The 72089-nt window shown below is 47.8% G+C and overlaps 2 protein-coding genes across 2 annotated transcripts; one reads left to right on the forward strand and one right to left on the reverse strand.

Moving 5' to 3' along the window:
• Positions 1–6220: 6220 nt before the first annotated feature.
• On the forward strand, positions 6221–7125 carry LOC125149213 (ribose-phosphate pyrophosphokinase 2-like). Its single transcript, XM_047828031.1, is given in 2 exon segments — positions 6221–6361; positions 6364–7125. Coding segments are annotated over 2 exon segments (903 nt in total).
• Positions 7126–10991: 3866 nt separating this feature from the next.
• Positions 10992–58562, reverse strand: LOC125149322 (transmembrane protein 132B-like). The gene is made up of 4 exons (XM_047828199.1): positions 58530–58562; positions 53896–53982; positions 12808–13003; positions 10992–11899 (listed from the first exon to the last, which is right to left on the reverse strand). The coding sequence occupies exons 1-4, from the start codon at positions 58560–58562 to the stop codon at positions 10992–10994; spliced, it is 1224 nt and encodes a 407-aa protein (XP_047684155.1).
• Between the last annotated feature and the right edge of the window lie 13527 nt (positions 58563–72089).

The raw sequence follows: 72089 nt of genomic DNA on the forward strand, positions 1-72089 counted from the left end.
GACAATCCTCCATCTAAACTAAAATACACACATTTCATCTGAACAAATGACCCAGATCAACAATTAAAACCAGAGTCCTTTTCGTGCTTCTCCTGAAACACAGACATCCGCTGGTTTTATCCGTTGATAACATCCCAGCCTTCTTAGATTGAGAAGAACATTTATTTCCCTGGTAGAGTTTAAAGCCCTTGGATTATTCCCACCTACGGGTCTCCAACTAGGGAAGGGTTTCTATTCAACTCTTCCCCACACTTTCCTATGTATTTTAAGAATTCTAAAAACAAACAACGCCCCTACCACCATAATGCATATAAATTATAGAGGTTCAGTAAGAAATCTTCTGCAGGTATTAAGAACTAATACCAAAAAAAAAAAATCCATCTCAAATGCAGCATTTGTGCTTTGCACAGAAACTTCTAACTCAAGTTCTTGTTCTTTTTTGAGTTACATTTCAAACTTGCTTCCAATCTGGAATGCGATTACTAAGCCTCGGTGCACACTGAGGTGTGGGAAGACGCGAGAACCGTCAGCGGCCAGTGGCTCGGCTCTGTTTTCCGTCAGAAAGCGAACTGGATGAAGCTGTTAGTGAAAAATATTTTTTATAGCTCGGAAATTAGGCTGATGGGGAAGAATGGATTGGGAATTTTGGAGAGCGTTCCGATTCATATTCTGCCAGCTCTTTTGAAGCAGGCAGGCACGGCACTTCTCAAAGACCTTTACCATTGGTGCCCACTCACTCGCAGGTCCCTGTGGGGCTCGGACAAAGAGCGGGCTTGGCTGAGGGGATTTATTAAGACTTATCAAGCGATTCAAGCCCTGGATTTCCAGGGAGATATCTCTTTGCATCCTGAAAGCAAAGTGTGGCGTTTGGCAAAATGGCCAGCATGATGCTGACAGTTTTGAAAAGTGCACATACGGCCGGGAGAACTTGAGAAATGCACCTGACGGTTTTTCAGCTGGGATGTCTGCACAAATCGTCAGAGACCCAACCAGAATCCCCAGCCGTCTTGCGTGTTTCTTATGTCTCTAGAGCTCCGTCGGCTGTGTAGCACCAGCACCCTGGGATCGTGGACCCATACCCTGCCCCCATCACAAACACATACACCCACGAGCACACAGAGACACGGGCATGCACAATACAGAGACACACACAAACACACACGCGCGCACAGCACTCGTAAACAACCACACACGTGCAGGCACACGCACATAGCCACACACATAGACAACCACAAACACATATGCACACACAAACACAGGCATAAACACACACGAACACCGACATACCCACCACACAATACACACTACGCACACATGCACACAAATACACATTCGTGAACATCCACATCCACATCCACATCCAAGCCACTCACAAATATAGCTCAAAAGAGGAACAAAGAGAACCATCATCTAGACCTTGAATATTTCCTTCCTCTGAGTTTTCATTTGGTTTGACCTGAGTGAGATGTGAAAAATGCCTCCCCTCTTCCTGTCTTTAGTACACGGGGGCAACTATCTACAGAAAATTTTTGTCTGGGCGGCTGCAGGAATAAATAAAATATTTCTTTTTTTAAGTTTATTTATTTATTGTGAGAGAGAGAAAGTGTGAGCAGGGGAGGGGCAGACAGAGAGGGAGAGAGAGAGAGAATCCCAAGCAGACTCCACACTGTCAGCACAGAGCCCAATGCAGGGCTTGAACCCACCAACTGAGATCATAACCTGAGCCAAAAATCAAAAGCTGGATGCTTAACTGACTGAGCCAACCAGGTGCCCCTAAAATGCTACTTAAAGGTGAAGTTTCCTAGTGTTTTTTAAAAAAAATTTTTTTAATGTTTATTTATTTTTGAGAGAGAGAGAGCAGGGAAGGGGCAGAGAGAGAGGAGGACACAGAATCCAAAACAGTCTCCAGGCTCTGAGCTGTCAGCACAGAGCCCGATGCAGGGCTCGAACCCACGAACTGCGAGATCATGACCTGAGCCCAAGTCGGACGCTTCACCGACTGAGCCATCCAGGCGCCCCCAGTTTCCCAGCGTTTTTAAGACTTTTAAATTCACACTTACCCTTACTGATTTGCAAAAAGCCGCCTGAGCCCTGAGTTCATCCCGGATCTAAACTCCAAGCTCAGTATTTTAGCATGCCTCCCCAGCATCTTTTTAAATTAGTGTTTTGGGTTTTCTTTTCTCGTAAAGTAGAGAATGCACATGATATTTATTAATCGGGATAGTTTTGACTGGAGAGATGGCCGCTAGTTCAGAAGGCACTCATGTCGTGTTTACACGGACAGAGCTGTGGGCTGAGGCTTTTGAGGGGAGCAAAACCAGTTTCACTGCTGTTTTGAGACAGGAGGCAGCTTCCGTCTGCCGCCGCTGTTGGATGGGGTCGTCCCCGGAAGGCCCCACCCGCACTGGCTCCTCCAAATCCTGTTCACGAAGTGGGGGGCAACCAGCGTTCTGCTCAAAACGCACAGACGGGTTGTCACCTAATGTCGTCACCGTAAAACTCGGCTACCCACGTGGCTGTGAAACTAAGAATGCACCTTCCCACTTGCCTCGATGTTCTCGCTTTCCCAAGGGTTCTGGAGAGACTTCCGGAGGTTTCAGTGTGGGATTAACCTGGTCTGTTTGCAAAATAAAAGCGAAGAAGTCAGTTTTGCTCTGTACAGGTGGTGTTTCCTGGGGCTTGCTGGGCGCCGTTTATCCCCAGGGAAAACGTCTCGTGTCTTCTGTTCTTGCTGTCTCCCAACTTAGCGTGCCCATGGATTTCAACCCCACTGTCTCCGTGAGGTCCCTGCTTCCCTACCCCCATCTCCTGGTCGCCAAAACGGCACCCCCCCCCCCGCCCCCAGACCCAGGGGACGGACCTCTCACACCCACAGTGTTTTTTAGGTGAGTTCTCATAGAAGCACCTGTCCCCTCTGTGCCTTCAAGGATGCATAAACCTGGGGCGCTCCCAAAACAAACTAACCAGGATTAATCTGGGTCATTCCATCCTGCAGCAAGGGCCTTTATCCACAGTGCGCTTTGGATGGAATTGTTTGTTCGGACCCTCGATGTGAGTATCCCATCCACTAAAATCCCGCTCAGTTTAAGCAAACGGCGTCAGACCCCGGGGCGCTGCATCTCAGAACTAATAACTCAGGTCCGTTTTTCCACGCTGGGTTACGCCTCTCAGGATGCGGTGTATGTCATGTAGATGGCAACCAGCAGTGAAGTTAGCCCATGGCTTCTAATGGGCAAAGAAACGTCGAGAGCAGATATAACTCCGGGAAAATTTTGCTAAGTGGATGAGAGTCAGTGTCAAAGTTCGGCGAAATTTAGAGCCCCTGTGGTTTCATACCAAAATGTTTATTCTTTTGCTTCTTAAATGTTACACACACCCCCGCAGACGTATGGGAAAAGGGGGCCGTTTGGAAAAGGGGGTCCCAGCCCTCGTCCGGTTTTTGACTTTACGCTGAGTTTTAGCACAACGAGCAGATTGGGCCGCCCAGGAGCGACTGTATCTCGCTGAACGTGCCCACGTTCTCTCTCTCCACAAACTCCCCTTCAGGGACGCGGTACATGTCCCCGTTCTCACGGCCACCCTCCGCCACGTGTCCACATCGTGAGTTTGTCCTGCGCCCGAGCCGAGCGAGCTCGCCGGGCTGCCTTCAACAGGCTCCTCGCCCCGGGGGTGGGGGTGGGGGGGTGTGACATCCATTGTGTCCCCACCCACCACGCAAACCCCCCTCACCCCCAACGTCTCCTTTCCAGGGGACGCGCCTGGCTGACTGCTCATGACTCATCCTGTCACTGAGTTTAGATGCTTCTGTTTCAGAAGCGAATTCCCATTATGCTTGAGCCAAATGTCAAGTATCCAAATGGAGATAAGGTAAGTGAGAAGGAACAGACTTCATTTGAATAATTACGTTGGAATTAGCATGTTCTCTCCAGAAGTGAGGCCACCCCTCCAGGGGATGCTGGGGGAAACCTCGGAATTATCCCAAGGCTTACAAAAAAGCTCCTTCTGCAAGCGTCAGCCACCTTTTAAATAATCTTTGTTGTTACTGCTGGTGATTATTTCTGACATTTTTTTTCCCCTTTATACATGTCCACGCTTTCTACATACTTTACAACAGACACCCGTTTCCTTGATTGACAACAATGATTAAGATCGGTTCTGGGGCGCCTGGGTGGCTCGGTTGGTTAAGCGTCCCACTCTTGGTTTCAGCTCAGGTCATGATCTCGCGGTTCGCGAGTTCGAGCCCCGTGTCGGGCTCTGCAGAGTCTGCTTGGGATTCTCTTCCTCCCTCCCTCTCTGGCTCTCCTCACTCTCTCTCTCTCTTTTTTTTCTCAAGATAATTAAAAACTTAAAAAAAAAAAAAAAGATAGGCCAATGCTGCAAAGGATCTAGGACTTCAAAGGAACCATCATCTTGAGACCCTGAGTCCAGAGTCTGGAGGGTTAAGGCATCCTGTGAGATGCCCACGTTTGCTTTCACCGGAGACGTAGGTCTATTCCAGCCATCATGTCCAGAACCGCTCTGCATAATCCCTGGTCGCTCCTCTACTAAGGGGCTCCTCCCTTTCTCGTGGGGACCATCGGGCCTAGCGCCTGCAGCAAGAGCATAAGTTTCTTTCTCGTTCCTAACAGAAAAATTCAAGGATGAGTGAGTCTTTTTTGCTATGTCACCACACTCTCGCATTCAGGGCAAAGCCTCAGAAGCTCGATGCCCACAGTGCGGTACCTTTTAATTTTACATCAAATGATTCGGGGCTCCTGGCTTCATTCTCCAGTGAGATTTTTGGAAAAAGTCAAGCTTTACCGACCTCACTCCTCAACCCCAGCAGTAACATGTTCAGGACTCAGAACTCCAGCTCCTGGGGGCAGGTCCGGTGATCTGCTCCTGTTTATAAACGCACAGGCATGCAATAGACAGGAGATACAGGAAAATGACAGTGAAGCTGGGGTGGACGGTCCCTCCCGGGGACGACGGGATGGAGATGAAGCCATGCTCCACTGTGAATTATGCGAGGCATCGCCCCTGGGGTCACAGGGCCGCCTCAGACCAGTCTGTAGGACCTTCCTACCCCTGTTCCTGAAAGTTCCATCTCTTAGACTTGGTCTTCAGATACGCAAGTCTACCTGTGAAGTCACGTGAGCTGGCCATGAGCACCGCCAGAACAGAAGGTTCTACCCACTGACTCCCAATGGGATGAGACGTCCCTCACATGGATAAGAGAGCAAAGGCAGGGAGAAAACCACTCCTACGGTCAGGAAGTTGCATCTGGGAGACAGGGTCAGAATCACACAGTTCACGCTTTGGGAGTAGTCGTTTTCCACTGGGTGCTGGCCTGACCTCCTTTTTTCACATTAAAATTGGTATGACAAAATAATTTGAAATTATAGAATAATAATGAGGTGCCAATGGACAGACCCAGAAATTTAGGATGCTAGTTTGTTATTTCTGCTTAAGATCTGTCTTTGAAAGAAAGACAGCATTAAAGATTTAGCTTAAAAGTAAAGTATTTAAAAGTCTGAATTCCTGGGGTGCCTGAGTAGCTCAGTCGGTTAAGCACCCAACTTTGGCTCAGGTCAGGATCTCGCGGTTCGTGGGTTCGAGCCCCGCGTCGGGCTCTGTGCAGACGGCTCGGAGCCTGGAGCCTGCTTCAGATTCTGTGTCTCCCTCTCTCTCTGCCCCTTCCCTGCTCATGCTCTCTCTCTCTCTCTCTAAAATAAATACACAATCGGGGCGCCTGGGTGGCACAGTCAGTTAAGCGTCCGACTTCAGCCAGGTCACGATCTTGCGGTCCGTGAGTTCGAGCCCCGCGTCGGGCTCTGAGCTGATGGCTCGGAGCCTGGAAACTGTTTTCGATTCTGTGTCTCCCTCTCTCTCTGCCCCTCCCCCGTTCATGCTCTGTCTCTCTCTGTCCCAAAAATAAATAAAAACGTTGAAAAAAAAATTAAAAAATAAAATAAATAAAATAACATAAAATAAATACACAATAAAAAAATAATAAAATAAAAATCTGAATTCCTGTCTCCTGCCCCTCGTACCATTGGTGCCATTCATTTGCCTTATATGTGCACGTACAGAATTGGGTACATTCTTGCTACTATTATTTTGAATAGATTTTTCTCTGCTAACATCAATTGAGAGTAAGAAAAATTAAAATTTTTATTATACCTTCGAGCCGCGCCTTCCCGCTCACATCGCAGCCTCCAATGCCACCGCTGCCTCCGCCATGCCCAACATCGTGCTCCTCAGTGGCAGCTCCCACCAGGACCTGTCCCAGGGCGTGGCCGGCCGCCTGGGCCTGGAGCTGGGCAAGGTGGTCACTGAGAAGTTCAGCAACCAGGAGACCAGCATCGAGATCGGTGAGAGCTTGTGAGGGGTGAAGATGTCTCTATCAACCAGAGTGGCTGTGGGGAAGTCAACGACAACCTCCTGGAGCTTCTCATCATGAACAATGCCTGTAAGGTCGCGTCGCCTTCCAGGGTGACTGCCGTGATCCTGTGTTTTCCGTATGCCCAACAAGACAAAAAGGACAAGAGCCGCGCTCCGATTTCTGCGAAACTTGCGGCCAATATGCTGTCAGTGGCTGGGGCAGATCACATCATCACCATGGACCTGCACGCCTCTCACATCCAGGGATTCTCTGACATCCCGGTGGATAATTTGTACGCAGAGCCCGTGGTCCTGCAGTGGATCCTGGAGAACACTGCCGAGTGGGACCATTGTATCATAGTTTCACCTGACGTCGGGGGAGCCAAGAGGGTCACCTCAATTGCGGACAGGCTGAATGTGGAATTTGCCCTGATTCACAAAGAGAGGAAGAAAGCAAACAAAGTGGACCGGATGGTTCTGGTGGGCGATGTGAAGGACCGCGTGGTCATCCTCGTGGACGACATGGCTGACACGTGTGGCACCATCTGCCATGCCGCAGACAAGCTACTCTCAGCTGGAGCCACCGAAGTTTATGCTGTCCTCACACACGGGAACTTCTCTGGGCCAGCTATTTCCAGAATAAATAATGTCGCCTTTAAGGCCGTTGTGGTCACAAACACCATTCCGCAGGAGGACAAAATGAGACACTGTCCCCAGATTCAGGTTATTGATATCTCGAAGATCTTGGCAGAGGTGATCTGAAGAACACACAACGCTGAATCTGTGTCTTACCTGTTCAGCCATGGTCGCTATAGATCCCGGACTTGGGTATTTTGAGGCCACAACTTTCAAGTACATATAATTCCACTGTGGAAGTTCATAGTTTATATATTTTGAGGTTCCCAAAGGTGACTTCAGATTGATACCTTCTTTGTAAATAATGATAATGCCTATGGAAATTTGGGTTAAAACTCTGTATGCAGAATTAGCCTTTTATTTCGGAGTGAATCTTAGAAAATTTATAATACCCTGAATTTTGATTTTTTTTTTAAGTAACCATATGTCAAATGAACCATTGGGGTTATTGTACTTAATGTGACCAAATTTTATGTGGCTTAAGATGGCCACAGACACGTTTACCGTCTGATAAACATTAGCCATATCAGAGGCAATGTAGTTTGGTGTCTTTTTTGTTATTGCCACTTCTGAAAAACATGTTACAACTGTCACTTACCTGCAGTGTCACATTCTGAAATTCCAAAATTTGTGTTCGGAAACAGATCTGATTGAGAGAGTGTCGAGATAGACCCGGTGAGTGGACTGGTGGCCCTCACGCTGTGCTCTGGCCATCCCGGGGGGACAGCTCTTTGAGTGGCTCCCGTCCCGCTGTCTTATTTTACGGCCTGGTTTTAGCTCTAGCTTTTACGTTGCCTTTTTCCCAAGAATTTCATGTTGTGGGTTTCCACCAAAGCACAGCCTCCCCTAAGCCCCCTCAAACGTACTAGTCTGATTGTTATTTTGTTTTTAACATAATAAAAAGGTGAACTTTTGTGACAGCCACCAAATGCATATTTGAACATTCCATCCTCCATTTTAATTTCCTATGCCTTCGCCTTCTGTAATCAAAAGTAGCCAGTCTCCCAGTCAACTGATTATTTTAACTAAAACTGTTAAATGAACAATGTCGGTAAGGCTGACGAGAAAAGCATAAATAAGTAAGCATTAATTGCTCTATTAAGATCATGTTAACGCGGTGGCAGGTGCCTCTTGGAGGATGTTGTGAGTTTTGTTGGATGCACCTTGGTGCACAACCACCTGAATTTTTCAGCCCCAAAAGAGAAGAATCTGCCTCAGAGACAAAGCCCTGGTTACAGTAACAGTCTCTCCCTCTGCTCAATCTCAAAACTCGAAGAGAGGAGACCCTCTGCTCTAGATTCTGCTGGTGGCAAAATCCAATCTTTAAGTCATTAACAGACTTGAACCACAATCTTTAAGCTTTCAGACTTCACTACAGCAGAGGCCGAGATTTAAAAGGATCATTTTGGTCATTGCGTTGTGCTGTACCTTTAAAAGGCTTCTGAGAAAACAGTGGTATTACAGCCTGTTAGCATCAGCCCTACGATATGGACTGGCTCTATCTAGGAAGAGTTGACTTGAGATCTGGAAAGAGCCTGTTTCGATGTATGTGACTCTTAGCTTCAATAAATGAGTGCTAGCTCTTTTTGGGAATTTCTACGCACAGGCAACTGAAAATGTAGTCATGTGTGCACGTGAGTAGACAGCCTAGGCATACTAGTGTAGACATGTCGACGTGACTGCAAAAAAGTTGATTTAAAGGTACTCATTTCACCTTAAGGTGGACTCTAAGATCTAAAACTAGTTTCAAAATCTTCACATAAAAAAAATCTGCATAGTCGTTATCGTGAACTGTTTGTTTCTCTCATTTAGCCTCACTTTTTGTTTTCAAGTACTTGTGGTACATTAACTGATTAGGCTAGTCTTGGCCATACACAGTGGCAATGTAGTCCTTAACTGTGCGATGGTTTCACTTCAAGGAGGATGATGAAGGTGACCTCAGGAGTGGCCCGATCCCAGAACTTGGGTATCCCTTGCTGCTTGCCTGGAAACATTGAAGTGATGATGAATTGAAGTGATGATGAATTGAAGTGATGATGAATTGAAGTGATGATGAATTGAAGTGACGAATGAATGAGCCCAGTAGATTGGTTCTGTCCAACTCTGCTGAACGGGGCTGGACTCCCATATATCCAGCCAAAAGGGGAGCCAGAGAAATTCAGAAATACCAAAGCTGCCTATCTTCCAACTTAAATTATATTATTCAACTTACGGATGCTCATATTAGAACTTGCCTTTGTTAGATGTCAACTACGTTCAAGAATATATCATGTGCGGTGCTTGAATTTGTTTAGAATATAGGATTTTAAGATTGTCCAGCACTGTACTAAACCACATCAATAAAATCATGCTACTACTTTAAATTTTTTTTATTATACCTTCAAAAAAGCTTTTTTCTGAGGGAAAAAAGTAAATTAAGTAAAATGGCTTAGCAGAGACTCTGAAGGGCTATTCCAGCCCAAAGTCCAACTCAACAGCTATTCCATCTTAATCAAATTGAACTTGGTGCACCTGGGTGGCTCAGTTGGTTAAGCATCTGACACTTGATCTCAGCTCAGGTCATGATCTCATGGTTCCTGAATTCGAGCCCTGCTTCAGGCTCTGTGCTGACAGTGTGGAGCCTGCTTAGAATTCTCTCTTTCCCTCTCTCTCTCTGTCCCTCCCTTTCTCTCACCCACTCTCTCTCTCTCTCAAAATAAGTATTAAAAAATTGTACTTAATCTTCTTACCCTGAATATTTTTGCTTCTGACCATTCCTGTGGTTTATCCAGTAACATTTTCTATTTTATAAGTTATGCAAGAATCAATATTTTATAAGTTATGCAATTTCTTTCTTTTATAAGTTATGCAAGAATCAATATTTTATAAGCTATGCGATTTCTTTCTTCTTTGCCACTGATTTACAGCCACTGTGTTTTCCCTAACAACAGCTCAATCTTAGAATTGCCATTTCCTTTTGTGATTTGTATGTGTGTTTGTGTGTGCATGTGTGTTCGCACCCAGGCCAGTTACGTTCCTCCCTCCACTGTGCATCCTGTGGATGTTTGAATTTTTTTAAAGTATTTATTTATTTTTGATAGAAAGAGAAAGAGAGACAGAGACAGAGAGCGAGAGAGAGAAAGAGAGAGAGAGAGAGAGAGAGAGAGAGAGAGAGAACATGAGCAGGGAAGGGGCAGAGAGAGAGGGAGACACAGAATCCCAAGCAAGCTTTAGGCTCTGAACTGCCAGCACAGATCCCGACACAAAGTTCAAACTCATGAGCTGTGAGATCATGACCTGAGCTGAAGTCGGACACTTAACCGACTGAACCTCCCAGATGCCCTGGATGTTTTGTTTCTACCACAAAAATAATTGTGAACATCTCACTTGTCATCAGATAGATGGATATCTACATACTGTCAAATTGGAATATCATCTATTTATTTCTTTTTACTTTTATTCACACAAATGGCAAGCATCATCTGCAGCTGTTTCCTTGACAATTCCTTTTCTGTACATAGAAACATTATTTTTAGATTTCACATTGGGTGCAAAAAAAATTGATACTCATAGTGCTTCATAAATAGAGCTAGAAGTAGTTTCAGAGATTGGACCCACCCAAGAAGGGCCCCTATTAGTTCTCCCATGAAGCTATAATGACCAGAGGAAACACAATAAACATGTTTGTGATGGCAACATTTCCCCAAAATTCATGTGGGAAAAAAGTTTCATGTAAAACTTATTAAATAGCACTCTTTTATTGATACTCATATATTAAGTGAAGCCTCTTGTATAATTCAAGCTATTTTAAATAAGGAAAACTAGAAAAGATAAAGTAGGGATATGAATTTACACACTGCCCCTGAACACTGATGTGAGGGTAGGTGGAGAAAACGAACGTGCAGCATGGATACTCAGTCAATGGAAAGAGGTGACAAGTCCCAGGTAATGAAACTTGTATGACAATCAAACAGATCTTGAAGAGAGGACTAGATTTTTCCCTAGTCATGTTTCTAAAAGAGTAATTGACTATGGAAAGTCTTCTGGGAGCCGCCGTTGAGAAGGAAGTTCCTCTCCTCGAACTGCAGCCCCCTGTCTATCATGGTTGTGCACTCCTCCGACGGGAGGGTGATGTCCACGGGGTTTTCCAGAAGTTCTACTTCATTCCCAAGCCAGACCCAGTCATGGGAATGGGGGATGTTGCCTTGTTCGCTCACAGCGAACCTTTTGTGTCTGTATTTCCAAGCAAATGCCACACAGTTGATTAAGAAGACCAAAATGGCCAAGCAGAAGACACAGAGCAGAGCGTACATGCCGATCTCCAAGTCAGTTAACCCCCTCGAGGTCACTGTAAGGTCACTGGGATTATTCGGTTCCGGTAACTTCCCTTGAGTGGGGAAGCTTGTGAAGGAGTCTGGACCGCCACTCTTGAGCAACTTCTTATCCTTTCCTTCCAGGGGGTACTGTGGGGTTGTGCTTCTGTTGCTACGTTCCTCTTGGCCAACAGAGGCGCCATGTTGGAACCACTCCTGAACCGCTCTCTCCTGGTTTCCTTCACGCTGTATGGAATTACTGAAGTGGCCTTTGTATTCCCGACTGATGCCCTCGATATCGTTGGTGCCTCCTAGGTGCTCATCAACATTTGGTTCAAATTTGACCTTGACGTTTCCTTTACCCACGGCAAGAACACTCTTCCTCTTGGTCTTCTGACAGGGTTCGCTAATCATCATCTCTAGTTTAATCAAGGGACCTTGCCCTTCACCCTGTGCAACCACAACTGGCCATTGGGACTGAAGGTTTGCCTGGACAGACACCACCATTTCATCCAATGATGACACAGTAACTGAAAAATCCTTGGGATCGTCAATGTCTAAGGGTGTCACCGAACCATCACTGAACAAAATCCAACAACTAAGAAAAATTAAATTAAGGCATTATGTTATAATTCATCTGCTTCAAATGTGTAAACATATACACAGATTTATAAATCACACATGTGTTTTCCTATGACAGATGTTTTCAATACGAAGGCAGAGAAGAATAAATATGTTTTAAAATCTGAATCAGTTGCTGTCATACATCAAACTGGCGTAAATAATGGGCTGTAACCGTACGGGTGTGAGGAGCAAATGTGTAGACCGTGGTGAATGCAGTGCTGTGTATATTAACGTATTGAATGTTGTGTAACAGAATTTGATTCTGAAGTCTCCAAAGAGTTTGAAAGACCACGTGATGCATCGGAATCAATTTCAGGTGCAGCTAATCAGGCTCAAGATAATGTCACTTCAAGCATTCTTTATTAGGAAGGCATGCTCATTTGAAGTATCTGAGAAACGATGTCATGTGGGGACGGGAATGCTTGAAAGACACAGTGACCTTGATATAATTCAACTGGATTTGCTACAAGTTTAAAGACGGAGCAGAGGTTTAAAGTTGCCCGTAATTATTACAAACCAACAGATGTCTGGTGTCCATTAGCCATACTTGTTTAAGTAGCAGAAATAGAATTTGCAAGTATTGATGAGTACTTATTTTGGAAAAGTGAATACATGTGATCCTTAGGTTATGGTCTATCAGTAGTGCTCCCTGCCCCCTCATCACAGATAACCAGCTGCGAAGTGGTATTTGGACACATGGTCAGTGTGTAAAATTGTGGACGATTTATCCAAAGTCCTGAACACTTTTCTCAGAGATGAGACAGACTGCATAGAAAGCAGGAAGGAGTTTCAAGGACCTGTCCTAGACACAAGTGCTCTACTGATGTCCTCTGCAGATACGCGGGGGAGGGAAGTGGTCTCAAACGACCGGGGACAAAAGGACTCTGGGATCCCACCTGCTGCGGGGCTCGGGGAACGTCCTGGGCAGCCACCATCGAGACGATGGCTCTTTTGTCCGCTCTGTGAGGCTTCGGGGCAAGAGACAAGCCAGCCACCAGCTGCATGCCCAGGTCGGCGATGGTGACGCGGTCATCCAGGACGATCACCGTGTTCTCGGCCAGGATGGAGTCAGAGAGCGGGGAGAGGACCTTCAAAGGAAGCGACCAAGCTCCAGTGTGTGCTCCACACATTATTAATGAGGGGAAAAAAGGAAAGAAACCGGTAAAATGCCTGCAAAAGAAAGTGGGGCTTTGTAAGCAGGTGGCTGCCTTATTTTCAGGCGTTTCTTTGTCGCCATCCTTTAAACCCTGAAGTGTGTTCTCAGTGCTAAATGAGTTTCTGGAAACTAGGAACGAGCTCAGCCCAAGAAAGCCAAACCCTGCCCTTCCCTTTATTCGGCTGTGATGACAGATGCGGGTGAAGTCACCTGCCACATTAGCAGGAAACATTCCTCCCAGGGACGATAGAGCTGTGGTATCAGAACAACCCCTTTTGGGGGTGACTGCTATCTTTTTTTGACCCCTGAGAAACACTGTTCTCTAAACGCAAGGATTATCAGAAACTTTGCTCTTTGAAATCCTGTCGTCAGGCAGGATGAGTCCCTCTCTTGCCTGGAGGACCTAAGTCACTTTGACGCAGAGAAGCAAGTCTGATTTCCAACTCCAGTGCAGGATTTCAGAAAATGGGTTTCTGAACCTATCATTCCCCGTGTATGTGAGTTCTGTGTTTCGCTAGCAAGCAGGACCCTGGGTCCGCTGCACGGTCCAGACTGATGCCGGCAGCCCTGCGTGCCTGGAGCTACCCACTTTCTGCTTGATTAGAGCCTTGCCTGCCCTCAGCCCTTGCCAGCTTCCTTTCAGAATCTATCTCTTTTTTCTGATAATGTTTCCCACATTTCCTGTGTGTGTTGTCTCCCCAAGAGCAGTAGGTCAGTAAACCTGACTTTTTCAGACAACAGATTTGCACCTGGTGATCTTAGGACAGACAGATGGTCTTGGGCTAGGACAATTCACTGAAATGCCTATGGCATAGAAGAACATTTTTTAATGTTCAGTTGCAACCCCCTCGGTGAAAAGGAATTATAAATAGATCAACCTAATACATTTTACTTCCTTTGATTTATACAAGGTTAGTCAGTTATTTTCTCCAAAGACCTTGATTTCATTTAGTGATGATGCCCCCCAAATTAAAGAATATTATCTCCCTGCTGGCGTTGGCCCATTACAGCACAGAAAATGTGACATTTTCCTCAAAATGAATAGTTACATTTTGACAATCTTTTTCCTAAAAATATTTAGAGAAATGGCGTCTTGCCTTCTTCCCCCATTTCATTCTTTCTCTTTCTCTTTGGGTAGTTAGATGTTTATCAGACAATAATTGCAGAGCCTTGTGGCATCACTGAGCTTGCTGAGAAAATTCTGTGGAAAAAGGAATCGTCATGGCCTTAAAAAGTCATTTCACCTCATAAAGCATCAATTTGCAGCCAGAGTGTTTCAGACCTAGACTAATGTAGTATCAATAAACCAGCGTTTGCAAAATCACATTTGGGCAAACCCTAAATTGGGGTGTGATACGGAATATTTAAACACTTTGTAAAGATAATGATCCGCTGCATAATCTCTTCACAGCCATCCTATTAAAATAACTAAGAAACATCTTCAATAATAGTCTAAGAAAAGAGAAAGCATAGCGTGATGGAACACGTGGCTACCTCTACATGCATGTGACGAAAAAAAGTGTCCCGACTTTGCCAAGCGTCCTGTGGTTGACAGCCGCTAATACCAGGGAAAGAAGGTTGCTTCCATGAAGTGTGTCTTAACTTAGCATCCACTGGGGAAAGGGAGAGATATTTGATCTCAAGAGTTTCTCTAGAACACTATGGGGGGTTCTTCAAAAACTAAAAATAGAACCATCCTATCAGCCAGCAATCGCACTACTGGTTATTTACCCAAAGGATACAAAAATACAGATTTGAGGGAGCACATGTACCCTGATGGTGATAGCAGCACTATCAACAATAGCCGAACTATAGAGAGAGCCCAAATGTCCACTGACGGATGAATGGATAAAGGAGATGCGGTACATATACAAGGGAGTGTTACTCAGCCATCAAAAAGAATGAGATCTTGCTATTTGCAACGACGTGGTTGGAGCTGGAATGTTTTATGCCAAGCGAGATAAGTCAGTCAGAGAAAGACAAATACCATAAGATTTCACTCGTGTGGAATTTAAGACACGAAACAGATGAACATATGGGAAGGAGGGGAGAGAAGAGAGGGAAATAAACCACAAGAGACTCTTAAAGACAGAGAACACATTGAAGGTTGATGGAGGGAAGTAGGTGGGGGTTGGGCTAGATGAGTGATGGGTATTAAGGAGGGCGCTTGTTGAGACGAACACAATGTCTTATGTAAGTGATGAGTCACTGAATTCTACTCCTGAAGCCAGTATTGCCCTGCACGCTAACTAACTAGAATTTAAATACAAATCAGAAGGAGCATGACCCACATTAGGGATGTTTGAAATATCCTCAATTTTCCAGAAAGTGTGGGACTGTGGTCATGAAATGTCAATGTCAGGACGTGGCTCTCTCCTGGCCAAACGTGTGTGTCCACAGATTCACCTACAACATCTTCAGCCATCCGGCATCTGGCACAGAACTTTGCCAGAATTGTGGCTTCATGCTCAGAACGCAGGAAACAAAGACATCATCTCGTGCTTCCAGCTTGTTTTCGCTCAAGTGCAGGATCCAGCCATCCGGAGAAAGAGTTCCAGAACTTTGCTGCACTGTGGAATTGCCTGGGGGTGATCCTACTGCCCAGTTTCAGCCCACAGCAACGTAACCAGAGTGTCTTGAGGTTGCAGCCAGGCATCCATATATTTCAAAGAGCCCCTGGCGATTCCAATGGGCAGCAGTTTGGGAAGCAGTAGTGTGAGCTCCAAATGTAACAGAACTAGCCCCTGTTCCACGCTAACTTAGACAAGCCATGTGCGTGCTCTGATCCTCATTTTCCTCACCTGGGAAATTGGGGGTGCTCACCTCTGCTGTGGTTGTAGCAGGAGAGGGAACAAACCATGCCATGTTGTTTGACCTGACGCCAGCTTACAATGGAATACGGCTTGGCAATGAGAAAGAATGAAATCCTGCCATTTGCAGCAACGTGGATGGAACTGGAGGGTATTATGCTAAGTGAAGTAAGTCAGGCAGAGAAAGACGGATACCATATGTTTGCACTCTTATGTGGATCCTGAGAAACTTATGACCATGGGGGAGGGGAAGGAAAAAAAAAGTTAGGGAGAGAGTCAGACCATAAGAGACTCTTAAAAACTGAGAATAAACTGAGGGTTGATGGGGGGTGGGAGGGAAGAGAGGGTGGGTGATGGGCATTGAGGAGGGCACCTGTTGGGATGAGCACTGGGTTGCAGGGAAACCTGTTTGACAATAAATTGTATTTTAATTTTTTTCAACGTTTATTTATTTTTGAGACAGAGAGAGACAGAGCATGAACGGGGGAGGGGCAGAGAGAGAGGGAGACACAGAATGGGAAGCAGGCTCCAGGCTCTGAGCCATCAGCCCAGAGTCCGACACGGGGCTCGAACTCACGGACCGCGAGATTGTGACCTGAGCTGAAGTCGGACGCTTAACCGACTGAGCCACCCAGGCGCCCCAATAAATTGTATTTTAAAAAATAGAATTTAAAGATGGTGTTATTAACGTCTCAAGGACAGGTGTGAGTGGGGACCTCACAGAGGTCAGCTTGGGCTCCAGGAGAGGCGGGAGATAGGAGGCTGGGAACCTGTGCGGTTGAAAGGGGTTCGTTATGAATAACAAACACCCATTCTGCCTTTATGACTCTCAGCCTAGGACAGAAGATCAACGACTATAACAAAAGATGCTCAAAATCGCTCTCATCACTTAGAAAATCCCAAGGGTCTTGGGGCTGTGAGCCAGGAACCAAACACAAAGACCAAAACACAGATCTGTTCTAATTCACAACGTCACAGGCAGCGTCCAGCATGGCATCGACTCCTGGGGCAACATTAGAGGCCACCATCACTGCTATGCCTTCGCACATTTACTTGGTTTCCAGCCACGGACCTACTTCCGGTCGCCCATGGTCTCCCAGAGGGACATCGGCCGCCACCTAGCGTGCACGGCCCTGCATCCTTCCGTCGCTAAGAAGGACTCCTCTTCTGTCATTTCAGTCTGCACGGCTGCCAAGCAGGGAGAGAAGCGAAGCGGCCATTAGCAGCCCACACTGTCTTGTCAAATAATAGCATCCACTTAAGTGGCTGTTAGACTTCATGGGACATAAACACTTTCCTCTCTAATCCACTTCCTGTTTACCCATAGAATAGGCACTTCGTCTCCTCATTTCAGCTTCTCTTCTGCCTCGAAAATCAGATACTCAGCCCCAGGCAGTTATCGGCTCCCTCATTATGCCCCCATGCTGGGGGATTCATTGCCTCAGAAACGCTTGATTCCATGAGCTGATAGCTATTTCTGAAGTCAAAACAAAACAACAACAAAAATCACTTATTTACAATGATATTTGGGAAAGTTTTCTTCTTTCTCCCTCCAGGATGTTTATACTGGCTGTCTCTTGATAGACTCGGCTACACCTGCTACGGAAGAGCTATGATAAAAGCAAATTTATGTCGCTCCTTTTTGTTTTGCTTGGTTTTGTTAGCAACCAAGTCCGCTGCTTGAACGTGGGCCCCCGTGTCTCTTGATCAAGTATTTGGGTACAGGCAATGCAGGCCCACAGCTGGCAAAAGGGAGCAGCCAGGAAAACGACCTTTGAATCTTACTCACTTATTCTCAACCTCTATATTCCCTGGGGAAGCCAGGCACCCAATCTGTCAGAAATTTAAATTTAAATTTAAATTTAAATTTAAGGGGCGCCTGGGTGGCGCAGTCGGTTAAGCGTCCGACTTCAGCCAGGTCACGATCTCGCGGTCCGTGAGTTCGAGCCCCGCGTCGGGCTCTGGGCTGATGGCTCGGAGCCTGGAGCCTGTTTCCGATTCTGTGTCTCCCTCTCTCTCTGCCCCTCCCCCGTTCATGCTCTGTCTCTCTCTGTCCCAAAAATAAATAAACGTTGAAAAAAAAATTTTTTTTAATTTAAATTTAAATTTAAATTTATTGTGGTAAGAACACCTAACTTAGGAGATTTACCCTCCTAACACATTTTTGTAATGTAATATATACATATGCTTTCCAGATCACACAAAACATAATTAAGGAAAAGGTTCAGCCACAGGAGCAAGGTATTTGGGAATTTGGGTTTAACCCCCCCCCAAATTATAAACAAATAGATAGATAGATAGATAGATAAGTAAATACTCCCCACCAGGGCCATTCTCCCAGGCCATGTAGATCACCACTCTCCCATGGGGGAGGTGTGCCTGTAAACCCCACCCCCCAACAATCTGCAGGGCAGACAGGGACCCCCTGCTGATATCAACGGGGGCAGATGGAAAGCATTCACCACAAGTTTGAAGTTTGTCCCTGGCCACCTAAGTTCAGTCCAGGATCTGAGAAAGGATTCACAAGTTGACTTTTAAATGTTCCATTAGTGACCATCGAAAAGGCCAAAGCAAACCCAGCGTAAAACAGAAAACTTCTCTCATCCTGAAAAGCAGGGAGTGTCGGGTCATGATTTTTCCCCAGAAGTTCTGCCCCACCCACCACCCTGGCAGTTTCACTGAGAGAAATTGGTCCCTAGGAAGGTGGCATTTCTGCAGATGTTCTGTCTACAGGCAGCAGTGTTCTTCCTGAGGTCAAGGGGCAGCCCCCTCCGGCTAGAGCCTCCTGAACCATCATGAGACCCGCTCCCTCCCACCCTGCAGGTGGAGGGCAGCACGTCCCTGCTTAGAGGAGCGTCCCTGGCTTCTCTCCACTGTCTCCCAGACGTGGGTCTCTACTTGCCCTTCCCCAGCCCCAGCAACGACAGATATTTACATGTGTGTTCATACGTGTAACGTGTCTGCCCTTTGCCGCACACTTTTCTAACCCCACTCATTGTTTTTCTGGTACTTCTCCGGAATCTTTTGGTTTCTAATATCATTTGCCATTACAAGGAGCCGGGCTTCTTAGAGGTATGGATGATTCTAGACGGGGGGCAGACAGTGCAGTCGCCCCCCTGATCCAAAGTTTCACTCACCTGTGGACAACTGTGGTCGGAAGCAGATGGTCCTCCTTCTGACTTACCCTCATACGGTCAAGAGTAGCCTAACTCCAGGTCACAGTGCCTGTGCCATTCAGCTCATCACCTGGGCAAAGCACGGGATGGTCACAGGACGGGGGTTGGGCAAAGCACCTGGGGTGGTCACAGGAGGGGTTGTGCTGGTTAGACACTCTGTGTGCATGTTTAATATACATGTATAGTCACTATATATACAAATACACAACGTAATATATAGTGATATATATTATGTATAGTAATATAGTATATGGCTATACATATATACTATATATACTGTAAGACTATACAGATATGCTCTGTAGAGTATAATATTAATAATATATTATTATGTATATATACATACGTGTATGTATACACATATACTGTGTATATTACACTACAATACAGTATAGTGTGTTATTAGCATTATGCTATACAGAGCATATATGTCTAGTAATTATATACAATTTGTATGTATATCATAGAACGATGCATTATATATCCCATTATTAGTATTATACTCTACAGAGTATGTATGTAATTGCATATAATTTGTGTCTAATGGCTCACTGGGCATTTCATGCATATTTTATATTTACACAACATATAAATATGTCGCATTTGTTTGCATTATCTATTCACTATGTATCTTAATATTACATAGTATAGGTACAATTTCTATGCATGCTTTATGGGTTAGCGTGTATTTCACGCACACGTTACATTTACAGAACATAAGCGTTTTACCTGCATTACACATATTTATGTTGTAGAAAACGGAGCTCTTGGATTGTAGAACTATAATCCGGAGTGCTGTTGCCTTTCCCAGTTGCATAAGAGGGAGCCGAGGACGGGGCAGCACCGGTAGCCGGCCCAGGGTCGTCGAGCCGGAAGCGGCAGGTCCGGGACTCACACGGCGCCCGCCGTCACGCTTCCCACCATGTCGCTGTCTTCAAAAAGGGAAGGGAGGGTTTAGTCTGTGTGCTCATCCCTGCCCCTCGCTGAGTTTGCCACCGAATCGATCTGTCTCAACGGCAGGAAGCCTGGCCGTGCATTGTAACTCCCCTCACCACCCTGCCCTCAACCTGACAACATATCAAGGAAGAAAAGCTACAGAATCGGATGGTATGTTTCTCACACGTACACGGAAAATGCACACATCTCTATGCAGACATGCAAAATACATCCATAAAAGCTGTTTTTAATGTTTATTTATTTTGAGAGAAAAAGCAAGAGAGTGCGAGAGAGACAGAGAGAGAGAATGCATGAGCTGGGGAGGGGCAGAGAGAGAAGGGGAGGGAGAGAATCTCAAGCAGGCTCCACGCTGTCAGCACACAGCTCGAGGTGGGGCTCGAACCCACGAACCGGGAGATCGTGACTTGAGCTGAAGCCAAGCGTCGGACGCTCAACTGACGAAGCCACCCAGGTGCTCCTTTAAAAACACTTTTAACGGTCATTTTTGATCCAAACCTAAAGGCTGTTTAATATGTCTTCCATGGTTTGCAAAAACGGTTAGTCTACGCCCCTTAAGGAGCACTTGCCTACATTTTTGGGTTTGCCTTATAAGCCAGGAACCCCTGAAATCAGAGAAGGGCTAATAGTCAGGAGCCTATGTGGAGCGCTGTCCGTGCACTGGGCATCGTTCTTAGAACTTAGTATGTCCTGTATGCATTCAATCCCCACAATAACTGTGTAACATGAAGTATCCTGGTTTTTCTATCAGAACGCACCAACTGAAGCTAAGAGGGGCCAGTTGGCCAAGGGGACAGAGCCAGCAAGAGACAGAGTCAGGATTTGAGCTGAGTTTTGATAAGGAATAATTTTTGGAAGATACTTACCTAGAAAGAGCGAGACCTTATTGGACGTATTTTGGGGAAGGGGTGCCCGGGCGGCTCAGTCAGTGAAGCATCTGACTCTTGATTTTGGCTCAGGTCATGTTCTCAGGCTTCGTGAGATTGAGCCTCGCGTCAGGCTCATGACACCTGGACGTAAGACAGGTGTTCCTAACCGATTTGGGTTAATAGCCCAGCACAAATACACAGGACAGGAGCCACGGCCCTTCTCCGTCAAGCAGTGGGGTCCAGTTGGGACACAGGAGAAGGAGCATGCAGTGAGAACTTCCTGACTGATCCATGGTCTTCCAACTAAACTCCCAAGGAGGGGAGGGGGGCAGGATTGTCAGCTTCCTGCAGGGACCTGAACCAGGGGGCTCTGGGCCCATTGTCCCTTCTGCCTGCCCGTGTCCTCAGGTCTGACAGTCACTCTCCTAAGCACTACACACAGAGTATGTAGCGATTAGTAAACTAATCAGGGTTCTCTGGGAGCCAATGAAATTTTAAAATGAGAAAAATTGACTTATTATGAGAACATGTATGAAATGGATTATGTCTGCTGGGCTATATAAAATGGTGACATTTCGGGGCACCTGGGTGGCTCAGTCGGTTAAGCGTCCGACTTTGGCTCAGGTCACGATCTCATGGTCCGTGAGTTCGAGCCCCGCGTCGGGCTCTGTGCTAACTGCTCAGAGACTGGAGCCTGTTTCAGATTCTGTGTCTCCCTCTCTCTGACCCTCCCCCGTTCATGCTCTGTCTCTCTCTGTCTCAAAAATAAATAAACGTTAAAAAAAATTTTTTTTTGAATGTAACATTTCTACCTTTGCAAATCTCTCAGCAAATTGCCTGTGATGCACGTCACGTTCTGGTTTAATACGGACTCAATAATGAAATCGTTTTCCTTCTCCTCTGCTTTGTTTGGAGAGGTTTTCTGAGTTGGCAGAAGATATTGTTTTTAATTGTATTTCCCTAAAGCTCCCGGGGGGGCCTGGGGGATGGACACGTTCACTGGCTGTTTTCATCTCAGGACCACGAGAGGGGTTCACTGTTCACCTTAATTAGAGACACGCACGACATCTGCACAGAAGGACTCCCTGATAACTCTCTCAGCCAAGCTCCATTAGATGGCACAGGACAGTCCTGGGCTCTATCCGATGGGCCATCACTATGGCAAAGCTAAGACACGTTAGTTTTTTTCCCTCTAGGGAAAAAGCTCTGTCCCCAAACACTGTCTTGTTTTCTAATGTTTATTTATTTATTTTGACAAAGAGAGAGAGCGAAAGAAAACAAGAGAATGTGCGTGCACAAGCAGGGGAGGGGCAGAGAGAGAGGGAGAGGGAGAATCTCAAGCAGCCTCCGCGCTGTCAGCACAGAGCCCGACTCAGGGCTCAATCCCACGAAGTGTGAGATCATGACTTGAGCCCAAATCAAGAGTCAGATGCTTAGCCGACTGAGCCCCCCAGGTGCCCCTGCCCCAAAACACGTTCAGTAAGGTTTTGTTATTTCTAGATACGTATCTTCCCAAAATTATTCCTTATTAAAACTTCAGAGCGTCCCAGGCCAGACTATGGCTCAGTACAAAGTTTAGCGTACCCTTATTTGTAGGATGCTTTCACTTTAGCGTCTCATCCCTTGGCATCGGGGGATTTTAAAAGCACCACCAATGCTTGTTAGCTTAGCAAAAGATCCAAGCACTTCACATCCATCGAACAGTGCCCCAGAAGGGATTAGGGGGTGCTTATCTGGTGAGAGCCCAGCATATGGCTGTGCCCGGCTTCTTGCGCCCGCTCTGACTGCGCGCACTGGGCCTGCTGGGGAGATGTGCTGTTAATTAGGCTCCATTGGCACAGATGTTGAAGCTAAGGCTTAGATGTTCGGGGCTTGCACGCAAATTAGTCACACACACACACACACACACACACACACACATTCATAAGGTATTTTGGCAGGATAAACAGGTTTTCAAGGGGAAAAATAAGAGAAAGTTCCACAGAATTTTTCCAACTTCTATGACAGCTACTTAGGTAATGTCTATCAGGAAAAGCGCTTGGAAAATCAGAGAATCACGCATGGTGAACTTAAGGTACCAATAGCGGAAGAGTTTATTTCTGTGATTCCCAGGAAAAGGACAGAAGTAAACGCAAGCAGTGGCCTCTCGACCACCTGTTCCACAAAGAGACATTGGCAGAGGGACTTTGAAAGTCCCAAGCGGACAGGGCCCGGCAGACGCAAGGCGTGGTCCCCACGGCCAAGAGAAGGCTGGACCTCCACACTCACACTCTTCACGGAGTCGTTCTCAAGGGCACTGGAAATTCAGAATCTAGCCCAGCCCCGGCCCTTCGTGGGGAAATTCTGGGTGCACAAGCAATGTTCTCGGCATCACCTCGTGGGACCATTGATGGCGCTTGTGTTCCCTCCGCCACGAATAGAGGTTAATGAAACCCTTGCCTACGAGAGACTCTCTGAACTGCCCAAGAAAGTCGTGTCCGCAAGCACTGAGCTCATCCATGGCAACAAATCTTGATTGGGTAGTGTGGTACATCCACTGTACCTCCAGTCCCGCCTCCCCCACACCACCAGGGTGAGATGACACCCGATCTTTGCGTGATCCAACGTCTAGATTTACACGAATGAAGCAAAGCAAACTCATCATCCTATTACCTGTACATCCACAGCAGCCTTCAATTGGCAAGAAGGTAATTTACCCATCAATTCTCATAAATAAAGGAGTGGCATGAAATAGTGTTCAGACTAGGTAAGCAGACACAACACAACACACACAGCACAACACAGCCCTGAGTGGCCCGTCGGGTGGGTGTGATGGGCCTGGGGTATTGGGACAAGGCAAACCGGAAGGAGCCTGTTTCACTCGAGGGAGGCGGCCACCACAGCTGGGATGAGTTGCTTTCACGCAGGAGTGCTAGCACTGCTCTTTGAGGGCGCCTGATTGCTTTTCGAAAGAAACAGGAAATCCAGGTAGAGAGCGAAATCTATCAAGTTTCAACACCGGCCACTGACGGGAAAACTGTAAAGAAGGATCCTGGCCAAACAAAGCAAGTCTTGGGACTGTATTTGCCTCAAGAATTGGCATTTTACAGCCTTGGGCGTAATGCTTTCCTTGACAGTATGCCTCCGACGCCCAGGGAAGGAGGCGGGTTTATTGTTATTTTTTCAGTGTGTGAAATCATCTGGAACAAAGGTGTCCCTCGCGGACATTATGCTGCAGTCCTTATTTGATACTGCTCCCGGCTCCCACAGACTGTACCATAAATAGGAAAGGTTTCATCGCATTTTTGAGTGTAGGAGGATCCTCACAGGCGCTGGGGGCTTGTCCTGAGAAGGAGTCTGGACTCTGGGGAGAGGCGTGCAAGGACTGATTAGTGATGTCTTCCTGGGACAGGAGCTAGGGAGCTGTGATACGCGTGTCTTACCTCTCCCATTTTTGCTATAAATTCAAATCCGAATTCGTTAGAAGGTTCCGAAGGCTCTTCAAACCCTAATAACAACAAAGCTTCCAAGGTGCTTCTCGGCAGCAACGATGTCTTTTTTTAACTCTTTTTGATATTTTATTTATTTTTGAGGGTGAGAGGGTGAGCAGGAGAGAGACACAGAGAGAGGGGAACAGAAGATGTGAGGCGGGCTCTGTACTGACAGTGGTGAGCCCAACGCGGGGCTCAAACTCACAAACTGTGAGATCGTGACCCAAGCTGATGTCAGACGCTCAACCAGCTGAGCCACCCGGGCTCCCGTGGCTGCCTCGTCTCTTTTGTGTTAGTGCCAAAAATCACACAAGCAGCATTTCAAATAAATAATTTAGTATCCATACTTCTCCATAAATCCAACTCCCTCTTTTGAAGTAATAATCCTGATGTTGCCCACACAGTTATCTGCACCAACTCTCTCCCTTGCGGACAGAAGGGGGATCTGTGGCTTGAGAACCTCCATAGCTCTCCTCCCATTGAACCTGCTTACACGGCCCATGAGAATTCAGCCGTGCTTTTTACAAATTAAGATAAAATTCACCTATCATTAAATTCACCTTGTAAAGTGGACGAGTGGATGGGTTTTGGTAGATTCACGGTTTGCAATAATCGCTATCTACTGTTAGAGTATTTTTGTCACCCACAAAAGAAACCGCGTACTCCTTAGACATCGCTTCATTCCTCACTCCCCTCCCCCCACCAGCTCCTGGCGACCACGAGTCTACTTTCTGTTTCTATGACTTTTTATACTCTAGACATTTCATATGAATGGAATCCTGCTCTATGTGCCCTTTGGTGCCTGGATTCTCTCACTCAGCATCACGTTCTCAAGCTCATTCACGTTGTAACATAGATCAGGGCTTCATTCCTTTCTACAGCTGAGTAATGGCCTCTTATCTGGATAGACCACATGTGTTTCGCCCCCCAGGGGAAAACGGGCACTTGGGCTATTTCTCCTTTTTTTGATATTATGAATAAAGTTGCCATGAGCATCCACGTAACAGTTTCTGCCTATGAGGACTTACATTTTCATGTCTCTTCAATATACGCCTACAAGTGGGATTGCTGGGTCACGTGAGAACTCCACGTTTAATGTTTTCAGGATCTGCTAAACTGTTTCCCAAAGCAGTGGCCCTATTTACATTCCCACCAGCAATGTCCGAGTATCCCAATTTCAACATCTTCGGCGGCCATGATTTTGAGAGCAAACCCTCCACCCAAAGTACGAGCTGTCACATTCCAGACTTCTCTACCCATCCACAGGAAAATACTTAAGAAGATCTTCTTTCTTTGGATTGCCTGTCAAAAGGAAGAATTCTCCACTGAGGAGTGAATTGCAAGGTCTAAACTGTGACACAGAAGCACCAGTTGAAGTATCTATCAGTTTCTGCTTATAGATTTAGACATTATTTCCTTTCAAACACCCACATACCCACTAAGAATGTTCTTTTTCATGAAACAACTGGAGAAGGCAGTCTTTAAGTGGTGCATTGAACATATGACTGGGTATGTGCACGATTGAGTAGTGACTGGATACATGAATAATAGGTGGGTGAATGAACAAGCTCAGTGAATATTTACTGAACACCCTGGAGGGACCAGATGCTGTGCTAGATAATGGGGGCAGATGCGAACAACAGAGACACGTGAGAACTCACAAAGATCACGTTCTGTTGCGGGAGACAGACAATATCAAGCAAATACACCAGTTGAAGGAGAAGGTCAGCTAGAGGCAGACGCTATAAAGGAAGCCAAAGGGGGTCAAGGAGTGTAGGGGTTGGGCAGGACCTTGCAGTCATGGTCATGGTCATGGGATGGAGGGAAGGGAGGTTTCGAGGATATTATAGCTCTTTCTGCTCTGAGTCTAGCTCTTTGACTCAGTTGTCACCACTGTTTCTCTCTGGTCTCCTCTCAAGCCCTCCAGTGGATTGTTCCCCTCCTTGCAAGAGAACTTCCGAAATACTCTTCCCTCTCTCCTACCCACCTCCTACACGATTGCCTGAATTTCATTATCTCCAAGGCTCATTTTCAAAAACTCTATCACCCAATGGCCATTGTCCTGGGGCTCCCCTCTGACCAGGGGCTAAACTCCAAACTCCTTTGCTCAACTTCACACTCGTCCTCCTGCACACACCCCAGTGCCTCTCCCGCTATCTGTGCTTCAAGAAAACTGGTATCTCCCTATTTGCCCAAGCACATTGGGCATTAGAAAACAACAACAATTAACAGATGCTTTTTCAGTGCTGAGAATGCCTTATTTCTCATTGTCTTCCTAATCAGATTCCATCTGCTCCCTCCTAACCTCTGTATCTACTTCCAGGCCATTTTCAGTCATTTCCCAAATCACTGAAGAGTGTACTGTCACCACCTGTTGAGATACCTAGTTCTCCGTCTCAGTTTTAGCTGAACATCTAGTAAAAGCAGACCAGAAACCTGTCAGAGGCAGGACACAAATATGCAATTCATCTTCATATCCTCCACACACAGGACAAGGAATGGCACAGAGTATATGAGTGATGATGGATGGATGGGTGGATGGATGGATGGATGGATGGACGGGTGGATGGATGGATGGATGGATGGGTGGATGGATGGATGGATGGATGGATGGATGGATGGAAAAATGGATGGATAGATGGATGGATGGATGGATGGATGGACGGGTGGATGGATGGATGGATGGATGGATGGATGGGTGGGTGGATGGATGAATGGATGGACAGGTGGATGGATGGATGGGTGGCTGGCTGGCTGGATGGATGGATGGGTGGATGGAGGGATGGATGGGTGGATGGATGGATGGTTGGATGGATGGAAAAATGGATGGATATATGAACAGGTGGATGGCTGGATGGATGCGTGTATGGATGGATGGAAAAATTGATGGGTGGATGGATGGATGGATGGATGGATGGACAGGTCGGTGAATGGATAGTTGGATGGACAGACAAGTGGATGAATGAATGAATGAATGAATGAGTGAATGAACCGATCAGAAAAACTTCCTCCTTTCTCCCTGGCAGCAGGCCTGCCCAACAAGAGAGCATGTGAGCCAACAGAATCCCTCAGCTCCCTCCCAACACAGACAGCTTAGAAGTCACTTACAGTCAGATGTGTTACCAAAGCTGGACCAGAGCCCTTTGCGGGAGCTTTTGGACTGAACTTCGTTGCAAAAGATTCTTTTCCTTCCTGATCATAGAGTTGCACAGATATGAGCTTGAAGCTACTTGTGGCCACAGTCCCAATTGCATGGACAAGCTTGTCAGGAGAAGGAAAACTGGTGTCGAGAAGTAAGAGATGCATAGACAATGTCTGGCAATGGTTTCATCTCTGGCTGCTGATCATCCCTAAAGCCCCAAACTTCTAAACATGGGCTTACGGGGTCCAATATATTCCCCTCCATCCCATCTTTCTTCTGGAGGTAGAATTCGGTGGTTCTCACCCAGGGACAGTTTTACCTCTAGCGTAAAGCTATTCTGGGGGGCATGTTTGGTTGTCACAATTCAGGCAGGTGGTTGCCACTGGCATCTAGTGAGTAAACGCTAGAGATGCTTGTAAATCCCCTACAATGCACAGCACAGACCCTCCTGAGACAGAAGTATCAGACTTCAACTGTCAGGATTGGGAAACCTTCGTTGAGCTCAAACCCAGCACTTATGACGAGGGTCCCGAAAGCACACTCACACCGGGGACTTGCACAGCCTGTGCCTGAAGCTGACCACTGCCCTCCAGCCTGCCAGGGGGACCCGCCTGCCCCCATCTGCAAGTCAAGCCCCCAAACGCCCCCATCCTACAAAGGGGGCGTTCCCATGTTAAAATAGTTGATTTTCATCTCACACTCTCTTGCCTGGATCTCATATGAAAAGCATTTTCTTTTCCCTCTTAATCCTGCTCCCTTTCCATCAATGAAACAAGGCAATTGTCGAAGTTAAATCAAGTAACAACAGAACTGATTAGCCCTGGTGTTTTCAAACAGCTCTATCAGCATTCCGTGGGTTACGCAGGCTGCAGATGTCGCCTATTGATTGGACCTGAAAGAACCCCTTCTTCCCGGAGAGCAGGTGCCTACTTCTCTGCGATGTGTGGTCTCTGTGCTGACAGGTCTCGGCCCCTGCAGTTGCATTGATCGGTCCGGCCACTGATTTTTTAATGAACATGTGGATAATGCAGAATATGAGAGTGCGCATTGATTCAGTCTTGAGGGATGCCTTCTTTGCGCAGAAAGACCCTCTCTAAACGTTTCCCATTGGACCGTATTCTTGTTTTGTTCCGTTTTTGTCTCGTTTTGCTGTACCCCTTATCACGCTACCCTAGGTGACTACCATAAGCCTGGTTCTGTGCAGAAGTATTGGCTTTTCCACGTGCTTCCCCAGAGGGTCCAAGACTCTGATTGATCTTCCTCCTTTGGCATCCGCTGCGATGCCCGTGTGCTGTCACAATCCACGGGGCCCCTCACAAATATACCACCCCATGAAAAAATCCCGGAGATTCACCAGTGTTCCTGAGTTTGTATCCTCCTGGGTGGTAGCTCTGAGCCGACCAAACACAGACTCTGGAGTGGGACGAATCGGGACTCAAACCTTGTTTTACTTGTTTGGTACTCAACTGATGTGGGCACATAAACTTCCCAGAGCCTTAGTTACGGTGAAATGGAGACTCTATCACTTGTATCTGAAAGGCCTATAGGATCCATCACTTTAAGTAACTGATGAAAAAGGCTGGAGGACAGAACCAGGCACCGGAGAATCATTCCCCAAATTAATCGATATATTTTTGTAATTTTTTCATGTTTATTTATTATTTAGAGAGACAGACAGATAGTGAGTGAAGGGGCAGAGAGAGAGGGAGACACAGAATCCGAAGCAGTCTCCAGGCCCCGAGCTGTCAGCACAGAGCCCGATGCGGGGCTCGAACCCACGAACCGTGAGATCATGACCTGAGCCAAAGTCGGACGCTTAACTGACTGAGCCACCCAGCTGCCCCTATCAATAAATTTTTAAAAAGCAAATAAGGGGCATCTGGGTGGCTCAGTCGATTGAGCGTCCAACTTCAGCTCAGGTCATGATCTTGCGATTTGTGAGTTCGAGCCCCCCATCAGGCTAACAGCTTGGAGCCTGGAGCCTCCTTCGGATTCTGTGTCTCCGTCTCTCTCTGTCACCCACCCACCCCCCCATACTCACTCTCTGTCTCTCAAAAATGAACAAACGTTAAAATTTTTTGACAAAAAGCGAATAAAATAGTTCTCCAATCTCTACCTTCCTGGTTGCCGTAAAGAAAGGCCAGTCTGAGGAACTTGGGAAAACCGGAAAATCGTCTCATACTGGCCATGAAACAAACAAGAAGACACTGTACTGAGTAGGAGATCGGTATTTGGAGGCGATCACGCAGCTGGGCTTGGAAACTTGGCACGACTTGGCCGAGGTAAGGTGCGGTGTAATAACACCAGGACCCAGACCAATGCCAGGTGGCCCGGGTGCTATACTCCGCAGTATACACGTCTATGCAGCATATCTACCCACATATAATCACAATTCTAAAGACTGTCTGAAATGCATCATCAGCAATATGAAATGGGAAGGAATGAGCATTTTATTTCAATGGTGATGTCAAAATACGAGCACAGGGCCAGGGAAGAAACAGAGAGGCAGGGGAGGGGCGGCGGACAGACAGTGGATGGCAGGCTTTGGGTGTCTACACAGCCTGACCTAAGAGGGAAACGGCAGGTCCAAGGGCAGTAGGGAGTGAGTGCACAGTCCCCTGGGCTCCAGGTAAACAAGCAGAGCAGAACAGAAGAGGGATCGGGTCCCTCCCGGAACTCGCCAGGAGGGGGAATGTGCCCCATGGCTCTCAGGCCACCTGCCAGGGAGCTGCAGTCATCTGACGGGTCTGTGCATCCCTCAGCCACACTGAGCAGAGGGCCAGGCCACTGCTTTGCTCAGGGTCAGCCGGGGTGGGGGCTTCTCAGGCAAGGGGACGTCAGCTCCTGGCACACAGCTCTCAATGCACCTGGCTCTGTCTTTTGCAGAGGCAGCCATTCCACCATGAAGCCTTTTAATGGCAAGATCGGCTTTGCAAAGTGGAGCCACGGGAACAACAGAGCAGGTGCCTCCGGGAGCCGCTGGCGTCGTCTGTCACGGCTGAGGCCGGGCTGACAGGTGTTACCCAAGTGCCTGCCCGAGCCTCACCTTGCAGGCTTCCCAGTGTCACTTTGTATTAGAACGATGGTCACAAAGGGAGGCCTTGGCAACCTCAGTGCTATGACTAATAGCATCTTATAGAGTTTAGTAAAAGGCCTCCACTAAGGGCTGAACACAGCCAAGCTGCGGTCTCTACCGTCGTCAACGTGCCTGGAAAATGCCCTCACACTTAGGGTTTTCAACTTGCAGAGACACGGACGCCTGGGGGGCTCAGTCGGTTGAGCGTCCAACTTCGGCTCAGGTCACGATCTCGCGGTTCATGAGTTTGAGCCCCGCGTCGGGCTCTGTGCCGACGGCTCAGAGCCTGGAACCTGCTTCGGATTCTGTGTCTTCCGCTCTCTGCCCCTCCCTCACTGGCCTTCTGTCTCTCTCTCTCAAAAATAAATAAACACTAAAAAAATTGTTCTAACTTGCAGAGACACAACCCACAAGCCCACTGAATTATTCCCAGGAGCGGCAGTGATAGTAAAAATAAGCGTGTATTTGTTTCACGAAGGGCATTTCACAAATTGTCAATGATGGGAAATGCCTTACTGCTGTTGCCTGTTTGGCCTGGAGAAGGACCTGAAAACATGGATGTTTGCTGATTGACTAATGAAAAACGGTATTGTATCATATGCGCATACGGGGCTGGGGAGGCGGCCTGAACTCATCTTTTCTGTTAAGAGGAAGAAACTGAGGTTCTTGGAGTTGAACCGACTCGCTGAGCCTCACAGTCAGTAGTCAGGAGACGAACCTTGCTTTTCTGCAGCAGGGGGAGAATACAGTGGTGGTTATGAGCACGGACGGCAGAACAGCACAGGCCTGGCTACACATCCAGGCCCCTACTTACGACTTGTGAAGTCTTGGGCGTTACTTACCTTTGCTGTCTTAGTTTCCCCCTCCGTAAAGTGGGGATAGTGACATACCCTCCCTCAGAACTAGAGAGCCTTACGTGAACAAGACACAGGAGTTCCGTAGAGTAGCGAGTCTGTAATCAGCATCACATCGAGATCAGGCGCTGTCATAGCTTGAATGCTCTCTCTCCTGTGCTTTGCGGCATTTTTAAGAGGCCAGGCAAGTCGGAGTGGAACTCTGTTATTACTGCTGATGGCCTGGTAGTCGTTCCTGCTTCTCTGAGTGGCAGAGCTCTGATTTTCCCTGGAGAGACCTCACTTCCTCATGCTCCGTCTCTTCCAACTGCATAGAGCCAGATCCAGGAGTGGCCGGTGACCCAGACGTGACAGTCATCACGTTCCCGTCCCCTGAGCAAAGCAGCCAGGCCGGAAACGAGATGGGGCGTGAACTGCTCCCGTCAAGTCAATCCCAGGGCTTTTGCTGAAACTCAGGAAAATGAAATTCCCTTCCTGCTGGGCATGAGCAGAAAAGGGGGAGAGAGAGAGAGAGAGAGAGAGAGAGAGAGAGAGAGAGAATCCCATGAAGGCTTCATGCTGTGAGCGTGGAGTCAGACATTGGGCTCGATCTCATGACCCTGGGGTTATGGCCTGAGCGACAATCAAGAGTCTGACACTCCACCAACTGAGCCACCCACCCACGTGCCACAGAAATGAAGGTGTTCATTTCTCTCACTGAGCTCAAAATGAATGCATCTCCAAAAGGAACAAGGCAGTAAGAGCCAGGGTTAAGCAGCGTCTGAGACCTGCAGCCCACGAAGGGCCCCAAAGCTCTGAGAGCCCCGTGTTCCTGAGGACACAGGTGGCTGCAGGTAGCTGGAGACGGGCCAGGGAGGCTTCGCCCCGGGAGGAGGGAGAAGTTCCGGTGACATTCTGGGCCAGCAGAGAAGCTGGGGAACTTGCCACATTAAAGGATTTAAGAATGTTCATTCTTAATGAAAGTTGCCAAAACCGTACTGGGGGGGGGAAAACCTGTCTAATTAATATTGAAATCATAATCTACACAGCGGGAGCCGAAGGTTAAGAACAAGGTGTTATCTCCAGTCCAGAAGCCAGGAAATAGATGCCATATCTCCAATCAGAAAGGGATGGCTGATGGCGACATTACAGAGAGAAGGGAAAACAAAGCCAGGCAAGAACTCTGAACTGCCTGACGGTTTATATTTAAATTCTCGGCTCCTGGGGTTAGCCAGTGGGATGGAGATGATGCCCAATAACTTGCAGGAAGTGTTGGCCACCATGGCCAAGGAAGAGGCATCCGTCTTACGTCTCAAATCCCAGCTAAGAACCGCGTACTTACTTTCTGCGTTTCCACAGCCAAGGCTAAGCCCAGGGCTGACGTCCTATGGTTGCCATTACGGATTGAAATTCTCCATATGTGTGCACCTGCTGGTGTGCATATCAACATGGTCATTGCACGACCTAGTGTGAGCTCCTAGGTGTGATAATAATTCTATTATTGTTAGTGGTAGTAGTAATATTGATGAGGGAGCATAAGGCAAGCTGAGCACAAAGCACCCGCGAACAACACCCGCCCCAGGTGGGACATGTGTGTGACATGCCTCGGGCACTCCTGGCTGCCCAAGAACACAGGAAAGAGGAAAACGAATGGTTAGCTGATAGAGGTCACAGTCCTGTAGGACATGAGTCTCCATCGGTTCATAAACGTCTTAGTAAATTACAAGAAAAAGGCAATCTTATCAATAGACTCATCTCCAGCAACGTATGGACTCAGTTTCCGGGAGCCCCAACATCACCCTCCCCTCCACGGTGATGTGGGAACAAAGACAAGAAGGAAACGGCAGGTAAAAATTAAATTTCTTTATCACCTGCAGCCCATTGACAAATAGTTGAGGCAAATACAGAGTCTAACATTTCCCCAGGAACCCCGTCCTGATGTAAAGTTAGTCTCACTAGAGGGAAAACAACCTTAGCTTGACAATAGCTAGGGCTCCTGTCTCAGGTATCCTCTTTAGCATATCAAAGTTCTTCTGGGGGCTTCCCTTTTGACTTTACCTCCTCCAACTCCACAGTACGCAACCAGTCAAGACCCCAGTACAGCTCTTTCTGCCCACAGGTTCTGCACCTGTGCTTTAATAAAACCACCTTTTGGTACCAGAGATGTCTCAAAATATCTTTCTTGGCCGTCAGCTCTGGATCACCACCATTCCAAAACCCCATCCATATAGACCCCGTCAATGCAGAGGTAAACTAGACATGGTTCCTGCCCTCAGGAAGCTGGAATCTCAGGGAAGGACCAATCTGTCCCATGCATATCCTCATAAAACCAGTCCAGGAAGCCAACAGGCTGATCCCTGTGCAAGGCAGGGTAGCCGTGGAGTGAGAGAGGCCAGGAGGAAAAACCTAGGCAGAGGAGGGGCCCTGAGCCAGCTGGGGACCTAAGTGTGGTCCAGCGTCCCCACGTAGAGGGCCTCTCTCAGGAAGGAAAAGTTCTAGAAAAAGTCAGGTTCAACCAGAGAGACCCTTGAGCCAACTTTGTATAGTGGCATCATGATGTTTTCAGTTGTATAAGCCAGGACACTTCCTCTTAAGGAGAACATGCTTCAGCCGGTGTGATGTTTCCACTACAGAAAACCAAACAACCATAATTAACCTAAGAGCTTATGGTAGACGTGCCGGTCGCCATTGTGTATCACCTGGGTGCAGGTGCCTCCAGCCAGAATCTTCCATAAGGTCCTCACCTCCGTCACTAAGGCTCAAGCATGCCCCTCTACGGGTCTGCGTTCAGGAAGCGGATCAGTGATCACTTTATCACTTCCTCTAAATTCACCCAATGTTGAACCATCTAAAGAGACCTTGAGAGGTGAGCTCATTTGGACTTCACCCAGGAACCGCAGGCTTCCGACCATCTCCAGAGATGACATCACCTTCGACTTAGTGACCAATTTCCTTTGCATTTCTGAGCAAACAGCAGTTCAGATTTTCTCTGACAGCACATCTATCAGGAAACATACCCATTGTAAACTAAGTGTGAAAAGAAGATGCTTCCCTGGGGGCAGGAAAGCCTTTAAAATGTTAATGCAAATTTTGGGGGGAGTCTTTTGCCACCTCATTAGTGCTCAGTCCAGTGGATATTGGGAACCTGGAAACTTTATTATCGCGGAGTAAGCTGGTAGGCGCCACCTTCCAGCGCAGCAATGGCGCCACCTTCCAGAGCGGCAATAGCGTTTTTAGCTATTTCTGTCCAAGAATGAGAAAACAATCCAGCCCTTTGCTGATGATGTGGGACTGGCTTCTGGTGTTCTGGAAGCCAAGGTTCACTGGCAAACAATACAGTTACCAGTAACGGAAAAACAGCAGCCCAGCCCTCAGTCACAAAGGTAGATTCTCAAAGGTTGCACTATAATCGCACCCTGGAAATCACATCTGTCTTCCTTCCGGAAAAGACCTTCAAAGAAACTGGAAAGAAAAAGGAAAAACAAAACAAGAAATGATATGAGGTTTAGAGGTGATGTGGTTAAATACAGAAGTGTTTTTGAAAACTCAAAAAAGCTCGCTCCAACTAACAGATCCCTTTGATGGAGGGTTAGCAGGAACGGTACTTTGGCTACTCGTTTCTGAGGACGGCCTCTGTCGACACATCCATGCTGAAAATTCAGTGATGTGCAGTGTGGGGAGGGGCAGCTCTGGGGCCTGCAAGCACCCGTGAGTACCTGCCTACTGGGCGACCCGGGGTGAGTTTCCTAACATCTCTGCACCTCTGATCACACGTCTATAACATCACGTGATAAATAGTCTTACTTGCCTCAAAAACATGTGTGAGTTAAATGAATCAGCAGTGCCTAGCAAATCGTGAGAGTGCGAGTGAGTGAGAGGGAGTGAGAGCTCCAAAAAGAGTTAACTAGTCCTTTCCCTCAGGCTGGTTATCGCCTTCCACGGACAGGACACATATCCGTATCCCAGCTGGTTGCCCACCAAGCCCCCTGCCCATTGCTGTGCTCAGAGCAGACCATCGTCCCTGTTGGAACAAAAGCATCCCATGAAGCAAAACCCCACTTGGGCCAAGGTTGCAAGCCCAAGTCAGATCACTTCGACAAAGATGCTCCAGATACCAGTCCTCTTGGAAGATGTCCAACAGCAGGGTCTTCCCCAGGGACGTTCTAGCAAAGACTAAACGACCACAGAGAGAGCTCACTGCATCTTGGGAAAGAGCTCTGGAATGAACTGCATCTCCCCAAATTCACATGCCGAAGCCCTAACCCCAGTGTGACTGTGTTTGGAGAGAGGGCCTCTGGGTGGGGGTCATGAGGATCCCGTGAGGTGATTAGGGTGCAGTGCAATAGAAGCGGTGTCCTTATAAGAAGAGGGACAGACACCAGGGACCTCCTCCTCTGTGCATGTGCACAGATAAAGGGCCATGTGAGGACACAGCCAGGAGGCAGCTACCTGAAAGCCAGCAAGAGTGGCCTCACAAGACACCAGCCCTGAGAGCACCTTGCTTTCAAACCTTACTGATAAAATGAATTTCTACTGTTTAAGTCACCCAGCCCATGGTATTTTGTGAGGACAGCTCTAGCTGACAGATTTCCCTAATACATCCATCCTACATACACATTAGTACTTCTGTGTGTGATAAACATTGGTGAATGAGATAGAGTTCTTATCCTATGGAGCTTTGAATCAAGCGGAGGTAAAACATTATAGACACCCCTACACACAAGCTCAATTCCTAAAGGGACACACAAATTTACTCCCAGATTGGCAAAAACAAAAGCAAACTCGGAGTCTAATTCCATGGGTCTTAGACTGGATATTTTTGACAGAGAGAATGCTTACTTTGCCAATGAATCATTTAGGCACATTCTGTATTTCCAGAAAGACACAGTTCTTTCTTGGCATCCTGGTCCTGCTCATTCAATCTTTTCATAGTCCACTCCTGATAGATGTCAGGGCATGGGGTTAGAAAGAACAGGTGTGAAGGAACACGGCACATGCAATTGTGGTGCTCAACTTGACCTTCTCAACCGTCTATATGGTAAGCGCTATTTTTCTTCTCTTCTACAGACAGATGATGTGTTTTTCTTTGATAAAAATTTGGAACTAACAACTACTGGGCAAGAAAACAGAAAATTTGGAGCGCAAATTTGAAAACATGGTAATTGAGCTAAGGAAGGTGTAGCATTGGCATGTTATACATATTTGGGGATTTTTTTCTCCTTCTAGATAGAATTATAATCATTCATCCATCCATTCATCTATCCATCCATTCATACATCCATACATTCACTCACCTGTCCATTCACTCACACATCCATTTACTTACCCATCCATCCATCCACCCATCCACTCATTCACTCACTCATTCATCCATTCACTCATCCAAATCATTCATTCGTCCATTCACTCACCTGTCCATTCACTCACACATCCATTCACTTATCCATCCATCCACTCATCCATTCATCCACCCATTCATCCAATCATTCACTCATTCTCCCATCCATTCATCCACTCGTCCATCCACTCATTCATCCATTCACTCATCCAAATCATTCATTCATCCATTCACTCACACATCCATTCACTTATCCATCCATCCACTCATCCACCCACTCATTCATCCATTCATGCATTCATCCATTTGTGCACCAAGCCTTACCTGAATGCATACTTCGGTCATTTTTCTATTCTGTACATTAAGATGACCAATAAACAAACAAACAAGTGATACAGATTCCCCACTCGGAAGAATCCATTCTCACAAGAAAAAATAAACAAACACAAATAATTAAGATGTCCATTGGGAAAGCCCTGAGCAATTGGGGATAAAAAGACGTCATGGCAGTTTAGACAAAAGTACAGATGTGGAGAGATGTTCTTGGAAGCAGAGCTGAGGTTTTTGAAGAAAGAAGAATCCCATGAGCGGATGGCAACCTCAGCTGCTGTCCAGCTTTCCGGGTCCGCATCCTGACAGCCTGCCCCTTGGGTTTCTGACGTGCCTGCCACCCCCACCGCTGTAGAGACCAGCTCTGTGCATTGCTTCTCTTAGCAGATGCATGTGCCACGGTTTCTGTTCCTCACCAGCTGGCTGGTTGGGTTAACACAGCGGCTGCTCAGGGGCACAGCCAAGATCGGAAGAGAGACTCTTAGAGTCAACACCCACCGTCCTAGATGGGCTAAATACCGTGTTATTTCCTCAGCCAAATCACCTCCTCCAATAAATGCAGTTACAACATCATCTTATCTAACTAAAAAGGGATCTTTGAGGGTGAACACTGACCTCCTAAAACTTTAGTTAAATGAGAAAGAATGCACAATAAGAACTAATTGTGTTTTGCACTATGTGAAGTTCGGCCAGTAGAGAAATACCGAAGGAGCCCCAAGGCTCACGAGTATTGACCACAAGGCTTGTGGTTTATGATATACCCAATCCGCCTACATCCCGAAAGCTCCAGGAGAAGCCGCAAGCCCTGAGGTCCAACGCCAACCTCTGAAGGTGACTTCATTCCATTTTTCTCCCTTTGCCCTCACGTGCCTCGAGTCATGATTTATAAAACTTCAAGACAGCTGTAAACTTCCGGCAGAGAAAAACTCAGGTTTTTGCTACCACGTAAATCATGATTTTCAATCCCCGTGCTGGGCATCAGATAACTCTGAAGTCTGCCTAGCCTACCACTTAAACTCTATTTTTGTGGCCTCTGATAATAGGCTATCCTGGTGGTATACACTTTCAAAATGCAGCTACCTGTTGGTCCCTGCAGAAAATGAGGAAAGACATTTCAAATAAGATAGCACTTAGAGAAAAATTCAATAAAAATTCAGCTCAGCTCAAAGCACACTTGCTGTGTCAAGGGGGTAATAGCTAATATGGGGAGACGGGAAAGCTGGAGGAAACTCCCATTATCACCATCCCTGTGGATGGAGAACGTCCATCAGTAGCCAAGACTAACTAGATAATAGCATCCACCTACCTGCCCCCCGGGGTCACTGAGAGGAAGCGACTGGCCACTGGGCTTTATGTATCGTTCACCAAGTTTTCTCGATTAAATGCATCTGTACAACTTGCAGGCAGAATATAAAACAGGTGAGTTTCTAACCTGTGCACGGAAAGCTGGAAGCTGGGGAGGCAACCATAAAGACAAATTGCCCCTTCCGGCAAGAGTGGGAGCATCTGAACCGAGAAAACTCGAAGGGACTGGCAATCCAATGAGAGTGAAAGACCAACTTTCGTGTCTGCAACATGGTGAATGAGTGGCCACCCCATGTTTGTTAAATAAATGTGAGGCAGTGCTATTCAAACGCTCATTAGGAATTTCTCTCTTCCTGATATGCTTCTGCCTGGGGACAGCTACAGGGACCCCAGAAGCCATTCTGGGAAGCTGGGAAGCGTGACCCACCTACCCTGGCCACCACTGAGTTGCCCATTGGTGAACTTGCCCCAAACTGGGTCTTGAGGCAACAGCCATGGGTTTGGGGGGGTTAAGTCTCTGTCTTAGCTCTTTTCTTGAGAGGTAGGGGCATAAACCCAGGAGCAGCTGGTGGCCATTCCATGCCACCTACATGAAAAGCGGAGAAAGGAGTCCTGTAGGAAGGGCAACAAAGAAGCACCTTTGTAGAAAGAAGCAGAAATATGAGCTCCGGGGCTGGTTTCAGGTTATCCTTAAGCAAGATGGCGGGGGGAGGCGGAGAGAGTCTCCTGCCCTTGGTGTCTTTGAGGCACTCTGTCAGCATAGCAACACACATCAGTGCCCTTTCCACCATGAGTCCATTGTGGGGGGTGCTGGCCTACAGTCCCTACATTTCCCCCATCATCCTAAAGCGTGTAAAGCCTTCCCACCTGCACCCCATTTTCACTTACTGTTCAGAGACAGACACCAGCTCCTGCACTCCCAGCCACACATCCTCGGCCTCGCTGTGGGGAAGGGAAGATGAGGGGGTACAAGAGGCTGTCACTAAGGGTCACAGGTGAGGGCTCACCTCCGCTGTGCTGCCAGGTTTTGGGGCGACCCAAGCCAGCAAGAGCCTCTGTCCACTTCCTCGCCTGCAAATCTGGGAGTCCTAGTCTATCCTATCGTGGTTCCCAAGGATGGACAGTGATTGGACAATGACTGGAGAAAGGGAAGGAGGGAAGGAAGGGAGAGGATTATTATCTTGCCAAGCGGAGGAAAGGTCAGCCGAACCCTGGAAAGAATGAGTCTCTGAGACAAAGCCCTCCAAAGGTCGCGGTGGGGACGGAGAGGACAGAACGACCTGGATGCCTCGCATCGGGGGAAATACTGGGACACGCACCTTACAGAAGAGGAGCAGAGACTCAGAGACCAGTCACTTCCCTGAGGTCACAAGGCGGCTCAGGCGTTGAGCTGGGGCGTGCCAGGCTGCAGCGTCACGTGGGGAAAGCCTGCACTTGTCGCCATGACTGGGGGTGGGGGGGAGAGGGGGGAGTCTGGTTTTCAATGTGTTGGTAGCTGTGCAGAATTGTATCACGTCACGGTGAATAAAAAACACGAAAAACGGAGGGGACTCGGTCCGTGGCTGAGTCTCCCTCTGCGTTTGATAACGAACAACAAGCAAAGAGAAGCCTTGATGTTCTGTTATCACTCGGGGCCCCTCTCCGTCTGCGGCGTCTGAACCGAGAGACAGGTGTCTGTCAGGCGTCTGTGGGTGGGTGGGGCGACCAGTGATCTCCCGGCTCCGTGCCAGGGAGGAACAGAATCCTGGTCTGCGTGAGGGGGAGGGACAGGACCGAGAGGCAGGCAGACAGTCAGATAAGGTAAGGAGACTGAGGCGGAAAGACAGGACGTCAGAGAATCCCCACGCGCAAAGAAACCAGAGGCAGAAGGGTACAAGCAGGACCCCCGTAGTTGGAAGGACAGCCGGAGGCAGCGAGAGGGGCTGGGAAGTGCAGAGATGGGGCACAGGGGCTTTCAGACAGACAGAGTCACGGAAATGAGGCCAAAGACGGTCGGAAAAACAAATTAACTTCTGCTCCGGTACAGGCGTCACAGCCTGACCCCGAGGACGTGCCGGTGTCCTCCTGATGGCAGAAGAGGGACTCACGGAGGTGATGAAGTTCACGGTCTTGAGAAGAGGAAGCCGTCTTCATTATGACCCCTGAACGCACCTGCCTGTGTCCTCTAAGAGGCAGGGACAGGACCATCTGGTGCAGAAGGAAGGGGACAGGCAGGTGCCCAGCAGTGAGGCGGCCACAAGCCAAGGGACGCCAGGGGCCGCCAGAGGAGGAGGGAGGGCGTCATCCCCGGGGCCTCCTGAGGGCGCGCCCCCTGCAGATGCCTTGTTTCGGCCCCGCTCACGCTGATTTTAGGCTTTCGACCTCCAGGGTAGCGAGAGGGCACATTTCTGCTGTTTTAAGTCATCCCCGCTGTGGTCAGTTGTTAGCAGCAGTCACAGGAAAGGACACGCCATCGGGCAGAGAGAGACCAGCCGGAGAGGGAATGACAGACAGGCGGGAACACGGCAGAGCCTGGCAGGCAAGGTCGAGCGCGCCCAGCTGACACTGTCTCCGTCATGCAGGTGGGTCCGCTCATTCGCACACCCCAGCGCCGGCACCGAATAATCAGTGTTTATCTCTGATTCCTTCCCGGCGCCTGAATCTATTAGCGGTTCAGTCGAGCTCTGCCTAATTACGTCTGTAACCTGCTAATGCAACCGTCTTTGTTGACTGAAGGCGCCTTCTTCCCCGCCGTGGGCCAAATGAAAATGAAATAGCACATCCAGTTGCCACAGAGCTAGCATGCAAATATCGGTCGCTGAATTAACACCCAACCCTGATGAGACAGCGGCTTGTGGAGCAAAGCTCTGGAAGAGAAGCCTGGAACCCTGGCCTGTGGCGGTGGCTTCGCTGAAGAACGAGGGCCCCCTGCCCCATGGCTCCTGTCATACGGACACGGGTAGGTCCGGTCAGCAGGGGAGACGCGGCCGGAGCCGGGTTGACTCTCAGTCCTTTGGACAGAAGACGGGAAGGGACAGGGAGACAGGCAGATAGAGACAAGAGCCACATGTTGAGTAGAGTCACAGGCAGAGGAGCGGAGGGCCGGACAGAATATGCGAGTATCGATGCAGACTGAGTAACAGAATGAACACAGAAACAGGGCGGGGGGGGGGGGGGGGGGGAGAGAGAGGGAATGAGAAAGCCGGGCTGGTTAAAAACAGTAGGAAATCCAAGAGAGAGGCAGGCGGCCAAGGACACAGAGACGAAACCTAACAGAGCAGATAGCGGGCAACACAAAGACATACAGAGAGGGCATCAAAGGGAGATACGGAGGCAGAGGCAAGGGGACCTCGGACCCAGGGACGCGTGCGGTCCTCATGGCCTGTCCCACCCCACACCTGTGACTACGGTGTTCCGGATGTCAATCCAGCCACCCCGGCCCCCGTTTAGCTGCATCCCGGTGCATATCCAGGCATCTGGTAGGTAGCATGTTCTCAGCCGACACGTGTTGGCAAGGACAGAGGAGAGGGAGGCGTAAGAGAGGAACCCCCCAGAAAGGGGGGTTCCCACAAACCCCTGCAAGAGACCGCACTTGTCCACCCCGTTTTGTGAAGCTTCCGCGCGGCTGATTATCCGTCCCCGAGCCACACAGCTGGGGAGTCACCCAGTCCTTGAGCAGATGACTTCCTTTAACCATTCGTGCTTCAGCAGGCTTCTCTCTCTTTCCCGACGCTCTTTCTTCCCCAGCGCCCCCCCCCCCCCCCAGTGTGGTGTGAGGGCTGAAAGCCGGGTTCTGGGGACAGCGGGCCTGCTCCAAAAGCTACCTGTGCTTGGGAGAGTCCCCCGTTGGCTCATCTGTAAAAGGGACATACTGAGCATCTCCTCTCGCTCACACGGTTTTTTTGAATTTTTTCTTAACATTTATTTTTGAGAGACAGAGCGGGAGCAGGGGAGGGGCAGGGAGAGAGGGAGACACAGAATCCGAAGCAGGCTCCAGGCCCCGAGCTGTCGGCACAGAGCCCGACACGGGGCTCGAACCCACGAACCGGGAGATCATGACCTGAGCCGGAGTCGGCCGCTTAAGCGACTGAGCCACCCGGGGGCCCCTCGCTCACACTGTTGAATGGCTGATGGTGACAAGGCATTGGAAACATGTAAAAAGCACGTGCGGGGCACAGTTAGTGCTGTTAACAGTAACTCCTGATTTCATGACTCACGGCTCCTCATTCTTCCTGGCAAACTCCTACCGATCCTTCAAAACCCCATTCCGATACTGTCTTTACTTTCAAGCCTTCCCAGGTGAAACGTGCCCCTCTTGGAAGAGTCAGCCCTCTCTTTAAATACGGAGACGTACCGCCCCTTAGCATATGGGAACATCGCTTACATACCTGTGTCTCAGCTCTACTGCACAAGTCCTGAAAGTGAGTGTGGGTACAACTTGATTGTTTATGCCTAGAACCAAGTATATAGCACCTGGAGCAGAGACAGTGCTTGAGTGAATTGGTAAAGAGCTGGGGGAGGGGAGGGGAGCTGGGGATATGAGAAATGTCACCACATTCTCCGTGGCAGAAATTCTGAATGCACCCCCCTCCCCCCGCCCCGGCCCTGAGCCCGCCACGGTCCCCTCCCCCTCGCCAAGAAGCAAAAACTCATCTCGGGAGAGTGTGATCAGTTAAGTCATTTTTGGGGGAGAACAGCTAGCCACAAAGAAAAGCGGTCTGTGTGTCAGCAGGGGAAAATCTGATAGAAAACTGTGTCTTTTGCCGTCAAGCTTTGGCATTGAAATCTCTCAGGAAAGGTTACAAGAGGGTAGCAATAAACCAAAGTCTCCGAAAACCAGCTCGTGTGTTCTACCCGTGGCCTCCACGCCGAGCCCCCTCCCACGCCCGTTGGAAGCAGGTGCCCTCAGAAGGGGTCCTCGAGGGGCCGTCCTTCCTATGTGCCATTTGAACAATGGACAGGGTGACTTTTTTTCCCTTTGTGAGAGTTATTCACCACGATGTTTCTTCTTCAGACGAAACAGAAAGGAGACGTATTTACTGAGCCAGCCTGATATAGAGAGTAGATGATTTGCTCAATTATGATCATGCAAAGCAATCCTGACGTGCTGCCCAGCGCTTCTGAGCAGGACTCGGAGCACAAATGCATAAGCGTCGGCCCACAGGCAGCCAGGCTGTTTTTGATTTCCAGTGTTACATCCAAGTCAGCTCTCTCATATCTTTGCCTAAGTCTTAGAGCACAGAAGGGGCTCCTATCTTTTTTTTTTAAATGTTTATTTATTTTTGAGGGAGAGAGAGAGAGACAGAGTGCGATCGGGGAGGTGGGGTGACAGAGGGAGACACAGAGTCTGAAACAGGCTCCAGGCTCCCAGCCGTCAGCACAGAGCCCGACGCGGGGCTCGAACCCACGAACCGTGAGATCACGACCTGAGCCGAACTCGGACGCTCAACCGACTGAGCCACCCAGGCGCCCCAGGGGGCTCCCTTCTTAAGGCTACAGGAAGCAGGGCTCACGCTGAACGGTCTGGCGTTGATCTTGCTAGAAGAACACAAAGGAAACATGGCGGCTGTTGCCTTCGTCCAGAGAAAACACTTCCTCATCCTCTAAACGATACCTCAGTAGTTTGGGGTAACCATTTGGGTTCTTTTTTTCCCAAAGAACTCTCAAGTTGCCAAGCAACCATTTTCAGGGTCCCCTGCTTAATGAGAAGTATGATCACCAGCCTTTTATCCTATGGAAAGGTCTCAGTAGTTTGCTTCCAAAGGTCGTACTCCAGAAAATGGTCCTGGTCTATGATCAGGAGGGAAAGGGCCAAGGTAACCTGTACCTTCTCTTCTCCAACGCTGGTCACAACACGCCGTTGTCCAGAACGGGTCGCTGGCCGGGTCGCGGGGTCTGTGAGGATCGCAGGTCTGACAGGGGGTTTGTGATGTCTACCCGGCCTCGGGTGGGGAGGTGATCATCGAACAGATGGGCTGATGGCACCAGTCTTCTCCTGTAGATTTACGTCTGGGCGGGAGCAGGGAGCCCAGAGTGTCTCTGCCTCTGTCTTCCGTTTGCTGCTCCCAGACGTCAACCCTCTAACCTCCATTTGGAAGAGGGTCCCTGGGGTAATGGTTGAGAGAATTGGTGTGAGTGGATCCTACTATGAAACAAAGAAAACTCCATGCCTTCCCTGAACAGATTAACGTGAGGAGTGGTGTTTTGCACGGGGAACGGGACCGTACCTGCCTTTGCTTTCCTCCCGACACGTCTCATCATCTGTGGCTTTGAACCCTCTCGAGCTCCCCGGGTGGAATCTGAAAGCAGGGCCCAGGGAGGGCAGGGAGAGGCCGAGAAGCAGGCTGAGCGCCCCGGATGGCCGGCAGCAGGTACAACAGCCAGGGGCGCTCCCATCCAGGCTTGTCTTGGGGGACGGACGAGCAGATTTGGGCCCCTCCTGCCAGTATCTCGGGGTTCACAGAGAGGCCTCAGCGGGCATCGCCGCAACATCGCCATGGTCTCAGCGCCACATACCCCTCAAGGCCGCGGCCCGGAAACCCGCTCCCACCATGGGAAGGAAGGCAGAGCCCCATCCGGAAGAGAGGTACAGCAGCCATCTTGGCACCATGAGGCAACAAGTACGGGGAAAAGACCTAAAGAATCTCAAAAACTCTGATCCCGATATCATAGAACTATGGCACCGAAACAGAAGCTTCCAGGCCTCTTGCCCTGGAGACCAATAAGCCCCGATTTCATTTTGTTTTGCTCTGTTTAACTACCATGACTCAGCTATTCTGTTGCTCACAGACAAAAGCATATCTAATAGCCACCCCTTCCAATGGCTTAGGGAAAGCCCAAGGGAGGCAAAATTAAACAAAAAAGGCCAATGGGACATTAGCTGTCTGTGAAAGGCAGGAGAGAAGTAGGGAAGAGGGGAGGGGGAAAGAAAACCGGCCAGAGAAGCTTGTTCTCGGTGTTCTTTGTGGATCTGGGGGCAAGGGTGGCATACATTTACTGTGGGACCCAGGGAATGTCTCGGGTGATGCAAACACCGAGTTGAACAGCCTCTGGACCTTCACGTACTCGGATTAAGCTTCTCTGTCTGTCTCCCCCAGACCCAGATGTACTTTGATACCAGAAAGCCGCACGGCAGGTTCCTATTGTTTTATGGATTATTCTAAACCTTCCCCATGTTCGCGATTGCGTGGCATCGTATCTCGTGTCTGGATCGTCAGCCCTCCCGCACCAGAACTTCTCCCGGGGGCCCCCCCAGATTTTAAAGAAACAGGCACGGGAAGCGATACTCCACAAGTTATCGCTTTACGACACCGCAGTGGGTTTCTCAGCTTGAATTGTAATTCATAAAGCCGTCTGTGGCTCTCTCTCTCTCAGCCGTCAGCATTGCTGCTGCTTAATTCTTCAAAGGACTGTGCTAATTGCCTTTCTCCCCCCCCCCCACCTCCTTTTTTGTAGAAGTTGAAAGAGACAGTTTCCACAGCAGAGGCCAGCTGAGGCCACTCCAGAGGCGGCTGAAGACGAAATACACTGATGACAAGGAAAAGGTGTGTGTTTGCGGTGGTGACGCAAGGGATCCCTCACCTCGGAAGGGTCTCCCTGCACAGCGTCCCCCGTGGGATTCGGGGCTCGCCTCCGAGACCCCGAGCACGGTTCCTCCTGCACGCGCATGTGGACACCACGGGGGAGCAGTGGCAGCGGGGGGGCTCGCCCTTGGGTCTGAGGGAGGCACAGAGACCCCTCACCCCCCACACGCTCAGCCCCCGACACGCCCTGTGCTATTACGTGTCTCTTCAAAAGGTCACCAGCTTGGTATTTTTCTTTAAAGCAGCTCAGGCCTCAACTCACGAGCCTTGCTGTGAGCAATGGGCATTGCAAAATATCGTCCCATGGGCCAGCGTCCCCTCACTGCCTCCGAATGCGTTTTAATTACAGCTACGCGCATACACGGTGTCCACGCACATCAACGCACGTGGCGATGCGCATTCAAGCAGGTGCACGCGCCCCATCGCCTGTGCTATGAAAACCCGCCAGTGACAAACATGAGTCTTATTGAAATGACTCGTTTTAATCAGGAGAAGGGGCCCCGAGAAGAGAAAGGACTTCTCCAGCGTCATTTAGCTAAAACAGTAAGGGGCAGAACTCGAACCCAGGACCACCGATGCCCGATCCAGACCTCTTGTCTGAAGAATCAAGATTGCCCGGCTTGACAGACAAGGCCAAATCAGGTAAGGTGGAGGGTGGCCGCATGGGGGAGGCACATCGGGTAGAGGACCATCGGAGGCCTCAGACCTGGACACCTGGGGGTGTGTTCACACCAGGGGGAGGGGGCACAGCCGCTGGAGCAGGTGGGTTGAGATCCAAGGCCTTATGTCTCCCTCCTACCTAGGAACTGCCTACCTAAGACCCCTGCCTCCAGGGGCGCCTGGGTGGCTCAGTCGGTTGAGCGTCCGACTTCAGCCCAGTTCACGATCTCATGGTGTGTGGGTTCGAGCCCCGCGCCGGGCCCTGTGCTGACAGCTCGGAGCCTGGACCCTGTTTCAGATTCTGTGTCTCCCTCTTTCTCTGCCTGTCCTTGCCTGCTGTCTGTCTCTCTCAAAAATAAACATTAAAAAAAAATAAGACCCCTTGCTCCATTCAGCCTGGACCCTCAGCGTGGCCTTTCCTCACCTTGTCCCCATCACGACCTTTGCCATATCCAGACAAGTGTCAGCTCCTGGGACTATGGATCCTGGGCCTTTTTAAAAAGGAGTAAAGATGGGGCACCTGGGGGGCTCCGTCGGTTGAGCGCCCAACTTCGGCTCAGGTCATGATCTCACAGTCTGTGGGTTCGAGCCCTGCGTCAGGCTCTGTGCTGACAGTTCAGAGCCTGGAGCCTGCCTCCAATCCTGTGTCTCCCTCTCGCTCTGCCCCTCCCCACTCTCACTTTGTCTCACTCTGTCTCTCAAAAATAAATAAATAAAAATTTGAAAAAAAAGGAGTAAAGAAAAACAACAGTGAAGCTACCAAGTGAACCCACATCCCAAGAGTATGTTCTTGTCCAACTACAGGCACAACAGGGACCTTGCAAAGAAGGGTCGGTGACTGAGGAGGGAGCAGGAAGCAGGAAGTGCCCTTTCCCGAGGGCTCAGGCCCAGGTGGGGAGATGACGATGGCTGTTTGCCGCCGTGAGGAGGTTACGTTACTCTTTCCCTAGTCGGGCTACAACAGATCCGGATCCCGTGGACTCGGGGACACAGCTTAGTCCCGGTCGGGGTCGCCAAGCATGGGTGAGCGTGTCTCCCGGGCACATCGACAGGGTCTAGATCGTCTTTGGCATCTGGCAGGCGGAATCCAGGGACGCTGCTAGAAGTTCCACCAGGCACGGAACAGACTCTCTGGGCAAAGATTTATCCAGCACAAAACGCCAGCCTTGGGGCGCCTGGGTGGCGCAGTCGGTTAAGCGTCCGACCTCAGCCAGGTCACGATCTCGCGGTCCGTGGGTTCGAGCCCCGCGTCAGGCTCTGGGCTGATGGCTCAGAGCCTGGAGCCTGTTTCCGATTCTGTGTCTCCCTCTCTCTCTGCCCCTCCCCCGTTCATGCTCTGTCTCTCTCTGTCCCAAAAATAAATAAACGTTGAAAAAAAAAATTAAAAAAAAAAAAAAAAAAAAAAAAAACACGCCAGCCTTGCTGAGGCTGAGAAGCTCCGAGGTCAAGATTGTGGCTCGGAACTGACGGATGTGACAGGACATGGCCGAGGAAGGGACAGCGTCCTACGTGTGGTCACCAAAGTGTCAGCGGGGCATCCCCCGCCCGCCCTCCACCCGCCAGGGCCAGCCTGCCACGGGGGGTGACATCCACCAGAAGACAACGGAATTCTCTACCGTGGGAATCATGAATGCTTCTCGTTTCTGTCCGGGGAGGACATCTCCAAGGTCATTCTTGTCCGACGGTGTTGTGAGCGACTCTGGGGTTCGTGCATGATGTCACGTCACAGGGACCATTACTGACGCAAACGGGGAGAGAAACAAGGCTATCTGTGACTCGAGGACGGAGGGGGCTGGAGGAAACACCCAGGAAGGGGTATTTCGCTCCTTTGAGAGGAGCAGCCCTACAGAGGAAAAACTGAAGGCGGCTGGAGGGGAGGTGGGTGGGGGATGGGCTGGATGGGGGATGGGCATCAGGAGGGCACTTGTTGGGACGAGCCCTGGGCGTCATATGGAAGTGACAGGTCACTAACTTCTACTCATGAAACCATTCCTACACTATATGTCAACCAGCTTAGATTTAAATAAAATTTTTAAAATGATAATAGCCAAAAAAAAAAAAAAAACCCAAGCAAACCAAACAGAACCATCACGTGAATCTGTCAGCCGGTCTGTGGGCTCCACCTTCTAACACTGAAAACCGGAGTCCTGCCCGTCGCTGGCACTGCTAGCTCTTGGGTCCAAGCCACTCCCACCATCCACCGTCCGGATTATTCCAGCAGCCTCCCACCTGACCCGTTCGACCTTGCCTTTGCTCCTCTTTGGTATGTCCTCAAACCAGCACCCAGTGTGAGCCTCAAAAAATGTGTAACGAAACAAATCCCTCCTCTACTCAAATTCTCCAACGGCTCCTAATTCCTGCGAAGAAAAAGCCACAGTCCTTCAATGGCCATGAAGACCCACCATGATTTCCTCAATCCAACACAGACACATTCCTGCCTCAGGGCCTTTGCACTTGCTGTCCCCTCTTCCTGGAATCCCTAGGTATCTTTGTGGCCAATTCACACATTTCCTTTCGTCTTTACTCAGATGGAAAGAATGTTCATTTTTTTGGAGAAAAATTTCCTGGACTCTCTCTAAAATTGCAACCTTTCCTTTGGTCTTTCTTTTCTGAACACTTTTCACGATCTAACATACCACATACATTACTCATGTATTGTATCTCTCTCTGCCCAGAAGATGCCAAATCCCATGAGAACAGAGATTTTTTTTAAGTATATTTATTTATTTGAGGATGGTGGGAGGGGCAGAGAGAGAGAGAGAGAGAGAGAGAATCCCAAACAGGCTCCATGCTGCCAGCACGGAGCCCGACCTGGGGTTCGATCTCACAGTTCGTGAGATCATGACCTGAGCCAAAATCAACGCTCAACCGACTGAGCCACGCAGGCGCCCAGAGAACAGAGATTTTTATATTTGGTCATTATGAAATCACCAGCGCCTAGAATCATGCCTACCATATAGAGGAGGCTCTCAGTAATTATTTCTTGAATGAATTAATGAGACATAATAGAAGAATTGCTAACCATGCGGCCTGTTTACACACACTATTTCTAAAATGCTCAAGTGATGATAATATATGTGTCCCACTTACCAATCAAATATGTAAATACCAGAAATCAGTAAGTACAAAAGTGTGTTCCTTACTTACAAAAGAAGCACAAGTAAAAACAATATGACATTTTCCCCATCAAATTAGCAAGTATGTTTTAAAAACAGATTGACAATGCCCAGTATCAGGATGAGTAAGCATTTCTCACACTGTTAATGAGAAATCAGTCTTGCGACTTCTCTGTGAGACATGTTGGCAAACAGGTAGCAGCGATCTTAAAAATATTTGTGAAAATATTAGTCATTTCATTTTAAGAAACCATCTAAAGAAATAACAAGAGGACTAGACAAAGACATATCACATATAACAGAAGCCTGTAACACTGCTTATAATATTAAAAAAAAATTGGGAGCACCTGGGTGGCTCAGTCGGTTCAGCATCCGACTTCGGCTCAGGTCGTGATCTCGCAGCTCACCAGTTGGAGCCCCGCATCGGGCTCTGTGCTGATGGCTCAGAGCCTGGAGCCTGCTTCGGATTCTGTGTCTCCCTGTCTCTCTGCCCCTCCTCCGATTGTGCTCTGTCTCTCTCTCTCTCTCTCAAAAATAAATAAACATTAAAAAAAGTTTTTTTTAAAGAAAACAAAGGAGTTGATTAAATACATATTTCAGCCATTTAGCAAGGTGCTCTGGCCAACAAAATCCTGAGTGGTCGGTTACTGGGCGATATATTCCAATAGCATATTAAGTAGCTGGCTGCAAATCTTCACCCCTCCCTATGTCTACACTCGCCTGCAATAGAGTCCACACTCTCATATTCCTCTGTAGGTACTGGATGCTCTAAATGTAGAGCCAATGAACAGCTGCCCCTGTTTGAAGGAGTTAAAGAGTTAGCTGAGCGATGGCCAGCACTGCAGTCAATCGAATCTGAATTTCCCATACATGTACCTAAAATAGAGAACCATGATAGGGAGGTAGTTTTACATGGCAGGTCAACATCCGAACAAGACATAAAATGTGTCCTCCCCCCACCCCCCACGTCAGGACACAAGACTTTCTGTCACACCAGTGCTTCCTCTGGGTCTTTGAGGCGGAGTCTACGGCACAATCCGGGGTCTCTGAAAGTTTCCACGGGGCTGTGTGTGTGTGTGTCGCCCCCATGGAGTAGGGAGAGTGCAAGTGCATTTTGGAAGACCGGGCTGCTTGTGTGTTTGTTCTCCACGACAGACAAGGAGCAAACACAGAGTCCTCCTGCTGGTGACGCGGTGGACGAGAGCCTCCCTGGGATGTCCTTCCCCAGTTCTGCAGGATGTGAGAGGGGCTTTTGGCCAAAAGCAACTTTAAATGTACATCAGCAGCAATAAATGTAAGTGACCATCAAGCTTTGGTCTGCTCCAGAATCCCCAAGCTGTTCTCGGATCAGCTCAGGTCATAGAGGAACCATCTCAGGTCTGGGCTTCAAGAAGGACCTTAGCCACGCCCCCTGCTGCCACGCTGGCCCCAGCCACCGTGTCCGTTCTCCTGGACGAGGACAGCAGCTTCCAAAGCTGCCACCCACCTTCCAGGCTTGAAATGCCCCACCCCGATGCCACGCAGTAGCCAGACTTGCAGATTCAATGGTTTTATGTATAAATGAGGTAGATAATGTCAGCCTCCTGCTTAAAGCCCCACAGTGACTTCCTGCTTTACGGAAAGACCCAGGCTCTGTCCGTGGTCTTGAGAGGCCCCGCACAATTGAGCACCTGTGTACAATTCTAATCTCCGTTTGTACAACATTTCTTTGTTGTCTGCAACAAATTATCCAAAATTTGGTGGCTTAAAAATAACAGAAATTCATTCTCTCAGGGCGCCCGGGTGGCTCGGTCGGTTGAGCATCAGACTTCGGCGCAGGTCATGATCTCGTGGTCCGTGAGTTCGAGCCCCGCGTCGGGCTCTGTGCTGACAGCTCAGAGTCTGGAGCCTCCTTCGGATTCTGTGTCTCCCCCTCTCTCTGCCCCTCCCTTGCTGCTCTCTGTCTCTCTTTCTCTCAAAAATAAATTTAAAAAAAACATTTAAAAAATTTAAAATCAGCAGGACACCTGGTGCCTAAGGTCACCACTGACAAGTGTCCCAGAAGCCACGACCTCCCCAAGTGTTCCCATCGTTTGAGAGCAAAGGGGAAGAAAGGAGGAACAAAAGCTGGAGGGGAGTAAGATCATTCTCCCTGCCCCAATTCTAGTGCGATTGCCTCACCAACGGTATTTATCAGATATCTACCATGTGCCAAGGACGATTTTAAAGAGTTTTATTGAAGTATACATGCTATAGAACAGAATGCATATATTTAAGAAATGTAATATTTTCTAAGTTGCGACCTATGTGTTAGCCTGGAAGACCATGACCGAAAGCAAGAGAACAATGATCATCCCTCCGCCTACCCCCTCCCCCGCCCCGCACCCCTACCCCAATCTGCACACGACCGCTGGTCTGATTTCTGACATAGGTTTGTTGCATATACTGTAACTCCCTAAGAACGGAATCACCCATGTTCTGTGTGGTTTCTTTCATTTAGCACAATTATTTTCAGACCCATCATGTTGGAGCATGTATCAGTAGTCAATTTCCTCTGACGGCTTAGTGTTATTTCCTTATATGGACACATGGCTGCCCATGCACCTGTTGGTGGACATTCGTGCCCTTTCCATGGGCTGGTACCAATAAGGCTGCTACCAACGTTCAGGAACCAGGCTAGTAAATACTGGCAAATACCAAGAAGTGGAAAGCCTGGGCCATAGGGAAGTATATGTTTAACTTTTTATTTATTTTTTTTTATTAAGTCAACCGTTTTATAAAATGGCCATCCAGGGGCACCTGGGTGGCTCAGTCGGTCAAGCGTCCGACTCTTGATTTCGCCTCAGGCAGGTCACGATCTCACGGTTCGTGGGTTCAAGCCCCACATCAGCCTCTGCTCTGACAGCACAGAGCCTGCTTGGGATTTTCTCTCTCTCTCTCTCTGCCTCTCTCCCATTCTCTCTCTCTATCTCTCTCTCAAAAACAGAGAAATAAACTTTAAAAAAGATAAATAAAGTGGCCATCCGTTTTACTCCCCTCTAGAAAGTTCCTGTTTCTCCACATCCTCTCCTACACTTGAAAACGCGGATTCTTTTCTCAAATTATGCCCATTCCGATGGGCGTGTAAAGGTATCTCTGACAGTTTTAATTTCCATTGCTCTGATTACTAAGGACGTTGCCCATCGTTGTTCACGCACCGGCTCGCCATGCATCCATTTTGCTATGTTGGCCGTTTGTCACGAGAGCTACAAATGATGTCCTTCCAGCTGGAACTCACACAGAAACGACAGAGCCATGAGTCACCGCCTGGGAGGAGAGAACTGAATATACTGGGAAAATGAGAATAAGCCTTCTGGAGAAAATGCCAGCGGCTTCTGTCCAAACGATGCCTAATTGTTCCTCGTGTGAGATGACAGAGCTCAGCCACTGACAGTGAGGTGTGCGTCTTGCCCCTGAGGACAACTGTCCGTGGCACTAAATACAGCAAAGACCTCCTAACAGAGGTCGCCCTCCTCCCCACTGGGAAGCAAATGCGATGCAGGAAAGAGCCAGGACCCTGGTGAAGTGAGCGATCTGGCCGTTCAGCTCCTGGCTGGCTGAGCGAAGGTCAGCAAATCCACCCCCAACTCTGGGAAGAGCAAGCTAATGACCCAGGACTAGGGGGGTCCAATTGCTTAGATGGTCTCCATCCCAATCAGACACAATCTGTGAACTCTCAGCCTTTGAATTGCAATTGCTGGGGGGAGGGGACATTTCGAGGACAAGGAGGGGCACAGAGTCCCGGTTGAGGTGCAGGGAACCATAGAGCAGCCGGAAAGTGGATGCTTGTGTCGCCATCTGACCTTGGCAAGTCATTTCAGCTCCGAGCCTCGACGTCCCCATCGGCACCTGCTCACCAGGTGAGCGATCATCACGACGAATGCTGGAGGAGGCACTGTCGCATCTGCACGATGCCGCAGCGGCTGGGATTCAGTTAGTTTTTCCCAGAGGATAATGTGGATTCACTTTTACCAGATCCTACAGCTGGTGCTGCTGTAACTCTTACTATCTCGCGCTGACTACACGCAGGGCTCTGCTGCCTCTTTGTTCTCCCAGCAGAGTCACCTCCACTTGGCAGCTGGGGAAACAGAGGCTCAGAGAGGCTCGGAGATTTGGCCAAGGTCGCACAGCGGTAACGCAGGGATTCGAACCCAGGTCTGCCCACATCAGGAGCACTGTCTGTACGCACGGTGGTCTGGTGCATCTCCTCCCGCCCGTCCTCTGGCATATCTACCTCTTCAAACTGCCCTGCCTGGGGACAGACAACGATCAAGCTAACACTGGACCAGATGTCTCCATTCAGGATCGGACAGCCGGGTTTCCAGACATCACCCCAGGCTGGAGGGTCTGCTGCTCACCTCGGCCACCCTCGGCTTGCAGCGTCGGGAAGCTTCCAGTGACGGAGTGGCTGTGCGCTCGAGGCAGGCTCATTCTGGTAGTGCTCCTGCTTAAGCGTCATTAAGTAGAAGTTGCTGTTTCTGCTACAGATGGGCCGCTTTGGTTTGGGGACATCGATGTGCTATGTTTAGAGATCGCATTCAGTTTAAACATCGCAGCCTGGCTCAAAATATTCCCAGGGGCTGTAAGTATGCAATTTTCCATCTTCATCAGTATTCCTGCTGCAAAGTCCCAGGGAGGCATTGACCACATCAGAGTCTGCTCATCCCACTGGGGGATCCTCAGTGTTCTGAGAATCTAGGACTTTGCACTATCTCCTTTTCTGTCTCCATCTCTCTCCAAGTGGATTTGGACTCAGGGTCACGGACTCAGGGTCATGGACTGAGCCAGATGGAGCGAATATACCGGTTGGTTCCCATGAGCCTGGGGCAGGCACAGAGAGGAGTCTCTCCATCAGTGATCATGCCCAATCCCGGGGACATCTCAGTGGCAGGATATCTTCCCCAGGACCTTTGGAAGGCCGCTGACCGACAATTAAGCACGTGGGTTCATCACAGATTCAACAGGAGGCAGCAGAGGCAACGTTGACCTTGGGTCTGGAGACGCTGGGGTTCAAGTCCCATTTCAGCCCCGGTGTCGTTTGGAAAAGCAAATCTCCGGTGTTGACTTTGTTGATCTACATTCGCTTCGAAGGATTTATCCTACTGTAACGTTGTCCCTTCTCGGGATTTTTTTTTTCTAATTTCAAACCATTTACTAGACAATAAACACAGGTAATAAAGGAACTAAGCAAAGAACACGAAAGAGTGCGTCCGGAAGCCAATCCGTCCCGCGGTGGCCATGCGTCGTTTCTCAAGCCGTGTGTTAGTAACGAGAATCCCCAATATTGTCATCCTTTTGGCCAGGCGGGTCTGGGCGGGAGTCTGTACCTATTTAATGTTGGCACCTCGCTGTCTCTGCAGCAATCCGGCATCACCTTGTAGCAGAGACCTCCGCCGACCGTGCGGGACCCTGTTTGGGGCACCCGGTGCCTTCCCTCCTTGGCAAGTCAGCGGGACAGCAACGTCAGGGCGGCCCCAGCATCTCACGAGCAGGCAGCCTCACCTGCCCAGACGCACCCCGTTCCCGTGCCAAGGCGAGCCTGGTTGTACCGAGCTGCCTCTTACACGGGAGTTTCGAACAGCCCGCGAGGGAGCCCCAGATGGGAACTCTTATTGGATGCAAAATCGCAGGGAGGCTGTGCGGCTCTCCCAGAAAATTAGACTGTGTTCTGTCCCATTAGGTTTCCTATGGCCCGGGCAGCTCATTGCTGAGCGGGGTGACTGGCTCCCTCTGAAATCCGTACTCCCCCCAAGAGAGAGGTGGGGACCTCACCATCCCCGTCCACGACTGAGCCGCCTCCTCAGCCGAAGGTAAATATTTTCCAGAGACAGAGATGATGGCTCCGGGGAGACCAGGAAATGCAGCCAAGTTGCCCGAGCTCCTTCCAAGTTTCCCTGCTCCCTGTCTGCTCCCAGTTAAAAACCCGACAGTTTCTTCCGCCTCATATTGAACAGGCTACTTCCCTCGAGGGTATTAGTGTTATAAGCGTGCGCCTCAGATGTCGGGTGAGACCCACTATGGATTGCATTTACCAAAAATGCCTGCGAGGACGCCGTCCACATAACCTCACTGTGACACGGGGCTCTCGTTATCCCGCGGCGTGGGACTGGTTTCCCGTCCTTGATCTTGGGCAGACGTGTGGTTCCGGTAGAAGTTACACTCTGTGACCTCTGAGGCCTCATCACAAAAGGCCCGATCCATCTTTCCAAGGAGGAAAGGTTTGGAGTTCATCAGCGTTCGTTTGGATCCTTCCTCTCCCGTTAAATAAGTGAAAATAAATTTGGCACATTTTTACAAAAACAGCATGCAGGGTGCTGGTGTGTTTTTATAGCACATTATCCCCATTCATTCGGGGATCCATTTATAGCCACCCTGTGGGGTGAGGACTGAAGAAATGACAGTCTTCCGAGATGGAGAATGCAGAATTTAGGATCTTAGGGTTTGAGGTGGTTTTTTTCTTTGTTGTTGCCAAGCGTCTATGCTGCTTGACTTTTCCAGAATAAGCATCTTTTAAAATAAAAAGTGAAGTCATAACCAAAACACAAAGGGGCGTTGGCTGATGGAGGCACACATACGTTTTGCCTACAAGCTGTCACCTACCCATCACTGCCCACGCCTCTAAGGAGCTCTCGAAAGGAGATTTGGGGGCGCCTGGGGGGCTCCGTCGGTTGAGCGTCCGACTTCGGCTCAGGTCCTGATCTCACGGTTCGTGAGTTCGAGGCCCGCGTCGGGCTCTGTGCAGACAGCTCGGCGGCTGGAGCCTGCTTCGGATTCTGCGTCTCCCTCGCTCTCTGCCCCTCCCCCACTCACACTCTGTGTGTGTGTGTGTGTGTGTGTGTGTGTGTGTGTGTTTAAAGCATACAGACCTAAAATGGACCTGTATTATTAATTTTCATTTGCTTACTATAGGCTAAGCATTTTATTCTTTAATATTATGTTATGTTTATGTTATACCTGATAATTTTATTTCTATCTTATATTTCCATTATTTTATAGCACTGATGGCCTTGGTAGTCAGGGCTCCACATCATGGTGAATCGCCAGTCCTCCTACCCACAGTGACAGGATTATGTCTTCAATGAGAACGTCACTGTCTGGGACATTCTCACTCACCTGTCTCCCCTTCTCACTCACCACTAACAACACAGAACAACTGCAGTCACCCAGCCTGTGACACATGTGGCCGCAGTAGCTGCTTTTGAAGTGGGTCATAAATATTAGAGATCGTGGCAGAACCTTTAAGAATTTGCCATGTCCTGCTCTTGCCCCAGAAGCACCCAGAATTCTATACCCGGCTGACGAACAGCCGTTTTTCTTACGGGCTTGTTGATCTGGGTCCATTTTTTTCCAATTCGCCTTAAGACACTGCACATCTGTGAAGGTTGTCCTGAAAAGATGCGGGTCAATTGAACCAAATACCTTTCTAGTTTATTCTCCCTCTTCTTTTACATTTAGCTGGCTCCCATCTGCTCCCTGGGATCAAGCATTTTGTATTTCTTTGTTTCGGAGTGTGGGCTAAGAGATGACTTCACATATAAACGCTGTTATGTGGCCACCGTGGCAGTGTAGCTGACAAGGTGCTTGTTGGCATTCCTGTGCTATAAGGAGGCACAGATGTGGGCAGATGGCTAGCGCGGGGCACAACGGCAGTGTGGCCCCCACTCTGCAGGGACCCCATGTCCTCAGTGCTTACAAAGGGCGCTGCTCACTCTAGTTTACGCAAAAGCATCAAGGCCAACTTGCCCCAGGTTTATTCTGGAACCCAACAGCCATCATCCAGACTCTGGTCGGGTGACACACTCAAACAAATACCTATAAATTTACTTTGGGATTCAGACCTACAAAAGCTTATGAGGTAAGAGTTAATCAAAGATAACTTTTGAAGATAGAAGAACCTATTTCTTGTTCTAATAAACAGGAACTAATCATACTACCTAATGTAAACCTTTGTTGTTCTTGATCACCATAAAAATCTACTGAGAACTAATTAAAACTAATTAGAGTCAGAATTTCTGCTATATGCAGTATACAATAGTCAGTATACTCAGTAAACAACTCTGACCAGTATGTACTGGGGACTAAGTGTGATCTGTAGAGAAAGTGGATGGATGAACGGATGAATGGATGTGTGGGTGGCTGGATGGATAGATGGATGGATGGATGGATGGATGTCTTGGTGGTTGGATGGATGGATGGGTGGGTGGGTGGATGGATGGATGGATGGATGGATGTCTTGGTGGTTGGATGGATGAATGGGTGGGTGGGTGGGTGGATGGATGGATAGATGGATGGATGGATGGATGGATGGATGGATGGATGTCTTGGTGGTTGGATGGATGGATGGGTGGGTGGGTGGAGGGGTGGATAGATGGATGAATGGACTGATTAACCACTGGTCTGATCCTTTCATGTGTAAGTTGGGAACACAGGCCTAGAGACTGAATCTGACCTACCAAAGGACGTACCTCTTTCTCACAGACATAGGTTCCAGCTATCTATTCAGACATGTCCTTTCTGAGCATCTTAGTCTGTTCTGATTATTATAACAAAACACCACAGACTGGGCGGCTTCAACATCAGAAATGTATTTCCCACAGTTCTGGAGGTGGCAGTCCAAGATCAAGGTCCAGGTGAGGCCCACTTCCTGGATTGTAGAGGGCTGCCTTCTTCCCAAGTTCTGACATAGAGAGCGGGGAGGGAGAGAGAGAGAGAGAGGGAGAGAGAGAATGCACACACCTGGGTGTCTCTTCTTATAATTCTATCAGCTGGGGCTCTGCCCTATGACTTCAACTCAATTACCTCCCCATAGGCGCTATCATCAAATACAGCCATATTGGGGGTCAGGATTTCAACCTACGGATTTGGGGAGAGGGGAACACGATTCAGTCCATAGTGACTATAGATTCCATTAAAAAAAAAAAAACAAGCAAAATCACAGGCTAAGTCATTTCAGTCCTTCCTCTCCTCAGAGAGCAGACAGAGGTAGTCAGCATTTTAGGACAAGGAGTCCCCTCCTTCTGTCAAGAACCATCCTGTGCCCTGTCACAGTAAATGCTCCCACAGCAGCTGAGCAAATGATATCGCTCCATCCCTAAGACTTAACATGCCTCCAGCAAGTCCCTGGCCTCTAGGGTCACATCCCCTGCAGGTCCCTGGATAGAGTGTTTCACACTCAAAAGAGTGAACAGACCCCAGCCAAGTCTAAAGCCAGACGGGTAGGCGTCAACACCCTCTGCCTCGAGCTTAAGCCCTAGCCTGTATCACAAGAGGGGCGGTGGGTTTGGAAAGAGGAATTCACACAATGGCTGCCAACACCAGATGTGTGTCATGCACCCTCTAAGAGCCGGGAAGCCATATTTGGAGGATGCAGGAAAGAACAGGCTAATATAAGTTTAAAGAGGAGCCTTGGAAGGGATGCTGGAGACAGAAGACTGAGCTGCCATCACTCTCTCTGAATCGGCAGATCATAGTTCTGACAAATGTGCTGAAGGAAATTACAGGGCTGTGGGGAGGGAGCTGAGCGCTGTCCTAAACCCTGGGCTCCAAACTCTACAACTGGGAGCCGCTGGCCGTCAGGAAGATTCCTCTGCCTTTCTTGTCACCTTGCGCCACTCCGTTTGTCTTTCAGACTTGGATCCATTGCCACCTCGACAGCTGTCTTTAGACTTCTCTCTTCCTTCTGTCCCTGTTTCACAGAAAGAGATTTCCCTTTCCATTTGTTTGCTTTAATGTGGGCCGTTTCTCCCGGAGCGGGCTCAGAAAACCTGCCCCTCCACTCTCAAGCAAGCATCGATCATTCTGGATTCTTCCCAAGGATCAGCCCTGGTCTCCACCAGCACAAAAGTGCTATCCCAACTCCCCACTCAACATAAATCCATGAGAGCAAGTTACTGTCATACTCGCTTTGAACAGAAACAAATTAAAAATCCAGGATGCCCCGATGATCGGGTTTGAATTTTCACCCAGTGTTCAGCATCTGACCAATACTAACTTAAGCTGAGCAAATTTAAGACCCCCAAATAAATTTTGCCTCAATAAAAGAAATAATAATAAATTCAGGTCCTAGTAGAAAAAATATATGGGTTTTATTGAGAAACATAAATCAGGCGAACTAGAAGAGTTACTTATTTTAGCAAAATAATTTTTCAGAATTCTCTCTCAGAAGGCAAGAGATTGGATTGGGTGAGATAGACAATATGCCCCATAAATCAGAATAATTGCATTATTTCACTATCTCGGTGGCTCAGTTTTCTCCTGACAAAATTTTTTAAATTGGAAGATCATTTTTTACATTTAAAACATTTTATAATACAGTCAGCTATATACATATAATACAGATAGCTATATACATATATATATGTTCTATAGAACTATAACTACTTCCATATAATTACTCAGATATGTATGTAATTCTAAATTTATGTTAACGTGGAAATGCTGGGGTTCAGAGCCAACAGCCAAGGAATTCTTGAGATGTCTTTGGTACAAAAAGGTGGCTTCATTAAAGCACGGGGACAGGGCCCGTGACAGGGGTTGTGAGGGGTGACTGATTATATACTTTCAAGCTGGGAGGGGGTTAGGGACAGCACATGTCTTCAAGGAATCTTGGAAACAAGGTTTCCAGGACCCTGAGGGGGGCTAGCCATTGTTAGGAAAAGGTCATTTATCACTGTTTAGTAAAGCCTCAGCCATGAGATCCTTCAGATGTCTATCAGGGGGCCATATGCTTGGAGGATGATTGCTAACATATATTTTGGGGTGTAGAGATAAAGGAAGTTTCCAGGGCGATTTTTATACGATAAAGTAGACTCATGGGATCCTGGAGGCCAGGATAACGTGAAGCTAAGATTGTCTTTTGCTCCTAGCAAAGTGTCATCATTAAGGCAGCTGAGCTCCTAGAGGAAGATCATTCTACCTGTTTTCAGGACTTGTCAATGGGCTGTAGGAGGGAAATTTACTTTTTTTAATTTTGTCTTTGTTTCCCACATCATATATAATTTATATACACATATATATTTAGATAAGATAAATGTATATACATAATATATCATTTATATTTATATATTAATATAAATGACGTGTGTGTGTGTGTATATATACACACATGTATATAATTCTAAAAAGTTGGCTGTGAATTCACGGTTGACTCAAAACCCAATGGATACTATGGGGATCAGGCCATCAGGCCACAAATTAGCACCTGCACGGGGTTGCAGTGGTTTTTGAGAGACCAAGCAGGAAACTGGAGCTAGAGTCACGGTTTCCCAAGTCCCATTGCTAAGTGGGCAGATCTTGCCTTCTGAAATACACTCAGCCCTCCACGTAGGATAAGCTCCCATCCACCAACAACTATAAATTTGGCTGAAGAAGAAGATTAAATTTTATTATGTTCCATACAAATCATTTTCAAGTCCTAAAACGGGGCAGGTAATTAGACTGAATTCTCAGATCCCTTTCTATCCGCTGGGCCGGTGTGAGAAAATCAAGCCATAAACAGCAGTGGCATCTAGAAGGGAGATGTCTCCGCTGGCGTCTAGGCTTCCGTTACCAAGCTATCAATTTTTATAACTATCTTCAAATACTATTCCTTTCTTCTTTTACTCTTTAAAAACAGGCTCGTATCATCATATGTCTCCACTCTATTTTTATTACCCACCCTCTCCAAATCCTAACTCAAACGCATTGTGGTTGCATTAGAAGGTAGGCAGATTATGGCACGTTTCCATCACCGAATCTCAAAACCAGAGCTAAGCCACCTTGCACGTGTGCTACACTCAAGATTTATGAGAGCGATATTGAGTAAAGTTTAATTAATGATGCAAACAACACCATCGTGCTCCGGGGACATTTAACTCCAACCATCTGCTTGGCACGGACACACACAAAAATTAATTTCTTCTCATCATCACAAGGAAAGGTATAGGGAGAATTAAGATATGTTTTCAGACCTTCTTCTTGGTCCAACATCTGTTGAAAGAAATATGCATTTTGGTGGTCGGGAGTTATTAAAATAAAGGAACTGACATATTAGTTGCTAAGTAAGGATCAAACTTTGTGCTGGACCTTGAGCACACTTACCTCATTTAATGAGCTTTTCCCCCGGATGTGTTGGACGGGGGGTGGTGGCCATCTCTCCAGATCCCCGTGCACCCCATCTCTTTCTATTTATAGCACTATGATGGATTGCATCATTAGCCTCCACTTTTACACCTGCTGTCATGGGAAGATGCCAATTCGTCCCATCAAAAGGCCCTTTTGACTTGGAATTCAACCATGAGCCTTGCTTTGGCCACAAGAAAGAGACATAAGTATTGGGGATCCACATCTGAGTCTCAGATTTCTCAGTACATCCACGGTCATTTCTATCATGTATTACCTCATTTAAACAAAAAGAAAGAAAGAAAGAAAGAAAGAAAGAAAGAAAGAAAGAAGGAAAAGAAAACCATTGGTGTTCGTGTTGCTCTGCTGGGCTTCTGTGGGCCTCTGACAACACCTGGAGAAGAGTGTGGCTGTGCTAGCCCACTGGTGACAGGGGGACAAGGACAGATGCGTGTGAAGGAGAGCATCTCCAACTCAGCCACCTCACAGATGTTGGAGGGAAAATAAATGAGTAATTTTAATATATCTTTTTTTTTAAGTTTGAAACAATCACAAAGTCACACAACAGTTACAAGTATAGTGCAAGAAATTAGGGATGCATGGGTGGCTCAGTGGGTTAAGCATCCGACTCGTGGTTTCAGCTCAGGTCACAATCCTATGGTTTCATGGGTTCACGCCCCATGTCCGGCTCTGCGCTCGATTCTGCTTGGGGTTCTCTCTCTCCCTCTGTCTCTGCCCCTTCCCCACTCGCGCTGTCTCTGTCTGTCTCAATTTAAACAATTAACTTAAAAAAAAGAAATTATTTTTCCCCCGAAACTGAACAAGAGCAAATTGCCAATCTAATGCCTCAACCCTTTAAACAACTGAAGTGTGCGTTTCCTACACCAAGAACAAGACCACCAAAGCCTCACGACAGCCATCAACATCTTCACACCCACACATTACTGATATTTAAGAGTCAAACTTCATTCAGCTTTTTCCAAATGTCACAGTCATGTCCTTACAGCAAAGGAGCCAATCCTGCATTATGGGCCGTTGGTGGGAACCTTCTGAACCTTCTCTTTCTACTGGGATTTCTACTGGGATTGCTACTCTAAGTGACCAGACGCTGACGGTGGTGTCTGTGAGCGCCTGGGGGGGACCTCTGTCCACACTGCCACAGAGAATAGCCGAGCCATGAAGAAATTATTCACTGATTTTCTCTCCAGCATCTGTGGGGTGGCCGAGCTCCTGCTAGAGAGGCTCTCTGACGTGTATCTGTCTGTGTGCCCCTGACGCGGGGCACAGCCCTTGAGCATCCAGACCCAAGGACACAATGAGGCACTAGACCGAGTGGCCACAAGGCGCCAACTCAAAAACAACTTCTACCTGGAATCCCAGAGCACCCATCTGGAAAGAAGGTGTTCTTTTCTCTTTTGGTCAGGGAGTCTGAATTTTGCTGCTTGGGGTTTTATCAAACAGCCGTTCTCTACCTATCCCTACTGTGCCGACTCACAGTAAATGTTTATAATGGTTTATTATCGTGAGTATAAACCCTAGCTCAGCCACTTCCTAGCTCTCAGCCTGTGTAACTTCATCTTTCGGTGCCTCAGTTTATCCATCCATAAAATGGGTATTGGAAAGGCTGAATGGCCCCATGAAGCCCTTATCACAGTGCCCAATCCATTACAAATATTCCACGATGTCTCATATATACGGAACACCATCAGGGCTCTATATAATTACCAGCACTATCGTTGATAGTGTGCCTCAGGTTGCCTAACAAAGCCACAAGCCCACAAGGCCCCCCATGCAAACAGAAAAGGAAAAAGACAATGGAAATCCAGCTACCAGGACTTCCGATATTTACTGTAAATTAAAAATGATCCAATCAGACATTTCCAGGAGAAAAAAAAAAAAGCTAAACTTGAACTTTAATTATCTACAAAGACAGTCTCCTGTGACCTACACATCCCTTTGCTGCTAGAGGGAATTTTCTGATTAACTCCGTTTTCCATTAAAACACAAGTATTAATCCACTATGGGAACACAAACCCAGTCACTTAATACTCGTGATGCACACAACAGAAACAAATTAGTGTGAGTGTGTTAGAAAATACTCAGTTACTCCACGAAAATACGACTTTTTAAAAGTTAAATTAATTAGGCTTATTTCATTTTTGTTGCCTTCTAATAAGGTCATTTATAAGAAAATAAACTCAGGCTTAAGAAGACAGTATATTTCACGGATTGAAGCAAGTAAGGCAGGAGGCTTCCAAATGAGAATCCATGACCAGGCAAAATTCAGCAATTTAATGATTATTAAATTAAGCCCAGAAACTTAGTATTATTTTTAATTGCTTGGGATTTTGATTAATCGCCGTCTTTAGGACACAGATTAGTGATTCGCATACCAAGGCTTCCATCCATCACTTGCCTGCTCCTTTTCCATTTTCAGTGATGATTTATCAGCTCCTGAGTGGAATTAAAGATTCTAGGTGATCCCTAACATCCCCCTTTGTGTGGAAGAGAGGAAGTGCATTATTTCACAAAGGCTACATCTCCCCTGCCCGTGCCTACTGGGTTTTTGTTTAATCTGAGCTCGGCAGAGACCAAGGAGGTGGTAGGCTGCCCTGATGTCACAGTATGACACTCTAGGTCTTGTCATGCAATGACGTAATGCATTCTATCTACAGAGCGCTTAGCACATCGGAAGGACTTTCCATATAGTGCTATAAATAGAAAAAGATGGCACCTGGCTTGTCCATGAGATGGCAGTCTAAAATAATGACCCAAATTCCTTTTCAGCTCATTCTGCAACCGAGGACATGCTGAGAAGAGCTAAAATTTCTTTGCATTATTGACCCAACCCACGGCCAGTCTGTAAAGCTCGACCATAGCCGCATTGCTACATGGTTCAACAACTTGGGATGAGATTGCTTTGTTTATTCAGCCAGGACTTACTGAGAACCACCTGGATGCCAAGCACTTGCCTGGACACTAGCACTTCCGAGAGGAAAACGAGGTCCCTATGATCATGCGGCTTATTTTTTTTTTAGGGCAAAACAGACCGTTAAATAAGTAGACAACATGTGAGATGGTAATAAATGCAAAGAAGAAAAATAGATGCATAAAGAGGAGGAAGGGATAAAGAGTGAGGACAAGGGTTGTTATTTTAAATAGGGCGGTCATAGAATGCTTTCCTGAAAAGGCACCAGTGGAGGTGACAACGGACATGCATGATGACAATGACATTGGTGATGACCACAGGTGTCCTCTGTTGTGGTTGTATTCACCACGTGGCATGCCGCGTCGGAATCTTACAACCCTGCAGAGTAAATCTACAGACTCCTATTTTAAGGGGAACACAAGGTTAAATTCCCTTTTCCAAAGTCACCCCATACTAACTGTGTTGCCACTGAAGCATTTTTTTTAATCATGGACCTGCTGGCACCTGGTATGGAGTGATAGCAACCAAACACCATGACTCATTCTAGCTGACTGCTTAGGAGTGCACTAAGTTGAAAGGGGCATAGTCACTGGTGGATGTATGTCTAGATACCAGGAAGATCTCCCATCACTTCCTGCATTCCATCAGAGCCAATGCTTCACCTGACCAGTGTTTGATCTAGGCATTGTCTGCCTTGTTCTAGTCATCTTTCAGAAGATGCCGGGAGCATTCGAGAAGTGCTGCGGCATTTCATGGCCACACCTTGCTGCAAATACTAGATGAATGACAAAACTTAAACTGGATGTTTTCCAGACACCTGCTGGTGACCAGAGTGCATCTACATATAACAATCCACAATGTCTGAGCAGCAGGACTTTCTTGGTCCTCCATGCTTTCCTGTCAACTGGCTGGTCACACCGGGAAGCTAGCAAGGAAGAGAGGGTAGACCAGACTGGGGACGGTGGAAATAAGTTCCAGGAATCCGGGGAGGGGTCAGAGACACACGTAATTAGTTAGACATATTCAGTGAATGACGAGACACCTTGAGTGAAAGGTAAAGCCCGGTTAAATAAGGGCAATTAAATCCAGCCAATGACAGTAAAGAACCCAGATGCCACTGGTCACTGCTCACTGTTTGGAAGTGGAAAGAGCAGAAATGATTGCAATTTATGGCTGAAGATGTTTTTAAGAATCAGTAAGTAGCCACCTCAGGGAATTCTGCCACTCTGTCTGCCTGCTATGTTCTTACTCCAAAATTTCTGTAGCTGACTCCTTGCTATTCAAGTTGCCACTCAAGAGAAGCTTTTCCTGACCTTCCTCCCAAAGCCACCTGGCTTCCTCCAGGCTACTTCAATTACATTATCTGATTCTTTGGCATCATCAAATTATCCTTGGCTTAATTACTCGTGTATTTATTCATCTGTGTGTCTGCTGTCTTTTCTGCTAGAATATAATGTCCTAGAAATTAGGAATCTCACCTTCCACATGAGCTGCTGTTTTCTTAACGTGTAGCACAGTGCTTGGCACATAGTGGTTACTCAATAAATGAATGGCCCTTACAAGTGAACAAGCTGGAGAAGAGCGATGAAGTAACTTGTCTAAGGTCATGGACATTCCCAGGGGCAGAGCTAGGTCTCAAATTTAAGACTCTTGGCTATTGGAAGGTTCTGCTTTCCAGACTCCTGGTGAAAAAAAAAAAATCCTTTCCTATGGATGTTTAATGGTGGATGTCAAACTGAATGGTGATGTTTTGCAGATAACAGTCCTGGGAAAGATTATACTTATTTCTTGCTTTGTTTTGTTGTTCAGGAAAGTTTTGCTACTCAGATGGTTCGGCACTGAGGCTCTTCTGGGGCACACAGATTTCACCTCCAGAAGAAAATCTGGAAACGTTTTTTCTTCTACAGATGACATTAACAATTTAGAAAATGGTTTGAAACATAAAGGCATTTCACAGAAATGCCAATAAGACTTAGCAAATCTCATTAATGAGATATACTAACTTGGAAATTACCACGATCCTATTTCCCAGTGAAACTATTGTAATTAAGTCAGCGCGTGTCTGTGTTATTTAGAAAAATAAGTAATTACACTATGCCCTTGAGACATATTACTAATTGGGTGCATTGAGCTAACACTTTCGCGGTCTTGCCTGGTACGGAACTTGATAATCTGATGCCCAGGACCACACTCAGGGCAATGGACTGCCTCCTACAAGAACACAGTAGTGCCCCAGCAACACTGCTGAACTTGAGGTCACACAGCAAAATGACAACTGACATACACTCCGACTGTTGCTGATTATGAACGGCACAACGCTTTTAATTCAACACACAATGACTAAGTAACACCGACATATCAGGCCTGTGAGGAACACAGGCTTTATGGGTGGCATGTGTCCACACGGCAAGTTGGCTGCAGAAGGGTATTAAAAAGGGTCAAAACTCAAAGATGCATTAGTATCACAAAATACGGTATCTGAGCTTACAAGAAAATTTGACTCCAATATCTAAAGCAGATACGGCACATACAAAGGAAGTCAAATCTAGCTCCTGACCCATTCAGTACCTCAAAGATGAATAAGCCTAGAGATCTAATGTGTAGCTATGGTTAGTAACACTGCATTGAATACTGGAAGTTTTCCAAGACGGTAGATTGCAGATGGCCTCAGCACACGTGCAAAACTGGTAATGACATCAGGAGATGTGCCAATTAGCTCAACTGTAGTAACCGGTCGCTAGAAATATAATACGTATAATGTATATGTAATACGTAATCATGTTGTACACCTTAAATATGTACAATTTTTACACTGGGACATTTGAATGAATGAGTATTAAAGAGTGTTTATCAGGACGCCTGCGTGGCTCATTCAGTTAAGCGTCTGACTTCGGCTCAGGTCATCATCTCACAATTCGTGAGTTCAAGCCCCGCGTCGGGCTCTGTGCTGACAGCTCAGAGCCTGGGGCGTGCTTCGGATTCTGTCTGTCTCTCTCTCTCTCTCTCTCTCTCTCAAAAATAAATAAGCATTAAAATTTTTTTTAAAAAAAGAGTGTTTATCTGACCAAAAGGGAAAGAGATAAACAGTCTTGCATTCATTGTCCCTTCGAATTACATCCCTCCAGAAGTTCTAGGCAGGTTGTGACTAAAACTTTTCTTTCCAGCTGAGATGTTAGTGTCTCTGCCTACAGGAACTGAGTGTTTCTTCTGTTGATTATCCCCTGAATGCACAATCGTGGGTCCCCCAAGACCAGACAATCACAGCAATGTACACAGAAGATTGATCATCAGAAACGCGAAATGTACTGAGGTGGAAGAAAGGACTATCAACAAACAGTCAAGACAGTCCTTGTCTTTAAAAAGGGAGAGGAGGGGCGCCTGGGTGGCTCAGTCGGTTAAGCGTCCGACTTCGGCTCAGGTCACGATCTCACGGTCCGTGGGTTCGAGCCCCGCGTCGGGCTCTGTGCTGACAGCTCAGAGCCCGGAGCCTGCTTCGGATTCTGTGTCTCCCTCTCTCTCTGACCCTCCCCCGTTCATGTTCCATCTCTCTCTCTCTCAAAAATAAATTTTAAAAAAACCATTAAAAATTTTTTTAAAAAAATAAAAAAAAGGGAGAGGAAACAGGGTTCTGAGATGCCCATCATATTAGAAACCCACCCCATCACCATCTTTCCCCGTGATGGCAACACTGATGAGCAAATGCAGCCACTCAGACTCCAAGTGTCATGAATATCGGTGGATTGTGAATATACATTTAAGAAATATTCTTCCACCAATGAAGACCCACTTGTTACCCAAGTGAGATGTGAGGTGACCCTTCTGGGTCAGAGTAGGCTTGAAAGAGCTATCAGATGGATGCTTTCCTTAACTCACATTAATAATTCGATTACGTCCTGCCATTCTCAATACAGAAGACCTGAGTTCTTACCTTACTATCTTTAAGGCAGGAGGAACATGACACTCCTGAGATCGTCATGGGGGGTCAAGGAGCCTTATTGAGGAAAAACCCAATTGTGAAACAGTCATTCCACTCCTAACTCTGGCTAGTTAGTTCAACAACAAAGGGCACTGGATCTTGGACAAAGGGCTGCAGGTAGCGCCAGAAAGAATCCCACCATCATGGGACATCCAGTTTGGATTACACAAGCTGTTGATGGTGAGCTACGGTTACCCGTGCCTTTCGTACAGAGAAAGAAAGCACGACTGTACCAGAAGTAGTCTAATACAGGAAGTCCTCCAGAGTTGCATAACTCGGTTTATATACAGAACAGTTACATATATATGCACACACTCACACATATACGTGTGTGCGTGTATATACCCAGATAAAACAGAAAAAGTGTGTGTGTACAAATATATATGTAAAATAAATATATATGTAATAAATACATGTCTAGAAAACATTGTATACATACACGTTTTCTGCTTTATTTTCAGTACTTTCTATCGCCATGTGTTCAAATTTACTAGTATCTTTTTAAAAATTTTTTTAATGTTTATTTATTTTTGAGAGAGAGAGAGAGAGAGAGAGAGAGAGACAGAGTGCGAGCGGAGGAGGGGGAGAGAGAGAGACACACACACAGAGAATCTGAAGCAGGCTCCAGGCTCCGAGCTATCAGCACAGAGCCTGACGCGGGGCTCAAACCCACGAACTGTGAGATCGTGACCTGAGCCACAGTCGGACACTTAACCAACCAAGCGACCTAGGCGCCCCGGCCAGTATCTATTTTGCCATTAACGCCCTCCAGTGAACATCCCCCTCACTGTGGTTTCCATCCTTAGAGTTTGACTTGAGACTTTTTATGTCTCCCAAGCTGTTAGTGATGTGGGTTTAAATCATACACTAATGAAACTAGAACAGTATGATGTGATATGTAAACGGTTTCTAAAACATTTTGCGTATGGAGTGAAAGGTCAAATGACCGAAGAGAAGGCAGAGCCCCAGGAAGGGGTGTCGGTTAGCTATCGCTGAATAACACATCACCCCAAGCAGGTGACATAAGTGAATCGTAAGCATCTCTCGTGATGCTTGCTGGTCTGTGCATCTGTGGGTCAGCTCTAAAGATGCACAGATGCTTCGACCCAGGAACGTCATCGCTAGGTACACCCAAGTGCACACAGGAAACGAATACAGCAATGTTCACCTAAGGGAACTATCTGGAGGGATCTAGTTCCCATGCAAGGAACCCGTTAGCTGACTTCCATTTCCTCGGCATTAGCTGTTAGAACACTTACTTTTTATTGCTAATTTTTCGTTATGTTTTTGCTTATTTTTCTGCATAATCACGTGGTTTTCATCCTCATTTACTCACATTCCCTCACCAGGAGTGTTCATTAAAATATTTTAAATGAAGACTTCTTCTGCCTTTCTAACCCTGTGCGTTGGGTCTTTGCATTTAACAGCTTTTAAAATTCTTATCACAGCATTTCAGGCAGTTTGCGTGTTACATTCTATTAAGACGATTCTACCCAAGGTTGTCACAATTCAGAGATTACAGCTTCTGCAGGATGGTTTTTTCATTTTTTTAGGAATATATTCATATATTCACTTTGTCAGCCATCAAACACATCCCATGAGCCTACATTTAACATCTCATTTGATAGCATAATTCGACAAAGGGGCTAAAAGAAGCAATTTTTATTAATATTATGGAATGGGTTTTACAGGGGTATTAGATAGGCACGTACTGTCATCCCAAAGCAAACATTTCTGTATTTCTAGCACTGCCAGCAAGGCAAAAAGAGGAAAAGGGGAGAAAGAGGCAGGACATGTGAGAACTTCTCCTAATGATGTAACTCTGGTTGTATAATGCCTTTTTTTCTCACGCAATCTTTCCAGTCTTTTCTAAAAAGAATCCAAAATTATCCTCCCAAATGTGACAAACACCATCTGTGTTGTTCTTGGGGTTTGAAAACATCACTACTTGATCGAATAGTTGAAGAAAATATATGCCCTGTGCAAAATCCACGGACGTTACCATTATGTGCCCAGACAGTATTTCCTGAGGGCGTAGAGACAGAAAATCTCATGGGTACTCCTGAGGCACAGTACCTGGAACAGAAAGACTATGGTGACAGCCTGGCCTCTCTCGTTTCTGGCCTCCCATAGCTTGCACCCCCCGGAACGTCTCCCGTCTTCTAAGCCTGTGTCGTTCAGGCGGGCTGGCCACAGTGATGGGTTCTGGTGGGTCTGTGATGCAAGACAAGCCAAACAGAGCCAGTGGACCAGACAGGGAAGAACGGTGTCCTCCCCGGAGTGACCACAATGGCAGGACAGACACTGGGAGCTGCTGGTGGCCAACTCGCCACCAGGAGGGAAGATCCTGCTGGAGACGATGCCCACCCAGAGGAGAGACAGGAGACAGGCTGCTAAGGACGCTGCTTGGACACCTGCACCCTGACGTCCCTGGTCCCCGCCCCCCTGCACGTCTCCATCCACAGGAGGAGCCCGAGTCCCCTTTCTGCTTGAGTTTCATCGGCACAGCACCGAACGGCAGCCACTGGACAAAGCCACCTGACCGACGCCACGGCAACCCAGAGGGAGTCTTCCAGTGGGGACACGAACGCACAGGGCCCCAGTGCAAAACACAGAGCCAAACAGATACAACCTCTGGAGAGAGAGCAAGATCACTGGCTACCTCTCCAGCCGTCACTATCTCATACCTCACCCTTGGCAACAAGGCCTGCTCCCAACGCTCCCAACTGTGAATCCTAAAAATGTCAAATATGCACCTGACCAAACCCTCTGAAGCCAGGACCCACTGGGGATCAGGTGGGATCTGAGGGGAAGACCAATGGAGGGTTTGTGGAAAGGTGGTGTTCCCTGGCAGAGACAGACAAGAAACATCTCCCTTCCCGCCTTTGGGTGAGCTGGGTGAGTTTGTGATCTCTGGAGGAGCTGCAGCTGTCTTGTGATCATGAGGAAACAAAGTTGGAGAATGACGGCCAGTGGCCTGGGTATCGTGGAGTGGAAAAATAGAAACATTCTGGATGACACCGCTGCCCCACTGGATTCACAGACCAACGGACCAACCACCTCCGGAAGTTTTGTTACGAAAGGGAATTAAGTCCTACCACGTCAGCCACTTTTGGGTGGCTTTCTACCAACTGCAGCTGACGTCATCGTAAATAAGACACAAGTCTCGTGCCTTCTCCCTGGTTTTGCAACTGAGGCTTAGGGGATGTTCATCAGGAGTGTGCAGGTTTCCAAAAGCCCCTGGCTATATAATAAGGTTGCATAAGGAAATCCTTCCTCAGTGATCGTGATGGAGCGTCGGGACTGAGAATGAGAATATTGAGTTTGGAATGATCTAGTTCTTAACCAGTGGCTA

This window comes from Prionailurus viverrinus, chromosome D3 (genome assembly GCF_022837055.1).
Source record: "Prionailurus viverrinus isolate Anna chromosome D3, UM_Priviv_1.0, whole genome shotgun sequence".
Taxonomy (NCBI): domain Eukaryota; kingdom Metazoa; phylum Chordata; class Mammalia; order Carnivora; family Felidae; genus Prionailurus; species Prionailurus viverrinus.

Bases quoted from the DNA above. Each gene is read 5' to 3' on its own strand.
- LOC125149322 (XM_047828199.1), bottom strand. From the start codon at position 58,562: ATGGCTGTATTTGATGATAGCGCCTATGGGGAG. The intron at 53,983-58,529 runs GTAATTGAGTTG...GTCTGTCCCCAG, and splicing joins ATGATAGCGCCTATGGGGAG to GCAGGGCAGTTTGAAGAGGT. The intron at 13,004-53,895 runs GTGGGCAGACCT...CTTCCTTTGAAG, and splicing joins GTACAGACAGTGCTCCTGAT to GTCCTCTCCCCGCTCTCTGA.